General features: G+C 38.3%; 1 protein-coding gene across 1 annotated transcript; it reads right to left on the reverse strand.

Moving 5' to 3' along the window:
• Positions 1-3,012: 3,012 nt before the first annotated feature.
• CMC1 (C-X9-C motif containing 1) lies at positions 3,013-46,402 on the reverse strand. The gene is made up of 4 exons (XM_027898680.1): positions 46,319-46,402; positions 34,757-34,849; positions 4,476-4,566; positions 3,013-3,282 (listed from the first exon to the last, which is right to left on the reverse strand). Exons 1-4 carry the CDS (start codon positions 46,341-46,343, stop codon positions 3,168-3,170), a joined length of 324 nt encoding a protein of 107 aa, XP_027754481.1. The 5' UTR covers positions 46,344-46,402; the 3' UTR covers positions 3,013-3,167.
• Between the last annotated feature and the right edge of the window lie 25,687 nt (positions 46,403-72,089).

Here is a 72,089-nt window from a genome sequence, read left to right on the forward strand (position 1 = left end):
TCAGTGCCAGTAAATAGTGCCTTGCAGTGGTTGGTTGTAAGCAGGCTGGGCACATGGTTCTAGGACGCAGGCGTGGGGGCAGGCTCGTCCGATGGCCACAGTGAGAGCCCTGTAACTTTTCAGAAGCTTCAGCTGTAAGAGGCAGTGTTAAAACTGGGGCTATAAACACTTGGGAATGCCACCTTCATTTTTCAGAAGGTCACGTTAGAAAACGTCAGATGCTTTTATACAAACATTAACTATGACGGGCAAGTGGTGCTGCCGCGCTTCAGACCTTGGCTGACCTCGAGTTAGTCCCTGCCTCTGCACTCCTGTAACCTTTCTGTGTAGATAGGCTAAGGAAGCACACCCAGATTAATTTCCCTAATTGTCTACTCCTACACAGAATGATAATGTATAAGAATCCTGCAGAATTTATTTCATGATGAAAAAAATAATAAGTATCTAATGACCATTAATGAGAGCTGTAATCCCTGGCTTAGCTGGAGATGGCTGGATGAAGTACTGCATGTCTGCAGGATGTCAGCTCCCTGCCTCCTCACCGAGAGGTGACTGCTCTAAGTACAGGCAGTTACCATGATTTGTTTTGTTGGGAGGTGGAGGGGCTGAGGGGTGGAAGACAGACAGGCTTCCAGAGTCGTGTCCTCTCATCATTACTAAGCACTTTTTTAAAAATATTCAACGTGTAGCAAAAAACCATCCAGTTCCCTGCACAGAGCTGAAGGCTTTGCCAACACTACCGCTGTTTTCTTACTCTGACTGGAATCTAGGGCTGCCTCCTGGTACCCCGAGTAGGAACGAGAGTTTATAGCTGAGACAGAAACAAATCCAAAAGGAATTTACTAGTATGAGTTTGTCACTTCACAGTATTCATTCTTTCATTTAAACCTTAAATAAAAGATGTAAATGCAATTAAAGTACAGGATACTGCACAAGACACTAAGAAAGCGAAAGGTGTGAAATCAAGAATTCAGAACTAGGGAACGTCACATTAAGGCCATGGATGTGTTACAGAGGAAGCTGATGCCAGAGCTGAGGGCAAATCCCAGCTCTGAGTGCATCCCAGGGCAAACAGAGGAGGAGCTACAATAACCCAATTCTTCCTTACACCCACAGCAGTGTAGGTAATGGGAAATAACTGGCTGACAGCACCATCCAGCAGATGGGATTTCAGGCTTTAGAGCAGGGCTTAGTTATGTGTGCAGAAGTGAGTTGTGGCTGTCGTTCACATACAGCATGTCAAGGGTGGGGGAGCAATACCTGCAGGTTCCACCCTGGGCTTTGTTCCACTCCAGGCACTAATTCCTCCCCTGCAGTACCAGTCTCTGCACTGGGGTTCCCCCGCACTGGCTGAAGATGCTTTCTGATGAGACAGAGAAGGAGACCCCTATTGCCGATGCTGTGCCTGATCACCAGCTGTGCTGGGAACCTGAGGATGGCCCAGGTGAGCCCTCAGTGCAGGCACATACCACTGGCAGCACACAGCATTGCCCCTAAGGGAATGCTTGCTCCCACACAAATCCTCTTTGGAAAGGCTTTTGACAACAGCTACAAATACCCAGGCTGGGTTTCCAGAGGTTGAAAACATAACAGATTTTCATAAAGGCATACCAGAACTGTCACTATCTTTAAAAACACATTTCACCATCTACCTTAAGTTTATTCATTTTTAAAATACAGTAAAACAACTAATTTTTCACTAACTGATTTGGATTTTTTTTTTTTTAAATGCTTGAACTAAGGAGACAAGAGCAAGTACACATGTAGGACACTGTTCCACACACACTATTTTAAGGTGGTTAGTTTTAGAGCTGAGTGCTACTTAAGTTTGCCTTAAAAGGCAGAATGCTACACATCTCTTCAGTTTTTCATTCACAAGTGTTCCCTAGTCCTCCAGCCAATCTGCTGAAGCAACATCATTACTGATAAAAGGCACAGAATAAAGGGCAAGGACTAACTTGCAGTGTTAAGACCTTCACATACACATGTCTAAGTCCGATTTGAATTTTCTACTTGAATAGCTTTAGAGCAATATTGTGTTTGTGGTGAAACTTTTAAAATAAGTCGAATTTTTCATCTTCTGATGCAAAAGTATCAAATCCTGTTACTTACTCTGAAATTTATTTTTTTTTTTCAAACCAGGGCATTAAAGTTACCAAGTTTAAGTGCAGCCTTTCCCTACTTGTAAAGAATTTGTTTTTATTTCAGAATGTTTCAAAGGATACTCCAAGACAGCCTGTGAAACTTTGAATTACTATCTCTAGTGAAGTCATTTATGCATGTAAGAGTTTTACAGTTAAGCAGCTTCAAGTACCAACACAGGAAAGATCTTTCGTAAGCTCCTTTTTAATTAGGGACTTCCTTGCACTTAGTTCCTGCAAGAAGTGACCTGCATTTACATGCCTAGTTTTGTTGTTTACTCACCTATACCTACAATAATTTTGCAAGTGTGGTCACTTGTTGAAGAGTGGCAGCTTATTCAGTGTTCTCAAAGAATGTCTGGATCAGGTTACTTTCTCCTCTAGAGTCAAAGTGGTCAGCCTGGGCCACTCACAAACACAAGGCATCCGTCCCTTCTGGCAACGTAATTTAAAAATGAGTCACAGTGTAGGCACAAGTACTACCAGGCTCTCATATGACTCAACGTTCTCATGAAAAAGATACTTCACACTGGTCTGAGCAGCTCTTCTCTTCTGCATTTGCCATCCTTCTCTTCTAGTAAGTGCATCTCCATACACAGTCAGTGTCAGGTGATGACTAACAGACCAGCTTCAATGTGTACACAGTTTGTGATCAGTTAATACAATTTAAGGGTGAATAATTTAAGTTTTTATGTAGCCTGGCTCACATAACTAGAAACAAGCTCTAAGTTTCAAATGGACATTCTGGATTTGCAAACTCCAACTTGCAAACTGGTAACAAAATCTCAAGTACAGAAAGTGGAATAGACCTTCGCAACTTCTCTCACAAGCTGCGACAGCATGCTTTAGATCTTTGACTACAGAAAGTCTTAAAATTTAATTTTAGAGATTATTTTATTCTCCATTCATCTCATCTTGTGTATTTCAGTTAAACTCCACGCAGGGGTACAGATCATTTAAGTCTGTTTAAATCAACTGAAAATCAAAGTTGCATATAAAACGTGAGAAGTTCATTTTAAGTTTTAATTATACATTTGAAGTAACCTTCTGTCTTTTTTTCTTGATTCCAGTTGCTCTGTATTCTTCTCTTTGCTTCAAATATTCTGCTTTGCATTCTTCATAGAATGATGGGTCTGAATAGCTGCAAGACAGAAAAATACATAATATTGGGTTTTGTCTTGGAATATGGAACAGATGCTGCACATTAACACCCAAAGAAAACTTGTCTGCCTTCAATAATAAAATACCTTTTTTTTTAAAGTACATAAGTGTTAAAGCTATCTTTGTAAACTCTAAATAGTAAGTTGGTCTGCATTCTCTCATGATACTGTTCTCTCTTGAGGCATAGTCCTTTTCAAGCCTCTACAGTGAAGCCACCAAGATGAAAGGTGGAAAAAGGGAAAGACATTTGGTGTTTCAGTTCAGCTGAATAATTTATTATTTGGAAACAGTAGATACGTTGGTCCTTGATCATTACATTCCTTTTTCTTATAATTTTGTTTTGAAGTATAACAATTCAAGCACTAAACTTATTTTTCCAGTAGCATTTTGTTTCATTTTATTTTTTAAAAAAGGCAGAGGTACTGACAAATAAAACTAGCAAGTTCTGACTGCAGTTAGGCCTGAATTCTCACCTGGTTGGACGTGTTTTTTTCATCAGTTCCCAAATACTTGAGAATAACTGTCACTAGTTTAAAGGCATTTAACCTTAATCTCTGGTTTAACAGAGCAGGACACACATTCCACCAAAAAACCAAACAAACACACTTTTTCTCCCAGTGAAACTCAAAACATCCCCAACTCTCACCCTGGCAGATTCAAGAATCAAACACTTCAGCCTGATGGCATTGGGGATAAATTAGGACTTCCAAAAAAACCATTTCAATCCACCATGACATCAAGTTGACCTCTCTCATATCTAACAATTTCCCACTGCTGCTGCTATTGCTGTTCACAACAGCAGGACACTTTCAAGACAGACTAAATTGTAAAGAACAGTTCAAGAAGCAAAATGAAAACAAACTTATCCTGTCTCACTAACAGAGTATGAAGGTGCTTCACTGCTCACCCCCATCCTCACATATGTGATGCAACAGAGCAAATACAGGGCTACAGGTCACCTGGGCTGAAATATGTCACATGCGAATCAAGGACAGCCATATATTCATAATAAAATCTTGTCAGTTAGGGCCTGACCAGCACAGTTCTAATAAAGAAAAGATACCATTTTCAGAAAATACATCAAAGTTCTTAACCTTGCATAACCCTTTTGAGAATAGTACATTAGTATAGGCAATGCACAAAAAAACCAACAAAAGCTAGTGAGGGACTTACTAGCCAACCAGGCAGTCTTTCAGTGCTGTGTTCTCTTGCCGACACTTCACCACCATAAGAAAACCAGTTTCTTGACAGCATTTAGTAAAAGCTGGGAAGCAAAAAAAACAACACAAACTAAATTAAAGTTACAAAAATGACAATTGGTAAAAAAAAATTCTCCTATGTGTAGGAGGTATCAGCCCAGGCCTGATTTATTATTTCTCATACTATTTGCAAGATCTTTGTCACTTGTTTAGCAGCAAGATTTTAATTGGGATTGTCCCCTCATCATGTAACACATTCACACACATACTGCTGTTACTAATACCAACAGATTTTTGAAATTATTCTTGCAGCAAATCCATGATTCTTGTGCCTGCTTTTCATACAGTCTACTCAGAGCTATCACAGCAAAATAAAAGGAATCACAAAAAATTAGCTAAACCAGGGTTGTTAGTGTTTCCTCTACAGTGAAAGCTTTTGGAATTGATGAAGCATGTTTGCATCTACATTAAATTAATTTAATCTAAATTAAGAGGGCAGCAATGCTGACAGCAATTACTGCCTCAAAGAAATACCACTGGCAATAATCTCATGTGAAGGTTTGGACTGCAGATAACAAGCTGTGAGGTCATGGTTCTTTCCTGGCATTTCCAAAAATCTCTCCTGAAAATGCAAGGAGAAAGCTGGAAGTGCCATGTTGTACTCCGTGGCACTACAGTGCTCCATGAAGGACTGCTGTCTTCTCTGTATCTTCTCTGCACTGTGTAGGGGCCTGTAGTTGTTCTTCAATATAGAATTTCTTCAAAGTCCAAATGCCTAGTGAAGAGCACTGTTCACAAAAATATTGATGATCTACATTTCTGGGACCATGATCTCTGGCATTTAAGAACAATTCAACTGCTCAGTGAAGTGAAAGTACCTAGTCTGTTTTCAGATCTTAAAACTTAAAAACAAGTCAGTGAGATACTAAAACAGAACAGCAAAGTCATGGTTAAGGACTGGGTTTTATCTGGGAGTAGCTAAAATTAGGCTTCATTGTTACCAGCACCCTGTACAGATGTTTCACTGAATAATAACTCTAGATAAGAATTAGCTGTTATTTCTATCAGAAGACTTCAAACTGTTTTATTTTAAGGGGTCTGCTAAAAGGTTAACAGCTGCATTTAGCAGATGGAAAAGAAAGAGAGAGAGAAAGAGAAAGCCAAGTGTCCAAGATCAACCAATAGCCAGAACAAAGCTCCTCACTACTGCATCCCCTTCCAGAATTGCATCCATTTTTCCTCTTCTAAGCTTTTCCTGGTAATGATTTAATATGCAGCAAATTTAGGGCATACAGAATGCACATATTTAGCAAAATTTACAACTACTCCAGTGCAATCAAAAATTAACACTGCTACATCATACATAGTATAAATCACACTATCTATGCTCAGTGTATAGGTACAATCAGTACCATATGCACATATGTATGTTCATGCATTACTTGCTCTGTTTTGTCCAAAAATTTGGACAGTAAGTAAGACTTGTAAGTACTTCCTCTACTTACAGTAGAATCTTCCATTTCTTGTATGCAATGATCAGATATGTAGTATTTACAGAAATAGCAATTTTTGTATCTCTTCCATTCTTTAAACTTATATATTCCTACTTATTATACCTTCTGAAGTCACACTAGGCAAGTTTCAAGTTACTGATCATGTGAAAATATGGGCATGACTGTCAAACACACTGCGTGTCACACAATCCTGTAGCCAGCCCTGTGTGTGTTCAAGATATTTAGCTTAAGTTTCAAATCTGCCTCCTAAGTAATTACTGATCCTGTACAATGATGTAGCTTCCACTACATCAAGACTTCAATAAACAAGAGAATAGATTTGTGCCTATAAAAGCAGCAATCCTCTCCTTTGCTCTGAGCAGATGCTGACTGAAATGAGCATCAAGCAATCGTGGACCTCTGTGGAGCAAAATTCACCTTGTAGTATCCTGGATACTACTGGCAAGACTTTAAGGAGAAAGTGATCCAATAGCTGCAAGCAATCCATGGGTGAGACTAATCTGCTTGCCCATGGTGATATGAATTAGGCTTTTACCAAAAAAATTTACAAGTAAAGGTTTGCTGAAAGTGATGATGACAGACTTAAGTGTCCTTATACTGCCATAAGTATGTATATATATGTACCTTTGCAAAACTTTGCAAAGAATTGACTGCTTATCTACTTTTAATGTATTATTTATTGATGAACACTTAAAATGTGCTCCAACACAGCACCTGGTGTTACATACTGGCAACTTCACCACACACTACCTAAGAAACAGATGAAGTACGCAGAAAATGGGTTTAAACTGACTGGCTAATTACCAGTTGGGAAGACCCTGTAATCCGTGCTCAAAAAAATAACACCTAATTTCTAAGATCTAGTTCAGTATGTGTTTTTAGACCTAAAGTCATCCAAATACACATGCACAATTTTGAGGAAACTTCTGAACAGCTGAAGTTTACAAAGCTCAGAACAAGACAAGAAAAGTGTTATTAGGTTATTGAAATGTTTTTTTGGTTTTCAAAGGTGAACCTCTGTGAACCTTCTTCTGTTCTTTCCCAGACTGTTTACACTGACTGTCCCTATGTCAGCATCTCAGAAAAATCATACCTATTAGTCCATTTCTAAAAATGTCCTGGTTTTTGTGGTTTTTTTTTCTGGGAATAAACTTCCAATGTCTTTGAAAGCTTATGGTCTGTTTAGTGACCAGTTTGATTTCTACTCTCCATGGGCACTTCTTTAAGTGCTGTGCTGAGGTTTTGGGTTGAGTTTTTTTTGTAGTAGTAATCATTTCTTCTGGAAGCTGTGAAGTAAAAAACCACAGAAGACAACGGGAGGTCCCTCTCACTTGTTAGCTCACCAGTCTTGATTGGTTAAAGGCGTGATGTCCCAGGGAACTAAAAAACCTGAACTGCAATTGCAAGCATTCCCTGGCTTCAGAAGGCCCTGCCTGCAGTACATGGCCAGGCACTGCTGCAAAGTGATAAAACTGCTTCCAGCTATTTAGCTTTAACATTACTGATGCTTAACAACAGAGAGGAAGAAAGGAGTTTAAAGCATGTTGGGCATCCTTATATGAGCACACAAAACTTGATTAGCCATCTCTTCTCTTTAAAAGCCATGTAAGGAGTGTGGTGCAAGACAGCTTTAGTTATAAACACTTACCAGAAACCTTACAGGAGTCAGGAGAATGTTCTTTTATTTTTAACCTTTTTTTTTTTAAACTGTAATTTTATGCTTTATCTTGCTCCCAGAGGGGCAAATACTGATCTCTTCACTCTCATGACCAGTGACAGGACTTGAGAAAATGTCATGAAACTGAGTCAGAGGAGGTTTAGGCTGGTTATTAGGAAAAGATTTTTCCCCTAGAGGGTAACTGAGCACTAGAACAGGCTCCGCAGGGAAGAAGTCACAGCGCCAAGCCTAAGTTCAAGAAGCGTTTGGATAATGCTTTGAGAAACATGGTGTGATTCTTGAGGTGTCCTGCACAGGGCCAGGAGTTGGACTCAATGATCCTTGTGGGTGCCTTCCAACTCAGCATATTCTGTGATTCCATGAACTCTTCCATGAAATGAAACGTCTCGATGTTGAGCAGCACAAAGAGTGTTAAAATGACTGGTTTGGAGAATAATCTCACAAATAGCGCACAAAAGATCCAGATATAATCTCAAACAAAAAATTTATCTCCATATCTGTAATCTTGACGATCACCTCTCATTTCTCACTCAAGCAATAGTTGCATTATGGACCAAAGTTTCAGGGTGCATAGCAAAAGGAGTGGATACACAGGATCTCATTACAAACCTTTTGTAGTTTAACACTTTAGCAGCTCTGAGTGGTAATCAGAACACTAGAGAATCCACCCTCAGGCTCAAACAAACCTCCTTCCTGATACACTGCACATCATACAAAGAAGAGTTGCTCTTTCAGAGCAGAATTAATCTTTTCATAATCCTGTGTATGATCCAATATTTATGACTTTAGCAAATGACTATCTGCAATTTTACAAGTTCATGGGCTGATTTGTTTTCTTTCTTCTCAAACAGCAGCGAAACTAGAGATTAATTTGAGCCAGTCTGCAAATTCATTGCAAACTGTAACACAAAAGAAAGACATGTTTCAAACAAACAATAAAAGTTAATCCCAATATTTATAAATACAAACTAAATACACTGAGAGACAGAGGTCAATGCAACAGAAGTGAAAATGCCTTGTTAGAGAGGGGGAAAAAGCTTGCCCTTGAGAAAATCAACCCTTTGCCAAGGCTTTTCCAGGACAGCTACATATGTCCATCATTGAATGCTCTGTGCACAGACAAGGACAGATCCACTACTGCGTCAACAAGCTGCAGGTGCCCACTAGTTACCACGGAAACTGGCCACAGACCCCCCTTTCACCTGCAGCAGTTATGGTTCATGACAGCATATCTGACACAGGTTATCCCACAGGCTCCTCTCCGTGCTGTAAGCTCTGTCTAGGGGGATGCACATGGAGCGAAGATCTCTTCCCAAGGCTACAGCTCAGAGACAGTGTGCTGAACAGTTCATCGCTGATTTGAGGCTGGATTTCATCTTCTTCCTCTCTCAAGAGAGAAGAAAGCTTTGTCTTTCTCTTTTAAGGCAAATCCAAAATAAGCTTTAGGCACAGTTCAGAGACTTTTAAGTCTCATTATGTTTTGGCCATTACTGCCACATAGAGAGATTTCAACTGCTAAATCAAGCCTGCCATTTTGTGCCTTCTCTAAATCAACCACGTATTAAGGCCAAAAGGTAACTTTGCCATGACAAAGGTGTGCTCTCAACTGAACAAAAGCTGAACCACCATGTTTGAATACAGAGCAATTCAGTTTGTCCAGTTCTCACCTGCTGACTACGGCATACCGGCATGTGCAGGTAGATCTGCCTACGCCGGGAAGACCACACAGCTCACATGATTTCCAGGGACAGACATGAGGGCTTTTTGGCTGAGGTCAGCGATGAATGAGCCCCACCAAGGACTCACTCTTCAGCAGGGAGCATCTCAGACCCTGAGCAATTTGGGGAAGCTGCTGAGTTTGATCCCTGGCACCTCCAAATTTGCCCAGGATGCAAAAGCAGGATTTCACTGGGTCTCCCTATCCCAACTTACCTGCCTGAGAAAGCACAACACAGAGAACCAGCAGAAATTAGATCATGACTCATGCAAAGTCACAGAACAGAAAAAAAGAGCTTTAAAAAGCCTACTGAAGTAGGCACTAAAGGTGTCCAGATATGGATTTTTAAATAAAAATCCTATTCCAGGTCTCCGTGTAATTCCGTTCAAATACAGAATTATACAAATTATGTTGCAGCTGTCAAGAATTAGTTTTGAGTGTCTTAGTATATTTGATGGTTGATTAAAAGCTGCTTTAAGTTACAGAGCACTCTTCTATTAAGGTTTCTTTGATAATTAGCTAGAAGTTTGACACAACAAAGAACACTTTTGTTTAGAAAGATCTTTACAGTCCACACCAATCTTTGCTGAAAAAAAGTAGCATCTAAGAAGAATGTTCTTCTTCTGTATTTTTAATTGCTTTTTCCCCAACTCTGTTTTATGACTTTATTACAAGGTAATAAGGAAAGCAGATGGAAACTGACATGAAGCTGGGTAACGGTTCACTTATCACAGAATAAAGACTGGACAAATTATTTCCCTGTCTGAACAAGCAGTCAGAGAAGCATATGCAATACACACTAAAGTGTTAATTTTAAAAGATGAGATACATTACCAGGAAATTATAACAAAGTTGGTGGGGGTCCACCAACAGATTGTCCTAGTACATACACTTCCTAATTAAAAAAAAGGAAACAAAATGCCAGGGTACTGCCCATTTTCATTCTAAAACATATTCACAGGTTCAAGAAATATTTGCTCCTGTATGACAAAAATAAAAAACTTGTAGGATTTTGACTCAAAGGGACAAACCAACATCTGGCATAAGACAGAGCCACAGCTCTGCTGAACAAAGGTGATGATTTTCTTCCACACCATTAAACCAGACAAGGTTAAAATTTAACACTCTTAATCTCAGTGTCTGCAGACTTACAAACAGTGGACAACAAAAACAAGGCACCGTATTTACGATGCAAGTATTCTTTCTGTAGTCCCCAACACCCCTCCACTCCCAAGCAGAACTAGGCTGATTTCTTCACTGTGTTGCATTCAAAATGAAACGGTGGAATCAGTGTGTTGGACTGCTAAAGTTTCAGTTACTTGTATGTAAAGGAAAGACTTTATGAAAAAAACTGTAACATCCTGCCCCAAGCATTAAAAACAAATTGAAAGTTGGGGGTTTTTTTTGTGATTCAATAAAGGGGAACAACCAGCATCAGATTATATTTGTAGCAGATTTGTAAAGGATTTTTTTAACTTTAAATATTTATAAATATTAGATACCTAATTATTTCTTTCTGCAAACATTAAAGTCTTTTCATGCTCAAAGCAAGAGAAGAACAAGAAGCGTTTGGGACTCATCTCTAGACAGATATAACAACACCAAGGGATCATCCCTGTTATTTTCAACGAATGAACTGTTTGTAGCATGAAGGCTATTTCGGAAAGTGCCTTTTTTGTAGATTCAGACTGTAACAATATTTGACACTTTTGTATTGCCTCACACATTGCAAAGTGTTCTACAATTCATATAACATTAGAACTGCAGTTTTATCAATTATAATTGTGCATCTATTTTGCAGATGTTCTTGTACACAAAGTAAATGAAATATTCCCTATTATCAAGATAAATTGATCCTCTCAGGTCTGGCTCTCGTTTATTTAAAGACTTTACAATTTTACTACTTAAGAGAAAGTCCTACAGAGGTGTTATCTCACCATTTATATTTTCTCGACACTTATGATACTGCTATCACACTCTTAAAATAAAAAAAAAAAAAAGCTTGCATCATGATTCAAACCACGCTTATGTTCTATTCCTGGGGTAGGTTTTTTCCTCTGCACAAAAAAAAGAAATAGTTTTGTCCAGTGTTTGGGTTGTTCCTTGGGGTCTACCACTGGGCAGAGAAAAGATGCCCAAGTAACAATGGAGATTTAGGGGGTGATGGTGGAAGGAGGAGGGAACAGATCCCTTTAAAATGTAAACAAGGACAAGATTTTCAAAATCTATGTTTGTAAAATGTGTACAAAAATGACCCAAAACATTGTCAGCAACATTTTATGGTGAAGTTGTTATGCTTTTAATTTTGTATTAAATTGTGATTTATTAGCTTGTTACTTTGAAGATTACTCAGTATGCACAGAACAGATTACTGGTGCATTTAATGAGCCAGAGGAAGTAGAAGGATGAACACAAAGAGATTGTTTTATATTGTAGAGTACGAGCTATTTGATATTTCTAACACAGTACAAAAGAAAGCTTCTCTGTAGATTGATCACGGTTCAGTTAACATCACTGAATATCTAATACCTCCAACTCAATTAATTCTCACCTGATTAAGATCAGTCTGATATTCAAACTAAATCATCTCTCCAGTCAAGTAGAAATCAATATTTCTGATTTTACTTTTAAATTACAAATACAAATAAAATACACACATCGTCAGTATGCCAGGAGTAGCTTTCCCATTCCAGTCTACTATGGCATGCATAACACAGCTGATTAAAGACTTATTCTAATTTGAGCAACAATATATATGACAGATTAATTTGAATAGGAGGAGATAGCATGAAATAATTAACTGCATCTTATATAGGGCAAAGAGAAAATTGACATAAAATAACCTTGATTCTTTCAAGTAAACCTCTGTTATAAGATCAAATACTTTGTCTACACAATTTTTGTTTGCTATAACATAAAAATAAACATATACTTTCTATTTTCCTGCTCATCACCAGCCCCCCAAAATCTGCTGAATTTCGGCTTTTGTAGCTCCAGTGTACTGCTGGGAGCATCTGTCCTAAGGCAGATGATCTACAGTAGCACACAATTCAGGGCTGGGGAAGAAAGACAATCCCAGGAATTCAGGAATTTTAGGAAAGGGGTATTCATCCTCCTACCCAATCTTTTCCAGGGCACTCTCAGCACAGAACAGCAACTTTATCTTGAAGTACACCGTGCAAACAGAGGATTTGCCAGTAGACCACAGCATCTCTGGCACTCTATTATGAAACATCCCTCATCTCATGATGTAGAGGTGAACATACAGCAGGAGAGAATCATCAGGAAGGCAAACAGCACAACTGTGAACTTCAGAGAAAGAATATTTCCCCAAAAACTATAAACTGTTTCTCTAAACACAATGCCTTGGGATAAAGAACGTCTGCTACCAATATCCTAGAAACAAATCTGAAGACTTTGCTTTAGGGGACATTTAGAGATGAGAAAATAAAATACTGATTCAGACGAAGGGCCCATTTGTCCCATACACCACCTTTCCCAGAAGTCAGTAACAGCTGTTTTAGAAAAACGTGTTCAAAAGTTTACATTATGGAAAAACGTTCTCTCAAGAGAAGTTTCTTCCTCACCCCTAAGCTTGGCTCATAAATTCTCATATGCCCTTCAAATCCCTTACAATCACTTACACGTTGGGTCTACAGTGACAAGCACCCAAAAGAAGATGAAGAAAGAGGGGAAAAAACATCCCAGCACAGGAAAGATACATGCTAGCCTGAATTCCTTTAACATCTATCTGCCCTGGCTTGCTCAAGTCCTGCTGAAGTCCAAACTATTGCAATTGTAGTTATTTGTTTCATACCATGTGTGTCTTTTTCATTAGCAAGTTTTCAAAATCCTGCTGCAAAAATTAATTGGCCTCAAAGTATCTCTCGGCTGGATGCAGAACAGGCCAAAGCAGTAGGGAGGAGATCAAAAATGTTTGGGCATTGGTTGTCCAGGTTTTTTTTCAGAACAATCCAGTTACTTGTACTGTAAATGCCATCTACCTTCACTTAGGAACTACAGTCTTCCAAATTTTCATTTCTTAAATGCATTGATATTACAAGGTTCTAGGTTTGGCCAACTGCTTAGAACGAGCTTTCTAAATGAATATAGGAAATGAGTGGCTTATTTAAACTTTCTGTTTCAAAAAATCCTTAAAATTTTTTTTTTTTCATTTTGTTGTTTGTGGGTTTTTTTTGGAAACCACAATACCACACCAGTTCTGAAAACACATGTAAGGCACGTAGGGATTCTCCAACATCAGTTAATTCAATACAGAAGTCATTGCTCAGGTGCTGATCTTCTTTTCATTACAGAAACATTTGTAGTGTTTCTGTTATTTTCAGACCTAACAATCATTAAAGACAGAATTTCTGGGAAAAAAAACCAGGATCTTATGAAACTAGCATCAAGGAATGACGAGTAAATCAGGAAAGCCACAAACAATAAAGACACAGTCCCATTCCAATACAATGTAGAGTCTTGTGCTGGGGAAAACTGCCTGACCAGACTCACTACAAATGCTGTGTAGTTTAAAATTTGCTCCCATTAGGGCTAAGAATTGTGAATGTTTGTTAAGAGGTATACCCAGAAACCTCAAGAAACAGCAGGACAGTACTTCTGTTTGTCACAATTAACCCACACTTATCCACAGCAGATGGTTGGACCTTTTCTTTCTAAATTCATAATAAGCATAAGAAACAGGGAATGAAACTGAAAAGCAGAGTATAAGAAAGAGAAAAATTGTTTAGGAAAAAAAAAACAACACAAATAAAAAGCAGAGGAACACAACTAAACACAGTAATCCAAACCAACCCAATCAGTTCAACTAAACAAAACCCAGACTTAATACTTAAAACTGTTAACAAAAATATACCAGATTAAAGTAATTAAGACTTTTTTTTTAAAAAAAAATATACACATGCAATCTCATGGTATTTTCAGGAGCATTTAGTTCTGTTGTTTAGACAAGGACAGGTCAGCTCCCCTCATTCTACATCCTGCACACATGAGATTTGACCAAAATGTCTTCTGGGGGTCAAGGGGTGGAGAGATTGAAGATAGTTTTCAGTTTGATATGAATGCTGAATGTGCATATGAAACCTGACTAGGAAAAGTGTTTTTCTAAGTAATCACAGAGCCAGAGAAGATTACTTTTAAAAAACATACACCTTAAAATGTCAGAGAGTATTTTCCTGACTATCGCAAAATGCTGATGAAATGCTGTGGTAGACATAATTTATGAGTAGTATGTGTTTAGTCAGTGGAATTTCAACAAACTTGGAATTCAACAGCAAATGGAGTTTTTGCACAGAAGATACAGAGAAATATCTGCTTGTTACTTTTAGTGCTGTAGACACAAGCTTGACCTGATCTGATCTCTCATCCTGGATGTATAGAGTTGTCAGCATTTTTATATGCACATCTATACACTCATACCTACACATGTATGTGGATTTTGCCCCAAACACACAGAAATCTAGTACACTATCATATTTATTAAATTCCAGCATCCTACTTCTTTAAGAGCTAAGTCCTCCTGCTTCTGACTAAGCAAGACAGACAGAGCACAGAAGTACATAAAAGGGGGTTATGTCCTCAGAAGACAGGGGAGAAATAGCAAGGGCATAACTATTATGTATAAGGCTTTACAGTGACTGTACTTTGTCAGTCAAGGCAGATTTAAGTGCTCAAAGATGACGGTCTGCCGGGCTATGTGGGCAAATTCATCAAGAAAAGCAGACCTCCTTTCCTTCCTATTGAAATTAAAAAATATATATCCTTTTAAGTGAAGTAAGCACACTGCTGTGAAACAATTAATTTGGGTAAATCATGATTTGGGAATGTTTTTGTCAAGCACAAGCATCATCTTCTATTTAAGGTTTCAAGTAAAGCACACCCAATGAGTACAGCCACCTAGTTAAATTGCACTGGTTTCAAACAACTGCTTCCTTTAAGACTGACTTGATCTAATTTTCCTGCCACCCTGCAGTAAGTATCCCTGACATCAAGTGTTACCATACCAGGCGCTGGAAGAGGCAGAACTGGAACAAATGCAAGTTCCCCCATGGCTACTGTCTGTCACTGCCTGCTTTTATATAAACAAGTGCATCCAACTCGAGCTGCACAGAGCAGCCTTGCCGCTGCTTATCCTCCCGCCTCCGTCTGGAGCTGCTGAGCCACTCAGGGACAGCTGAGAAGTTAGGATAACAGATGATTAAAAGAAACAACATCCCCCTCCCTCTGTCCCATAGCGACTGACTCTTTAGCTGAACTCCAAAGTTAAAAAAACTGTATCTATTTCTAAAAGACAGAGCTTTACCGAGCAGCAGAAGTAACAGTAATGTCCTTCTACCACACGGTGGGGATAGAGCAGGGCATTTATGTAACTCCTGAAGAGACACTTGCCCAGCTTGTTCCACCATGACACCAACTTTCACTTACAGCATGCTGCTTTGGGGAGTCTTCCTTTTTGCATTCTCCCTCTCCCCCCACCCAGTTCAACTTACCGGATTTCCAAACTATGTTTTAACCCAAAGTTCCAATATGGAAGGTTGGTAGCGGTAGCAGTAGCAGTAGTTCTCCCTCCTCAGAACGAATCAAAATATCCTCTAAGCAAAAGTGAAAGTGATTCCAGAGTTCCAGCTGGAGGGTGAGGGCATCTTACAGAACCGGGTCAAAATTTCAGGCCTTCTGGGCACTCCAAAAAGAGTCAAATATTAAAAGAGGAAGCAACTTTCACTTACAGGTCATAATCCATCCCCAGCCATTATTCCAACCTCTCCAAACTAGCTATCATGTACTTACTTTACTTCACACTATATGTTTAGTCTCTTTTTTCAAACACAGCTAGCCTAATGCTGGTCTGGAGGTGTGGGAAGAATTCCTGCTAAGCAAAGTACTACTCAGTGCTTGTAAGGACGACAGAACCAGAAGTGCAATTTCTCAGAAAAAAAAAAAAATTAAAATTGTGCTGTGTCCATATCCTGAATTGAATCATGAAGAGTAACTTGACCCTTTGCAATCATTGCCACAGTATGATAAAGTATGTAAAATTACTTTTTAAAAAGAAATTGCATCATTGAATACATAGGCACTTAGAATTTCAAACTTCCTTATTCATTTTATTATTTGAAGAGATTACTTTTAACCATGTGACAAGAAAGCACACTACTAAAGCTTAGCAAGATCTGGAGATTTGGTAGCAACTGTGTAACATTTATCTTCCATCTTCTATAAAGTGTTTTACATAAACACCTGCAATAACCAGGTACCTAAAAAGGACTGAATATCAGCCAGCAAATAATCCAGCCACCACACTCCTCCTGTATCTTTGAAACTCTTACACAAAAGCTTCTTGAAATGACAATGCACAACTTCGTATTTTGTTTGGGTCCTGGAAAACTTTCCATGAGCAGCACGCACTGCATGCTGCCCTGCGGTATGAGGGCAGTTAGGATGCTCCCCTGGATCAGGAGCTCCCACACACCACACATCCTTGCAGAGCTAGTAATACACGATTTCTTCAAACTTTTCAGAGACATTATGCGGACCAGATGAGGCCAAGGCTATCCAGAACAATGCAGGACTGGCATTTTATTACAATCTTATTTACAGATCAGTTCTGTTGTGGACCAAAACCTGCATAACGATAACAATCAGCTCAGGGGCTTCCACTCACAGAGGGAAACTGATCATGGAAGGAAGTGAAAAAAATCCTAAAAACACCCAACAAACCCTCCTTTCTAACCTACAATGTCTTTTCATCCAAAGCACAGCTTCCAGGAATCATTTACTGCCCAGGAAGATTGGGCATGGACATCAAGCATCAGAGCAAGAGAAAGCAGAGGTGATGCCACAGAGCTCTGCTGACAAAGTCACAGGTTTTGACAAGGAAGCACCAGGCTGAAGCCATGATGTTATGCCCAAGCACAGAGCAGATACATCCAAGCACATGCTTCTGGGATGGTCCTGGTTGTTGGAACCAAACGGTACCAGGCCAAAGCATTGTATAAAGCATTGATCTGTATAAGGGGTTGTAATAAAAGACCTGATTTCATAGAGAAATTAAGAGATGAGGCCATTTCTTCAGAACAAATGTTATCATTCCGAAGACAGCAAAATTAAATATTTGTAGACAAGGGACTTACAACCAAGCCTTTGACCAATCTATAAAACAAAATGCATCAGGAAGGAGGTATGAAAGCCCCTTGAAAAAACAGGTGCAGTTTGGTATAATGAAGCCTCAGGGACAGTACTGTAACTTCTGACAGCTGACTGCTCTGTGCTCCTCAAGCTGTATGCACACATGTCCTCAAGTTTGGCAGGAGGTGGTTGTTTAAGTGCATCTATTCTGCCTGCTCCAAGTATCTTGTTTCTGATGCAAGAACATTTTAGAGTAATAGAGTCTCACACTGTTACGAAAGAAACAGCAAAAATAATCACATAAATGTGGTCCCTGTACTTAGAAAAATAACTGCACTTCTATGAATTTATTTAGCAATTGTTCAGTAAGTATTAACAGTGCATCTGCTACAAAACCACTGGAACAGGAAACATTAACAGGTAAGACAAGGGGAAATATACACATAGCTTTAGTTTAGAAGCCATTAGTCACTCTTCTTCCCATGGCATGAGGATACTTTCTACGAAATACCACACAAACAAACAAGAACTACTCAGGTTTGGTCAACTGCTTTCTAAAGAAGGAGACCAAGTTTGTTTCTAACACGTTCTGCCACGGGAGCCATAATTAGGGATCAAGATGATACAGAAGATCCCGCACATTAGCCAGCAGCAGCTGAGGACACAGAATTTCAAGCAGCACTCAGTGGCTGGGACACAAGCAGAAACTGATTGAGGGTCCTAATGCTGCCATTACTGTGGCCTTTTCAGCAGCACCTTTACATCCCCCAGTAACCTTTCATCATCTACGTTTACATAGGACTGAAAGCTCTTTGGGATACTTAATGAGTTCTACCTAAGGACCTTTCCTGGTTGAGACTTCTCAATCCTATGACTGGGTGACTGTGAGTGCATTCTCCACTGGTATACTGAAATTAAAAGAACATAATCTGGTTAAAAATCTTTCCTCCGTTTTTTGGGTTTCGAACTAAATGAGCTTTCCTCACTGAATGCAGATGTACACATGCCTCCATCACCACAGATTTGTCAGTATGTAAGTTTTTTCCAAAGACTTGTCTCACCTTTATTCTGAAAGAAAAAAAAACCCCACCACCCAAAAGCTAGCATATGCTGTATTAATGTAAAACCCCTAGAGGGCAACTAAGCTTCAATTTCAACCTGCATAAATATTCAGCTCCTTAACTAGTTTACAGATTATGTAAACTATTTCCTTCAACCTTGGGTTTTTTCCCCTCGTTTAAAAGAAATGAATCCTTTTCATTCTCAAATCACATTATTGCTGCCTATTTAGTGTAAGTTAATCACCACTGCCCAACCAGAGAGTGAGTTCTCAACCCAACAAAGCTTAAATGTGCGCAAAAGAGAACAATAAAGAAAACACATGCAAAGGCCTCCTTTAAACAAAGAGAAAACAAGCATATGAAAGTCTGAAATCACTTTCTTTGCATTAAAGACCTTTAACAATACATCTTGTTTATTATTCAGCTTAGTATTAATTTATTGCATGGCATCTGTTTTCTTGTGCAGCAGTCTGGTTGCAAGTCTCAGATTTATAAACTGAAGTTTATGCTGTTGGGATTATTTGCCTGTTTTCCCCTGCACAGTATAATTTCAGCCTTATATATTTCGTGGCAAAAAAAAAAAAAGTGATGAAACAGGAAATAAGATGTCAAATTAGTTATGAAAAATAGTTTCATTTACGTTTTGGTCTTCAGAGTCCAGACCTGCTGCTAATGGTGAAAGAAAAAAGAAAAAAAAAATCTAAATATTTGGAGTCATAAAATTAAAAAACCTTCATTTAATTCCAAGTGTTCTCCCCAAATTTTGAAGTAGGCAACTCCAGTGTCCAGATGAGCCGCTTGTAATGAACAAGCAGGCATCAACTGCCTCTCCCTAATTCCACCAAATATTAGTGGGAGCTAATCCACTCTACAGTTACTATCCTGCCAGTCCACACCTCCACAGAACTTCAGACGTAGTGATGTTTAACATTAGAGAAGGCACTTAACAAACCAATGGGACTCCCAAGATGTGGAAGCAACCAGAGACAGGTTAAAAAACAGCTCAAAGGAATCCTTAACAAATGCCCACAAACTCTAAGGGTTTCTATGTGGCTTTTGCAGGAGATCAAACACCCCAACAAAAATTCACAGCATGGCCATCCTTGCTTTATGCACACCAGTGCAGTGCTCCATATGCACTGACCATGACAGCTCTCCTTCACCTATTGTCTTATTCCCATTTATATGTGTAAACAGAGACTAAAAATTACTTATGGTGGAAATCACTTTACCTAATTTTAGCCACCTAAAATTTACATGTCTTGCTTAAAGTTAATTTTGGAAGTACCTCACTTTCCTTCTTGTTACCTTGAGGGGGAAGGGGCTTTGGGAAGAGAGAGAGGTTGATACTTCTGGAATGCAGTTATGTCCCATGTAAGAGACACAGTGTAACATCCAAATGTCTAGAACTAGTATGAAATGTCTCCCATCCTACAACGACTTAACAATAAAATCAAAGCAGGAGTTCAAGAAGCTGACATAAGTCTCCAAAGCTAGTGTTCCACTCACAGGGGTCTCCTCTCTGAACAACTGCAGAACATGATGAAGTAAATTCTATCCCTCTGGAGCTTTGAAAGACAGCAGAAGGGAGAAGAGGAAGGGTAGACTCTGTTTCTTATTCAGATTCACCTCCTCTGATTGCTTGAAATACAGCAAGGTTTTGGTGATCATTCTGACTTTTTGCTGCAAGTTCGGCCAAGGCTTAGAGAGCTGAGCACTTGAAAACTTTTAGTCCAAAACCTACCCAAGCACTTGAAAACTCTTTGTTAGTCCAAAACCTGCCCAAGTAAAAAGTCATTGTGCAGTCAGTTAAGGTCTGGGCACACAGAACACTCATTACTACCCTATCTCTTTACATGGACGGACACGGCACATGGTACAACATAAACCACAGTCACCCAAATCCAGCAGTTTTCCACAGCAGCAGTAACACTCTTCTGGATTTAAAGTCCAACTTGGAATCTTACTTCCAACAACAGTAGTAATGAGATACTAAATTCAGGTATATAAATGAATGTGTAAGTAGTTATCTAGAAGAGAATGGAACTAGCACATTCAACTTAGAAAAAAAATAATCACATGCCATATTTTCCTGAATTGCTATTTAAACTGCAAGAGCAGAAAAGAAAAAGATGAGACCAGAACTATTTGTCTGAATAGTCTGTTAGGAGAAGGCAGCCCAAGCGAAAGTTGCCACCTCTGTCAAACATCTTCCTTCTACAGAAGTGCAAAAATTATTTTTTGGGGTTGTATTCTCTGCCCAACAACGAATGTTTCTCAAAGGTTTATGCACAGTCAATAACTAGTATTTACATGAATTTGATGGCAGAGTGAAGAGACAGATTCCCCAAACAATATTTTGTTTTAAAACTGCTGAAGTTTCATAGTTACTCAACAGATGGAGCATATCAAAATGAATTTACACAATAGTCTTGCTGAAGCAAGAGCATTCTTTTCCACACCATTCTCACTACCTACAAAGGACTTAAAACTTTCTCAAGCTGTTTTGAATGTATAAAATACTAAAAATCCATCACACATACACATATATGCTTTTTAACTTCCTTAAACTGGGAATAGCTTTCAAAAGTATGGGGACACCTGTATTACCAAGAGAAGGCTTAAGAACCATTAGTACTATTACTCAACAATCATGAAGCATTGTTACACATAGATAATATATTTTAAACATAGGACTTTTGATAGAAGTCACTGAAGACACCACAGAAGCTGTGAGCTCTTTTAGTGCCCGGTTAAAGACTAGCTAGTTAATTACTAATTAATTAGTAATTAAATCTTTGGTTGTATAATCCCAACAGTAGACACTCCTTTATACTCTTCTTTTCCGTATTCTATAGAAAGCAATGGTCAGGGTTCTTTTCATTAACTAGATATATGTTGAAGCCTACATCAAGGTAATAATGAAGAAGAGTGCCTTAAAATAATGCAAGAATCTAAATATGATGGCCTGGCACAATTTTATCCTGAACTTGCCGGCAGGCAGAAATTAAAAAAATGCCCAAGTGAATCCCTGACAGTCAGCGTGCTTGTCCTGCCGCACTGGGTCTCACTCACAATGCCATGCCATGTTTCTTCTACCACGTTGATTTTCCTTTCAAATACCTCCCTCACTGAGATGCTCTGCAATCTGGAAAGAAACAAAAGGGACATTTCCTGTGCACCCAAACTTTGTGCGAGCTGCATTGGTGGGGTAGGGAATGGGATGACACACAAGACAGGCATCAATCTCCTCCACGTTTCTATTCTACAGCCGTACCCAGAATGGCTATCATGGACAAAGTAATGCCATGCAAAACCTCTAACACACTGGTTTTCTGTATTTAGGAGCTCAATGTCTTCAGCAATATTTAGACTATACTTTTGTTATGCTTCTTAAACAATGAACAGAAGACACACTGTAAATTGGAGAGTTTACATGCATTAAAAAGAAGTGCTAAAACAAAACCACTCAAAAAACATGTGCAAAGAAACAAGAGGAGGAAATCAGGACAGATAAGGAATGACAGAGATTATTTACACCAGAGAAAAATAAAGAGTACTTTTCACCATTGGCCTTATGAATCATTTTGACTGGGCTGTCAGATTCACTGTAGAAAACTACCACCCCAAAGGCAGGAGAAAGAGCAGTGGGCAACAAAGTTTGAAGCTGCAGACTGCGGTCACTCTTGTTTACTAGACACCATTTTCTTCAGCCTGAAAGCACTAGTTCTCCCTGTGAATTTTAATGTCATTTCTTTACATCATAACATTAAAGTTTTTAAGGTTTTGTGTTATAAATTCTCCATCCTTCTGAAAACAAGTCTGGACTCTCAGAGTTCAACACCTTCCCTAAGCCATTTCAGGGAGACTCTTGATAGAAACAGGATGGCTACTGAACAAGCCTTCTATTTTTCTTTTTTCCTTTTTCCTGCTTAAGATAAATCCGATCATCCTATTTCTTTTATTTAAAGTGCTGCTTTTATTCAGACCACTACCAGGAATCTGCCCAATGTCTGAGAACATAAATCGCATGATATACAAGGAAAACTTAGTTTAGGTAGTGAAACCTCAGAATTTAGAAAACAAAAAGCATTCTTTGAAAGGTAAAATATAAGTAAGCATTGAAACAGCTTTTCTATAGAAGCTGAAACATTAATCAGATTACAGGACAATCACAGGCATGCTACATATGACCCAAGAGAAGATGAAGGGCCAAAATGTTTTCTAAAAGTCCTTTCCAGCCTGCATTTCTTTTATGCTTGAAAAACATGCCCTCCAATGCAGCAGTCATTTTCTAGGGCACTCAGCTTTGATAATCATTTTACAGAATTGAAGTTCATGCTTTTGAAACACAGTTAGACTGGTCTAGACTGCATCCAGAAGTCCTGCTTTCAAGTCTCTCCTATGTCTTCCCACATTATACACTTTCTGTCCATTTCCCACACATTAAACCATAGCATTCGGAAGTTCGTTTCGCCAACATAAGCTGTGTCTCCCTAAAATGACTTTTAGAAGGTCTGACAGTCTACAGTCACAGGTGGGATTACATTTCAAGCCACAACTTCACAGTGCTTTTTTACACCAGCTTCATGAGCATTCCATCACAGCAAAGAGCATGGGATATTTCTGTCACCAAGAAATGAAGCAAGACCTGTATCAAGCCTGGCATGCAAGTGTAATGATAAATTTACACACATGAGCAGATCGTATTTCATGCTTCAAAATGGACTATTTAAAAATCCTTGAAACATGTTACTGATCTGAGGGCTTGAAGGGCATATTTAGTTTATACTGAAGAGGGGAAAAAAGAAGAATGACTAGATACCTCCTTGAGAGATTTGGGATCACAGGCAGAAAGAAAGAAGCCTATAAAGGTGCAAGATTTATAGGTGATAAAAGTCATACAAGGAAATCCTTAACTATTAGAAGTCCAAAAAAAGGCCTTACAGATTTAAAGAAACCTTTCTTTAAACCCGTTTTAGGAAAAAGATAAGAAGGCAGATCCCTTAATACCATAAATAAAGTCCCAGATTCCCTACAACTATTTCAACTTCTTCCCAATACAGTTGATAGATACCAAGAGAAGACTGTTCACCCAAGAGAAATTTTCATGCACTGGTCTTCTACACTATCTTCTTCAAAATTCCTAATGTAAATTCCTTTCCTACTCATTATCCCATCAGAATTATTACCTTCCATCCCTTACATGACTCCTTTCAAATCCTTTCTAGTATACCCCTCAAATCCAGATTACAGCAGTTAAACTGCTTTTCTTGTTCCCTGATCATAATTTAAAGCCTCATCCATACCTCCAAAACTCTAGGAGGGTTCTAGCATTCTTTGGACATCTGCTTTCCCAGCCTCTGACCAGCTCCGCAGCTCTTGATTCCTCATCCAAAATACCTCTCGCCTTCTGTCATATAATTACACTTCCTGTAGAGGTTATCTATCCTGATCTTAGGCAGCACACATTCCAGGTGCTCTTTTCTGCAGGACTACTCAAAATAAAATTCAGAGGGATGACAGTACAGCACAAGTGTTTAATGACCTTTCATTACTGTACCCTATGCTCCCTCCTTAAGCATCAGACCTGTAAGCAGAACACTCTTCAGAACACAAACCTCTACCCTTTTTCTACGTAGCACCACAGGGACAATTACTGGAAAGCAATTACAATAGCAACAAAATTAAATTTGGTGGTGGCAAAGAGGGGGATTTTTTTGTTGTCACTGTTATTAAAAGGACCTGAAAAATGATGTACAATAACATGGTTTTAGTCAGCAACAAATAACATTGTTCTTACTTTAAAAAAGAACTTGTGCGTTGTCAGCATCGTTACCACAGGACCCATTAACTTCTACATCAAAGAATAAGTGCCAGAGGGACAGCTCACTCAATTTAAGCTAAGCAATCTTTAGAACTACTGTTCCACATGGAAAAAGAAGTTTAAAATGTTTTCATCCCAAAACAGGATGAAATTTTGAGATTTCATCAAACACACTCTGATTGTTTCCAGAATACCAAAAAGCACGAAGAACACTTTGAACTCAACATTTTGTTTAAAGTGTATTTGCCAAACCACATTTCAACTTTAACTTGTGTTCCCCTACTGCCTGATAAGACCTGTGATTCCTGCCTTTATTTTTTACTAGCTCTGCTAACTTGTGGTATTCCACCCACAGATATGTACAACAGGTCTAAGTCTCCAATCTACAGGAAAAAAATGGAGATCAAAACTACAACTCTCATAATGCACTGCCTCAAAAAAATCAAAGCACATTCGGTGAAACTACAACTTCTATTCTGATTCCCATTTAGCTCAACTGAAATTAATACTTCATTTCAATTTTTGTGATTTGGATATGCAATTTTCTTTGGCAACTTCATGTTTTCTCTAAAGAGTGGTGGAGAGAAGCTTTTCCCCTAGTACCTTATGCTGAATACAAGGTCAATACACTGCTTGTAGGCTGCCTGAAAGCTCCCTATTTACCGTATTTCTGAATACACAGTAGCTACTTTTTCACCAAACTAAGTTCTGTTTTCCACTGCTGAACTTAATGGTACCTACACAACACATTCTGACTTCAACTGTTGAAAAATAACCTATTTTCTGTGTGAAAGTAACCCCAGGGTAATATTCATAATTCATATATGACATAAATATTTATACACATGCAATGGGAATATAGCATGACCTCTTAAAAGTATTAAGATTTATTTACACAAAGCGCTAACTGTGTAACTGTTGAATGTGGTATCAAAGGGGGGTTTATAATCCAAAACTGCAAAGCAACTACATAATACATCGTTAAGGACACACAACTGAAGTAACAGTTACTGTAAGTCACACAATTAACAAGGAATTGCCATGTCCACCTACGCCACAGTAACACCTCACTCCAACACAGTAACCGTAGGTTATCACCTCCATCAACTGAATGAATGCAAAAAACCCCTCACAGAATCCCAAGTATGCTCTCCCTTGCTCGCAGTAACAATGACTGACACAGAAGAATCAAAATGTGTCAACTGGGAAAGAAAACTATGAGATCAGCAAATACTGCATATAACATCTGGGAAAAGATATTAGTAAGCGGCTGCAACAGCAACCACGCCACTCTCCCCTTTTGTTGGGAGAAGACCCTGACCATTCTCCCCTATCCACTGGCTGCTGCCCTATGGAAACTTACCTCCCAGTGTTCTACGAAAAATTATCTAAATACCATGAAATACCCCAAGACCAGTAGCTACAGGCAAGACTGAGTTTCTCTGTTTTTACAGTTTGGGTCAATCTGACCTCCCCAGGACCCTAAGATGCAGAACCAGCTATTCAACCTAACAGTATAGAGCTTACCAGTAGAGAACTAGAAATAATAAGAACATGTAAAACACATACACAACGTTAGTGTCCTTCCCAAAATAAAAGTTTGAAGAAATTATGACAGAGGTGAGTCTTTTACACTTTTGTCATCGCTGGGCAAGGAATTTCCAGGTACAGAAGTCAAATGAAGACAGCAACAATGATCCAGATTCAATGGGGAGTTTGTCAGGGAGTAGTAAAAACTAAAGGGTAGAAACAACTGATGATCATGACGCTTAATTTCAAGTTAAACTCTTCCAATAATCCAAGACATTATAGAAAAGGATAAAGGCAATTGGTTTTTTCTTTTCTTTATATACAGCTTAAATACCTCCATTCTGCAGATGTTAAAACACTATCAACGGACAGTTTGAAAGAATAGTTGTCCTCCTAAAACTTGATCACAAATTTAAGGCCACAATATAATAACTGTATCTCATTAGAAGAGCTGCAAAAGAAGCAATCCTACTGTTCAACTTTCAGCAGTTCGCTTGGTGAGTGCTCTTGTCATGGATATTACCACCATGTACTGCAATAAGCCAAAACCACACAGCCATTCTCTATTTAAACTAGCATTTGTTAAGAATGTGCAATTAATTTGGGCTATGTTAATACATATATATATGATGGACAGGGAAATCAATTTGAAATTCAGGATCTTAGCTGAAAACCAATAAAATTTGTAACTTGGGAAAACCAAATTGAAAGACTGGAATAAACACAGGTAACCTCGGACGGTTTCATCTGTGAGTTCTGAATTACCAATACCACTTTAATATCTATACATAAAAATCTCTACCAGGTAAGAGAATCAAAATCAAGACAGAGCTTGTAGGATATGGCAACCTGGCTGAAATTGATATTCATTAGAGTACTCTTTGCATGAATAGGAGCATTTGGACTCTGTGGTCTTTATCAGAGCCCCAGCTGGTAATGGTTGAAGGTTAATGCCTTACCCCATTCTGTTCAATTTTCTGTCCTAATTAGTCCTCTAAATCTATAGCTGTGAGCACCAAGTGTCTGTGCTCAAAAGAAACTAATTAATGCTAGCAAATTAGATCAAGTCCAAAGATCCAACAGCCAAACTCTTAAATGCTCCTTGTTAATAGGAAGTGTAGCTGTCAATAACTGCTGGTGGTGCCTATAATGAGGCCTCTTTCTTTCATTGAAAGTGATTTCATTTCTCTTTGTCCCTGTAAAAGCTGTTCCATTCCCTAATAAATAAAAATAAAAAAATTTAAAAAACCCTACACAACTAAGTTGCAGTGGTTAAACTAGAAGTCTGACCCGTTTCTTGTCATCAGCTGAGTTGAAATGACGGGGGGTGGGGAGGGAAGGACAGAAATAATCAAACAGGGCAAGTTCTATTTCTGAACATTTTCTTCAAAGTCCTGAAAACTAGTTAGAACACTTAAATTTCTATCACCAAGCAACACAATATGCCCCCATATTTCTTTTCTGCAAAATCCCCCAAATTAACCTAGGCTAGTTAATACTTTTATCACTAAAAAGACCACGAAATCTAGAATCTCATTTCTTCAAATTTTAATTTACATATAGCTGTTCTCTCTACCCAGTTTGCTGGGGCAAAGCTCAATATACCATAATCCCTCTAGAGATTGTATTAATTCACATAGTTAAATGTGATGAGAGTAAATGTTCATTGGAAACATATAGTGCTGAATATTTTTTTCAAAGTAAAAGCTATTTGTGTGCAAACAAGATCATATAAAAATTCAGCATCTTACTCTTATCAGATACACTAGCCAGAAAAAAAGGACAAGGCAATTTATTACCAGTACTAAATATAGCAGTACACTACCATAGCATCTAAAATAATTTCACTGACAACTGCATAACATGTATAACATAATGTAATATCCATCGCTTCATACAGGGTCATAAGGTCACACACACTATGTCTATAATGTACGTCAATATTCAGATAATAAATACAGCAACAGAGGACAACAGCTTTTTTCCATTCTCCACCTGCAGTTTTGTTGCTGAATTGAAACTATGCTCTCAAATTATACTAACCTTACCCTTAAGAAAATGAAGTTGCAGGTAATAATGCAGCACTCTTTTTTCATCCTCATAAGAGAAGGCTATTCTGGTCATAAAAATACTTCAATGTCACCTCACAGATTTTCCACCGAACTCTGAATAATATGTACATAAGCACATGTAAACGATTTCTGGTCACAGCAGCTCAATTAAAAAAAAGGTACCAGGAGCTGTCATGTTAACACATTGATTTTTATCAGTCACTTGATCTTTTTTCTTTCGCTATGTTCCCGGACAGTCCTAAAAGATGTGAATTTAAAAAAAGAAAACAGTGGTAAGGCCTATATTTTCACAATGAGGCAAAGTAGGTGAGCAAAGTTCAGTTATAAATGGTGATCTTAGTTTTAATTTGCTTCAAGACAATAAGACTCATCAAAATTTTTAAATGTGAGCTGTCATGTAATTTCCCACTACTATCAATCTTAGCATCTTCCAGTGTCAACCTCAGAACCACAATATTAGGTACCAACAGGTTAATTCTTCCCTAGCATTCACAATACAAAGGAAAGTGAGCAACATCAAGCCAAATTTGCAAAGGATTTCACACATCTCATTATCTGTATTTCTGATAAGAAAGTATATATAAAAAGACTTTTTTTAAGAAGAAGGAGTACCCAAAGGTGTGCTAGGGCATTTAAATGTGCATCATCACTTGTAGTTCAATCAGAAATTTCTTTGGTTTTATGGACCTTGATATGTCAGGTGTAAGGGTCATGGTCTAGAGCAGGTGGTCCCTACGGGGACAGAGATAATGTCAGTGACAGGACTGTTGAGTAACTGCACATCATCAAAACTCTGGTTGACACTGGTCATGCTCAACTGTAGAGAAGCCTGCAGTAGTGTTGCATCCCATCATCTTCACTAAGTATCAACATGAGCCCTGAGGAGGAGAGGGCTAATGGGAAATCTGTAGAATGGGAGGAGGGTGGTTGCTTGGAAATGTCCTTTTCCAGCCACACTTTCCAAACCATTTTTTAAAGCCTTGCCAAGTATCATGAGTTTTTTTCAGCAATGTGACTCCAGCTGCTGTAATTACACAGCTCCTACAGAAAGCGGAGCCAACATAGTTTTACTCCACTGAAAGAGATGGAAATATCTTCCTTGTGTCTTCCTCATAACAATTTTTTTTTAATTAATAAATTTTTTTTAAAGGACAGAACGACTTCTCATCTTGGTCAAATGGATATTTCCCACAATATGCTTCAAATAATAAATGGCTGCATTTACTTCACCATCTTTCTAATGGCAGAACCAGGCCGATTTGAACTATCTATCCCTGTATTCACCCTAAAAAGCATGTAGTTCAATTTCCTACTTGAATCCTTGAACTTTACAAATGAGTCTCAGTTACAGAAGACACCTGCAACCCCTCTTGGTGATCCTGAAAGGCCCAAATCCAGACGATGTATAAGTAACAGAAACAAAATTCAGAAGAAAAAAGTTCAGAACTAAAACTCCTTGTCTCTAGAGCAAGATTGTTCTTCTCCCAGCAAAAAGCATTGTGAGGTTTTGGAAGGTGGGCAGAAATGCTTTACAATGAAACAAATAGACAAAACATATACAAGAAATGTAATACAGAATTAATTTCATGACTGACTCAGTGACTCAGTAATTTCTCAGTTCAGGACTTCTTCAGAGTCCGAACCCACAACATGTCAAAGTCAGTTAGCTGTTTCTGTTTTCCAAACCAAGTAACCCAAAATTAAATCAAACTAAGTTAACAATCCTCCAAGTTTGTATATTTCTGTTCCCAACAGTTCTTCTCTACCTAAAACCATCAAGTTCAGTTTCAGAACTCGTAACTTGGAACAGCAGAGTAAGTGCTCTCAAGAAACTGGACAAACTTTTCTGTAGATGTGATCAAGATCAGCTAAAGCTCTTGCAGATTTTTTTGTGACTGTCCCTTGTTTGACAGCAGAGAGGAGTAATGGAAAGCAAAGCACAGCTAGACGAAAATACAGATGTTTTGATACACTAAAGAGAATTGTTCTGATGAAAAATGCTAACTCCAGGTTTCTGAAATGTGCTATGATTTTGCTTTTATTCATATCTAAATTTCATAACTGGAAAGCAAAGACAAAAACTTGATAATTCCACAGGAAAAAAGCTTAAGAAATTATTTTATAAAAGCGTTGGACAAGGCAATAGCTAATAAATGTTCCTTTAAGTTACGTAGGTTTGAAATGCAAAGGACATGCTGATACAGGAATACGTGGATATAATATTATTTCTGGCAAACTCATGCCACAGTTTGTAAGAAATACAGTGAAAAGACCATGTCTGACAACACTGCTGGGTTTTTTTGTTTCCTTGGTTTTTGTCTTTTGTAACTCATACAGCAGCCCACAATTTCACACATATACAATGCATGGATACGAACATGGATATAATAAAGCAATAATAAAGCGATTTACATAATGGTCCTTTAAGAGTGACTAATGTTTCCCAGAAAGCATTGTCTAACCAATTTAATAAAATTACTAATATATCCATTTTCACTGAAAAAGTGCTTGAAAGTCTTAAAACACACAAATATTATTCTGAGACAGAGAGGTACAAAATTCTTAAGAAACACGCAGCACACACAAGAACTATACTGGAACAACCTGAAAAAACTTCTAAGTAAATTTAAATAATCTAAATAAAATTAATCTAAGTATAATCTAAGTAAAATATGACCAGACACAATACTGAATTGTTCTTAAAAATTATCAGATGGACATGTTCCCATGGTTATTTCATCCTTAAACCACTCCAGTAGGCTAACAACCAAGCACAGCAACGGGTCAACTGTACACTAGGACGGCAGGACCACTTTTTGAGTTAACAAAACCTTTTTTTTTTCTTTTTTTTTTTTTTTTTTTTATTATGTATTTTTGTAACCCTTGGGGTTTCTTTTCCCTGGACAGCTCCGGAACACGTGCTGGACAGGCTGTCATTACTTGCATTATTAGCTCTGATAAGCACACAGCTCTAGGTGGTATAGCTGCAGGCTAAGGTACCGGGCTGGATACAGATGGACCCCCGCGCTCACGCAGAGCACTATTGAATGTATGGGGGCTCCCCATAGGGACACATGTGAACCCAGCGTGATCCAGCCAATTGTAAAGGCCCACACTTGTGGAATTGCTTTATTTCCTATATTACCGATGCATTTACCACAATTTCCGAAAGTCAAAATGAAACGTTATTAATAGGAGTTTCTCAAACAAAATTAACGTAAAGCAGAAAAATCCTACACTGAGAGCAAGTTAAAGGAGTAGCTTTGCCACCTGGTGTAAACAGCTCCATTTCATGCATATGCGTGTACACTCTACAGCACACAAACCAAGTCGCAGGAGCTTTGATTACTTAATTACATGCTTATAATTGTTTACAACATAAAAAGCATAGCCTATTTACTCTGATTAACACCTATCCCTGTGTATTAACAAGACAAATTTATTCCAGGAATAATTTCACAATAGATTTAAGAGATGATAAACCTCCAGTTCACAAAACGGCTTAAGCTTCATTTCCTGTGCTTTGGTCCCTCCCCTCCATCCAGATACAAGGTGTACAACAAAATAGCTGAACTTATGCTACCCCCTCTTTATTTTTTAATAAGGGTATCAATGTGGGTTTTTGCTTGCCTGTTTGATCAAATTTTTTTTTTCAGAAATACTCAGTTTCCACTTCTAACAGCCATACAATTTGATCAAAACTGGCTTGCAGGTGACAGAGGAATGAAGGGAAGACAGATGCATCCACAAACCTCATTTTCCTAAAGAAACACAACTGAATTCTATACAGGAGAAAGAAATTATAGTTTTGCCCAACATCATAGAAAGAGAAAAACCATAACAATTTGGTTTTAAAATTTATGGAGGCAAAACGACGGAGAAGCTGCAAGGTAACAGTCTACAACTCACAGCTCAAGAATCTCCAATACTGGTTGCTGCCACAGAAAATAAAGATGCTGAAACCAAAGTCCTCATCTTACACAGAGAAAGTTCAAGGGAGAAAAACACATACACAATCTCCCTTTGGTTTACCCTCAAACAATGTTACACAAACAGCAAGCTCTCAGAATATTTTTAACTGACATCTTCTTTCAATGACCCACATTACTGCAATTGCTTTTCATCTTCATTTCTTTCCCCCAACAGGTATAGAGTTCAAAATAAAAATTATTCAACTATTGTTCAAATGAAAAAAGATCTATTATGTCCTTCTGGTAGCACTGAAAGGTACTTGTCATGTGATGCTACTTTCCTCTGGCAGATATTCCCAACTCTTTTCCTGCTTACTCAATGTCAAAATTACTGTAAGACTACTCTTTTTTATCTTTTGAAGAACCCCTAAAAGCGGCTGCTTAAAAATACACTCACCATTTTAACTAGACTTGACTTTAAAGCTAGTGATAAATGTCTAGATGCCTCCTTTGAAACTTCTTAGGTAATAGTGAAACACAAAAAGCCACATCCCATTGGGGAAACCATTGTTCCTCCTGCCATGGTAAAAATCGCTGAAATAACACAGGGAAAAAAACGTGGCAACAAACTAAAATGCACTCCTTTGTCAGTAAATACTGTTGGAAGATACATAGAAGACAATGCTGAAGATTTGAAGAAACAAGTATTAGAACAAGTTACACAGTGTGAGAGGTTTGCTACACAGTTGGGTGAAAGCACAGTACAGAAATTTCTAATTTCTCTCAGCTTGAGGTATTTGCATGTGAGTAATGAAATGCACAAGGACTTTTTTTTTTTTTTTGGTGAGCCACTGAAGGAAAGATAAACTGGAGAAGATCTATTCTCAACTGCAAATGGCTTCTTGAATAAAAACCAATTTATTAGCAAAAAACTGCGCAAATTTACCCACTGATGGAGTGGCTGCTTTGATTGGAATAAAAAAGGGATTCCACACTAAGGCTACGGAGACATGTGAAACTACTTCACTACACCACTCACAGGTGAACTATCGCAGCACAGCAGTTGGAGCCAGCAGTGCACAAAGTGCTACAGGATGACACTGATGTGGTAACTTCATAAAAACAAGCCCTTCAAACAGTAGCGTGATTACCAGACTTTGTAGCAGCTTTGCCACCGTTTACAGTGAGATGGGGAGGGGCCATGAAAATCTCTGGCACCACGCAGAGGTTCGCTGGGTATCTTGTGGCAACACACTTGAGGGAGCTGTCAAATCTGACACATCTTTCTTTTACAAAAAGACAAGTGTTCCAAATTTACTGACCTTTTTGGTGATGACAAGTGGTGTGAGTGGTTTGCTACCTAGAAGGGATTTCCAAAAACTAAACACTCAGTGTGTCCCCTCAAGGTGATGTTTTAACAATGAGTGATAAAGTAACTCCTCTGCAAAAGAAACTTGTGCTTTGGAGTGAGCACTTTGAAAACAAGTGTTCAGATATGTCCCTCTCATTATGCAACTTTTGGGTTGGTTTTATTGCCAAACACAATGTGAATGTGTCACCTACAAAAATCTCTTCCATCTATACACTTTAAAAGGATAGAAACAGAATTTTTCTAACATGTCAAAAATGCAACACCTTCCAATTAGCTTTTGAAGAACAACTGATGGACATCAGGGGAGACGGTCATTTAGTAGTCCAATTTTAAGCAAAACCTTTGCAAAACTTGTGGATGGAACTGAAAAAATGGCTTTACTGTAATAAGTGCAAGCAACAATGTACTTCTTCTACTAGGACCTTATCCATCTTCGTGAGGTATCTTTTTCAGGTATGACACCCATTAAAATCAAGTAGTGAAATAAACCGAACCAAATTCCTCTATCACAGTGTTAAATGAAGATTATGAAGCATGTTAAGTTATATAGATCTCAATAAAAAATACTGTTATTAATAGGAAACTTTTCAGAGCAAAAATGTTTTTGTACCATTGGTAAATAGCATAAAAATTATTTTAAAGTACTGTTTATTTCATCTTTATCTCTTCCTTTTTAAATTTCCACATTCATGTTTTATAGTGCACATTAACATACTAGTACAGTGGTTCATTTACGTAATTTATAAATAAACGTACATATATTGGGATTGTGCTCTCAGAAATTTTTTACTGATGGGGTGCACGATCAAGTAAGTTTAGAAAGCACCGATCTAGATGACTTGGGTATCAGAAGAAGTGGTGATACTACTTAAAAGAGTTATTGTTCAGTAGTCTTCAAAAGAAAACAAAAACAGAAGTAGACTGCATCACCCTATTTCAATGTCTGTCTAATAACACATGTGTTTACGTGCACATATTTAAATGCTGAGGCAAGGAGAGGGTGCAATATGGAATACTGGGAATATTTAAACAAATTTATCATGAGAGAAGCCCTAACTGAAGGCTCACGTGAGGCAATTCTCTTTATGTAAGTATCAAATATTAGATATAGGAATGCAATACCCCTTGTGTGGCTCTGTCACCATACAGTGAAGACTGAAATGTGTGAAGTTTTGTATTAATCATACTGAATTCCACAGCACTCGAGAACAAGTCATTTTGGAAAACAGTCCACATCACCACACAGCCAAAGCCAACACAGCAGATTTATATGCTTCAGTACTGGTTTCACAGTGAACAGATAAGATGCAGATCACACATATTAATTCTCTGACTACATGACTTCAAAAACAAGGATTATATTCACGGCACAAATATACATCTGATATCAGAACACATTTGATCTCCTAATGAATATTTGACTCTTACCTTGCACCTTATCTGAGCACAGCTCCTTGGCTCGATCCCTCATTATTTGTGGAATCAAAACATCTTTTTCTACATGTCTCAGCTTAGAATTTTCTGCAAGAGTGAAAAAAAAGATAATTTTGAAAAAAAGATTTGTAATATCTATACATCGGAGAAAGTCAATCTAAAGAAATAACATAGCATTGTTTATAGAAATACACTAGTACACTAAAACTGTCATAAACAGCAGCAGAAAGTACCATGAAAGGACCACACAGATCAAGAGGATGGAAAGCCCAAAATTTAAATTTGCTCAGATACAAATATGAGCATTATCCTGAATATTTCTATTCTGCTTAATGTACACAATGAACAAAAATAAAGGAAAAAATTCTGGCAGCACATTTTCATTTCTGTCTTGCTGAACAGAAAATCTGCATACAGACAGCACAAAGGTTAATTACTTTTATTTCAGGATAATAGTATTTTTCTATGCACATTATCTGTATGTACTTTTTTACTCACTGGCACAAGGTTGAGAAACATAGCACATGCTAGAGCACAACCTAAAATTTTTATTGCTGTGTGGAAGACTTCAGTTACTGAGAACAAAAGTAAGTCTTTTCAATGAAGGATCTAGGAGATTTTTCATTGAGAAATCCAACGTAACAGAACAAGTGCTGTTGCCTGAAGTCTGCACTTAAAAGTACAGTTGCAGTTTGCTTTCAGTTATCTCCAGAACTCAGTACTCTTGAACACAGGTAGTGATTCTGAATAAACACGACAGATCATTTAAAAGAAATACTGCATTTCCAAATCTACTTTCTTCAAAACAAAGGGATGAGAACTTATCAAGCACAGCCCTTTACTTCTCAGCTTCTGAGTTGAAAAACCTTTAAGGACATTCGTTCAGAACATTGTATAGTTCAGCACAGTTATATCAAATACCTGGTTTTCATGTTCAAACACAGTATTTATTCTTCCTTTGATTTTGATACTACATTTCAGAATAGCATCAGCTGGGATGCTCATATTATGAAAACCATACTGTCAGATACAGTTATTTTGAGTGACAATCATTTGATTTTAAAAATGTTTTTTAAAAAAAATGAAATTAAAAAAAAAAGTGCAATGTATTGAAACTACAGAAAGAAGCAGATCTTAAGTTCCCTACAGCTTTCAAACACCACTTTTCAGACTGGTGTTTGGCTACTCTACGTAATAAAACAACAGATGACACTAGTCATCCTTAAGTCATCATCTTTTAAAGTCTACTAATGCTAAGAGATCACATTGTGAGATTACACAGTATTGCATACGTGATATTATGAGTGGAATCTGGCAACAAAACAGAGGACTATAATGAGCAGTATAAAGAATCTGAACGAAAGACTTAACACTTCTCCTCAAGAAAAATATCTTTCTTAGAATTTCTACAGCAGAAAAAAAAAAGTCTATTCAGTAAATACAACAAAAATACTGAAAACAAATAGCTCATGACTTAATATTTGCCTCTGTGTTCTGATTTTCATGAAATAAAACAACTACAAATATCTTTCATTTTAACTTTCTGCAGAATATCAGTGCAATCGCCGTGCCCAGCATTTGTCACAGACTACACAAAGCTGTCGGAAAACTTTAAATATATGTTTTAAAAAGGACAAATCAGTTCAGCTGAATGACATGGCAGGAAATGGCACTACCAAGCTACGTGTCTCAGCTCCACTCACTTCACTCAAAGCAAGGCTGGCACTGCAGCCTTCCTGCCCTCTCCCCATCCCTATGATGCTCTTTTCCCGCTGCCCACACAGATGGGCTCGGCAGCCCCGTGGTGAACAAAAGGCGAAGTTAATTTGGGTTAAAGATAAATAATTTTCTTGTCAGGGAATTTTTCAGCTAGATAAATTCCTCGTTCCAGTTCAATATTTAACTCCAAAATGACCTATAAGAGGGAACTGTATGACTCTTGGACAAAAAGACTGAACTGTCACTGACTACCCCTGATGCAAATTATAGCCTAAACTCCCCCCACCCTTTCTTTTTTAAACTTAACTTGGTTGTACTGGTGCTTAGAAAGGCAGAATGACCTATGAATGTGGATAGAGCTATTCAAGTGGGTTGCTATCTGTCATCAAATGGGAAGTTTTACCAGTCCCCCATTGCCCTCACTCACTCCCATCACATCAGCACTATTATGCACCTAACCACACAGAGAATGACCAGGTCAAAACAGAAAACTAGCTCAAAACAATGCAAAGAAGTGCTTCTCAGCTGATTTACATCTTGGAGTAATTAGATCTACTTATCTACTTCCAACAATTAGCATCATAGAATAGACTGAGTTGGAAAGGACTTAGAAGGATCATCAAGTGCAACTCTTGCCTCTCACAGGTTAAACATTCAGATCACATGGAAATGTAGCAAATAGCAAAGAAATGCAGCAAATAGCCAAGAAGTCTTTGAGGCCTAGGAAATGCAGCTCGGCCTCCCCAATTGGCAAAGATGGTTAGAAGGATCTATGGTTCCCACAACCATAAAGCCCAGGGCTCCAGAGCAAGGATCAGCTACACTCTACTGACAAAGAGGAGAAGTGGGTAGGAATACAACTGAAGGCTTTCCTACAAAGGAAACAGGACACAAGACCATCTGGAAAACACAAACAAACAAGCAAGGAAGCAAGCAAAGAAAAAGAAATCCAAAAAGAGAAGGCCTCCCTGTTAGCCCAGAACAGTCAAAAAGGATTTTTGGGTTTTATATTAGCTTAACCACCCAATTTTCTGTTTGATTATTCAAAAGGAAAGGGGCATAAGACTGATAGCAAGGAGTAGCTACAGTGGTGTTAACACCAGCTCAACCAGAACCATGACAGAGCTGTGCTCCAGGCAAACTCCCTCTTTTTAGTCCCATGTTGTCAAACCTGCAGAGGCTGAAAAAGCAGGAAGGAGAGGGCACATCAGGACACAGGGCAGCATCCAGTAGAAAGAATGAGAGCTACAACAGTAATTCAGAGGTAATTATTCAATGGTATAAAAGAAACAAGAATAAAGACCATTTACAAACTCATCTACAGCTTTTATAAGAATGTTTCTTAGGAAGTATCAGCTTAAATATTTTTTATTTCACAAATTTTTGTCTTTACAGGATTTTGCTTTTGCATTTTTGAAGTTGGTATCCCTAGCACTTATACAAAATCTTAAAAAAAAAATAAGGCACAAATATTAACAATAGCAGATATCAGCTAAAACAAACGTGTTCACATGCAAAGTAACTGCATTTCTGATACTGATGTACAAGTGCTTGCAAGATCATCAATCCAACCTAATAATCTCTGCAGTAACGTGTATGGCAAGAACTTTCAAAGAAACAACACCTCAGAAGCAAGATTTCATCAAAAAACAAGACGTAAAACCATTAATTCCTTTTGCTTTTTTTCAACTATATTAGTTTCTAGAATAAGTACTTTTTTCCCCTTTTGAAAGTTCACTATTCTCCACTAAGAAAGATAATTCTTATTCTAATACCAGATTTGCTGCAGAATAGTCCCTATAGAAGAATCTACATTTTAACAGTCTTGTTCCTATTTTATCTTCAAAACATTATTCCCAGACAAGTAAGAAATAAGTTTTCCTGAAGTTTGCATTCTGCATTTGAAAGCTGATACCTTTGGTTCCCATCTACATCCTCAATACACTTTTCCTGGGCTTCAGGGTAGGCTCTCTGAGATGATCATGGCCTTTGGCCACAAAGTGAACCGATAAGAATATGTTACAGACAAATGTTAGCAGAAGCTTTTCCTTCTCCCCCTGCCAGCCCAAAGTCGGGCATGTTTGCTAGAATACTTTAATCCTCCGAGATTACTTTCTGATGAAATTTCCTAGTATCATCAAACTTTACAAGGGAAAAATGGATGAACCCGAACTGATTAAGTAAAGATTATAAAATGCAGTAAAAACTACGTATTTTGTAAAAATATACACAGAAGTTAGTCAGAATTAAAACCAAATGCTGCCTCGCATGTGTTACAGCATCTAAGTCACCAGCTCTTTGAAAAATGTGAATAAGGCTACAACCAAGGAATCTATGTAATTAAACTATGGAATGTTTCTTAGAGACAGAGATCAGCAGATTCCAGAATGCTCCTCATGGGGACAAGGAACAGAGGAGAGGATGAAGAACAGTTGTAAAGGTTATAAACTTGCCAGGGAAAAAAAAATAAAAAAGATAGATGAGCTACAGAAAAGGGAATACCTCTGTGAAACAGAAATTGTTTTCCATAAAACCTCAGCCCAGAGTAAACAGTTGAAGAAAGGAAAGAGATTACTAAACTGGGAGATATCCCTATTCAGCAAATTGCTAAGAACACATTTAAGACTTTTTTTTTAACAAATAAAATCTGTGGATTTTGGCAAATCTCAGTGCTTGACATGGTTCTCTCGTTCCATACAATATGTAGGGCATGAGACTATAACTGTAATAGCTTTCTGTGGTTGATCAAAACCCTCAGCTGCAAAAGCTGTTTACTGACATGGAAGGCCCAGACCCACAGCCGTTCAGTTTAAGGGGGTTCATTATTTTTGCAAAAATGACCAAAACCCAAAAAATTATTATGCATCAAAAGGAACATGAACATTCCAACCACTAGAACACATCAAAGTCACTCCATATGGAAGCTGGGAAAATAGATAATGAATACTCTCCTGGCTTCTTAGCCTCTGACCACAGGACCCAGGAAGGCCTTGAGAACAACAGTGTAGACCTGAGCAGTCAGCAGCAGATCTTTCAGAGGACAAAGAAAGAATGGAATACAAAGCTGCTTTACAGTCCTAATAACGAAAGTGACTGTAGCAGCTTGTTGTACTCATTAGAAAACTATTACAAACAGGGGATACCAAGACAAGAGCTTTCCTAGAAGAGTGTCCTGAGGAAAGTTGTATCATCTCCCCTCTTCATTCAACACAATTAGTAAATGTTTTACTCACCCTTTACTTGCTATTTCCTGCTGGTAGCTACAGCTCTGCTTTCACCTCTCTCATTACTTCAAGTGGCAGGGACACAGATTACTCAGAAAAGTTGAGAAAAAATTGCAATCTACTCTACCCAGATATTTAAAGAAACCTGACACCTTCTGCATCCAAGAGGAATTGTGTCAAGCGATTCCAGTAACAGTCTTTGAAACACTCATTTCTAGTTATACAACTTGTAATTTCGATTTTCTTGTTCAAAAAATGCTCAAGGTTGTTAACTTATCCATGTTCAAAAAAATGTTCAAAATAGTACTTTAAATACTACAGCTATTTTAGTAAGAATCACAGTATATATGAAGAACAGAGAAAGTTTTAGTAGCTTCATAATATTTTAATTGGTAGCTGTTTTACCTCATGTTTTTCTTGAAATCAGTGTTCTATCAACTTTTAAACATCAGTTACATTATCTACTAGCAAAAATGCTGTAGAAAGTTTAGTTGAGGTTCAAGAATCCAAGTTAAAATATAATACTCCTCAAAATGTATAAATTTCAAAAACAATCACTTTCATTATTTTGGGAGCTTGGTTGAGAAATGTGGAGCTATAAAAGCGACTCTTTTTTTAATACACCTAATACTATTTTTTCTACCAGTTGCTATCGAAAGTAAGCACTTATAAGTAGACAGATTTCTCAGACGCCTTTCTTTTTCAAGCTAAGAAATAAAACCTGCAGAAATATTAATGAAAACTTCAGCAGCAGAAATAGGAGAGTTATTACAGTCAAAGGCAGGAAAACCAAGGAGATACAAGCAAAATGCCCAGTCTTTAACCTACACCACATTTAAAGAAGTTGTTTTCCTGGAATGGAAGGTCTTGTGGTAAGTCTACTGAACCAGCCATTCTCTCCTTTCTCCCATATGCAGACCTACGGTATACTCAATATTTGAGCTGGCTTGGAGAACAAGTTTATAGCTAACTAACAAAATTGCATTAATTTGGGGGGATTCAGTTATTTTTCATATCACTTGATAAAAATTGTTTCTCAGCTGTAAATACTCTGTTCCATTCCAAAGTGTTAAGATACTTGCCTATGAGTTAATTATAAAAATAGACTTTTTTTTTTACACGTTTATTAATAACAGAAGGAATAGCACAGTGTTCAGTGCATGCTTATTGGCAAAAATTCCTTTCATCAATCAGACTATTGGCTCTAGAGGTTACATTTTTAAAAAAATCAGATTTATTTTAGTGTGCTTGTAACAGTGTTTTGAATAAACAATATAATTAGAGCTTACTACTCCTCCAGGAAAAGAATGCATTCAACTCAAAATTTTCATCTCCATTATTCTGCCTAGCTTATCCCTCCTGTATTAAACAAAAATTACCAATCTTGTGTTAATTCATGTGAATAATTTATGACTATGTGCATCATAAAAACTTATCCAAAAAGTCTTTATCATTGAATATATTATCAGCTACTCAAAACCTCTGTTTGAAAACACTAGGTCACACAAAGGAACAAATTCATTTAGAGACAGAACCCATTAAAGTCATGGGATAAAAAAAACCCCTTATCTTTCCAAAGTCTTAGGGTCTTTTCCTACAATTCTAATTTGATGTATCAATGTAATTAAATACTTTAAGTATGCAGTCCTGTAGCTTTTGAGAAAACTTCTGAGCCTTTACTGACAGGGAATTCATGGGGTCAAAGTGACAATGACTTTCAGCATATTGCTTTGTAACCTCACAGAACCATGTAGAATCCTGTTGAAGGATTTTATCGGTCAAAAACATCCAGCGTAAACTGGCACATGATGGACCAGGCCCAAACACCTTCATGCACACATGAAATGCTACTGAGTTTGGTAATTTCATTTGCACATTGCTGTTTGCATACAAACTAGAGCCTTAAGTACTTGGTTTCTACTAAGGGTTTTAAAGTATAGAAGGACAACATGAAATGACAGTAGTGTTATAATCCAAGTGAAACTATATATGTGATACTGTGAAACCCTGATTGAAAAGCAAAAGAAACTAATCAATGCAGCTTCTCTACGCAGCAACCATTTTTTTCTTCTTTAAATGTATATGAATAAATTTATTTGTATTTTAAAAGTTCCAGATTTTGAGATCTTTCTAATACTGACATCATTTTAAATTAAGATGGAGTACAGGGATGACAACACCAGGGAAAAGTTCCAAAGCTTTAACTTCTCACCATTCTATCATCACCTCAAAGTCAATTTTCACCTTTTTCAGTGGCTGAATTTGTTAACTTACATTTGCTTTGGGGCTCATGTTCCCGCAATATGGCAGTACTGGATTACCAGAATACTGTCTGCTAAAAGTGAACAACGGCTGTATTACAGAAAGTCTGTAATATCTAGAAGGAAAAGGAAAAGCAGACTCGGCAAAGCACACTTTTTTGTTAATTACATGCAGATTGCAAATGCTCATACATCTAGTGAGCAATAAGTAAAGCCAAGCCGACACAAGAAGATATTTTTTCACTGCTGATCACACAGCAAATCCAGTTACAGGGCCTGAAAATTAATTACAGATTAGGACTTAAGTATTTACTCCTGGAAATAATGCAGGTTCATTAATGTCTAGCCCATACCATTGTTCAAGTATGACAGACCTGCCAGTTAAGAAAACTTAGGTTTAGCCCCCAAAATCTGGAAAAAGAAGGGATGCAGTAAAATCTAACAACCAACAACCCCCCTCCCCCATTATTACAAGAGGAGATGTTAATAATGCAAGATTTCCCATCATGCCCAATAATGTTAATCAGTTGCTCCAGCACTACCTAGTCCTCTTTACTAACTTTCAGAAGCGTATGACAAGGTGTACTGAAAAATAAAGTAAATCACAAATAAAAGTTTCATTTAAAAACAAATCAACTCCTTGAGCACTTGAATATTTAGCTCTTTAGCCACTCCTTTCAAGATAAAATTTACACCTTTCATTCCAAAGAATGAACACCACACACAAATGAAGAGCAAGTCTTTTGAATGAAGAGCAAGTCTTTTGAATAACAGGACCAAATACCATTCTTTCTGCATTTTTTAAAATTCCTTTAACTGGAAGGACTAAGAGACAATAAGAAACAATGCCAACCTTTGACTTCTGTACCTATGTAGTTAATGAATAATCAATACATGTAACACAAATGAATTGGAATCTTGGAAATTATTTGGAATCTTGGAAACTAACATCACAGATGTGATCAAAACACACCATGTTTTCATAAGTTCCAGAACATGAGATGTTCTGACATGGAGGCAAGGCTAAAAGCCTTTCAGTTACATTAAATCAGGAATTGCAGATGTTATTCTGATAACTTACCTAAAAGAAATTTAATTAAAAGCTGAAAAAGAACAGCTGAAAAGCCACTTTTCCTTTTACTTTTATATTTTTGTCCTTTAAATCCAACACCATTTTATGCCCCATTATTTTATCCTTCATATCTTTTGAAGTTATCATTTCATTCCTTTCAGTATATTCTTCTAGCTCTGGTTTTACAGCCCTGGCCACTTTGAAATAAGTTACAACCATTCTGCAAGCCCAGTTCTTTCCTTCCACCAAAAAACTGATGTTATAACTTGTTAGCAAACTAGATTTCCACATGACAGTATGCAATAGACATTTTAAGTAGCTTAGGAAAAATATTAAATCAGTCTCCAGCCCCTCTGCTTTTAAGTCCTATATCTAAGAAAGGTACCAAAGCCTGTATTGTGTATCTCAGCTGCTGACAATGACTCCACTTTTCTTTTTACACATCTGTGGATCTTCAACTAGGGATCCAGACATTACCACCTGAAAACGACAGATATAACCAAGTGCACATTACAAAGAAAATGTGCTTTCTTATAACCCATGGCCTCTATTACTAAAAACAGCACCCCACATACTTTTGGAAGTGATGCGTACAAAAATCAAATTCAATGCCGAGCGCAGCACATTCAGTTCGGAAAAGGATAAAACAAACGAGTGTAACATTTTCCTAAACCGGGAGGAGCTGCTGACTCCCTCAAAGGCAGGGAGGTCCTGCAAAGAGACCTATATGAATTAGAGAGCTGGACAATTACCAACCACGTGAAGTTTAACATTATGGAAAGGCACTCGGGGGTCCTGGTTGATGGCAAGTTGAATCTGAGTCAGCAGTGCCCTGGCAGCCAGGAAGGCCAACCGTGTCCTGGGGGGCATCAGGCAAAGCATCGCCAGCCAGTCAAAGGAGGGGATTGTCCCGCTCTGCTCTGCACTGGGGTGGCCTCACCTTGTGTGCAGTTTTGGGCACTACATTACAAGGATGCTCTTGGAGAGCATCCAATGGAGGGCAACAAAGTTGGAGAAGGGCCTAGAGGACAGGAAGGGCCAAGAGCCTTATGAGGAGCACCTGAGGTCACTCAGCTTGTTCAGTCTGGAGGAGACTGAGGGGAGACCTCACTACAGTGACAACTTCCTCACAAGGGGAAGTGAAGGGGAAGGCAGTGATCTCTTCTCTCTGGTGACAAGGGACAGGACCCAAGGGAATGGCCTGAAGCTGAGTCAGGGGAGGTTTAGGTTGTATATTAGCAAAAGGTTTTTCCCCCAGAGGGTGGTTGGGGACTTGAACAGGCACCCCAGAGAACTGGTCACAGAACCAAGCCTAACAGAGTTCAAGTGTCTGGACAATACTCTCAGGCACTCAGGGATGTCTTGAGCAAGCCCAGGAATAGGATGATCCTTGCGAGTCTGTTCCAACACAGGATAATCTATGATTCTATGAACATAAAGTTTTGTGAACAGATTCATTTACCAATTTATTTACTGACTGTAATCACCTAATTACACAATCACAGTTCCTTCCCGAACTGTGACTGTCAAAAAACTCATCCCATGCAAATCACGACACAATTCACAGGTTCTGTATTCTGAGTTTCAGAGGGTTCCTTGATATTCGCTCCCTACTGCCTGGCAAAGCCATGAGAATATTTGTGTCTTTTGCGACCACAAAATGAAGTATCAGTCACAGTAACAATTTACAGAACTGTGATTCTCCCTCTTTTTTTCTCGTATATGAGCCAAGAAACAGTTAACAATGATGACACTAAAACCTACCGCACCAGGGTATCTGGGTTAACACCTTACTAATACGAACAGGGCAGCTCACACCTCTTGCAGCTATTGTTCCAGTTTCTCTACTACCTCACTTAGACATCTCTGCTTTTAGTTCACATTCTGAGGTTTTCAACAGAGCAATAACAGCCAGGGACTGATGGGGAGCTGGGGGAGGGAAGCAAAAGACACTGGATAACAAGGTAGCATATTTAGAGAGGTGTCAGCAAGCAATGCCACTGCTCAGCAGATGAATCTCAGTATTGGTATCACACAGCATGTACCCGAAGTACACCCTCAGCAGTCCTACCACAGCTAACATACAACTACAACACGGACTGGGAGGGACACATGTCACTATACAGACATACAGGGAAGCAGAACACTGATGAACTTCAGTGTTTGGAGTCAACCTTTTTGCTCTACACTGAAATTGCAACAGGTTGAAGTAAGCTAGTGTAATAACGAAGCTATTTCCAAAGGACAACTGGGAAGTGAAATTACGCTGTAGATGTGAACATCCTCCACTCGAAATGCAGCGGTAAGTTTTATAATATTTTTTTAATTCAGTAACAGATCAACACTTGAAGAACATGATCAAAAAACCCAGAAGCAAACCTAGAACTTGACTGCTCTATGAATGCCTTGTTTGCAGGGCCTGGAAAGCCAGGCCCAGAACAAATTTCTATCAGAAATCAGAGAGTTGGCCTTGGCCAAAACCCTTCAGCTTTTGAAGCAGCAGCCACAGGCTGCACCGACAGGACTGCTGCAGTCTGCCACCAGCTACGGGTGTCCCAACACCTTGTGCCAGATGGACCCGGCCCACACCTCACTGGGCTCACTCTCACGGGGAAATGGCCTTTTAACACAGCAAGCTGAAGGCCCCTGACTCAGGCGCTTAGGGCAGGTGAATGAACACTACGTGGGCATAAAGGACACGGGTTCTCATTCACTTTCTGCGGACACGTGTCTATCAGCGCTCGGGCAAGACCTCGGCAACAACACGAAGCCAAAGGCCCCGTAACCTTGGCGTTTTGCCTCCTCCTTCGTTACACAGCCGGAGAGGCCACAGCAGCCCTCGCGGGTATCTCGCCCCCGCGGGTATCTCGCCCCCGCCGCCGGGGCTGCCTGGGCGCCGCCCGGCCGCTGGAGGTCACGGCGGCGGCGGGAAAGAGGGAGGGAAGGGGCGGCGGGGAGAGGGAGCTGGAAGAACGGGAGGGCGGCGGGGACGCCCCAGTCCGCCGGGCACCTCGCGGAGGGCGGGCCGGAGCCCCTCGAGGTGCCCCTTCCCAGCACCCGCGGGCGGTGCGGTGAGCCCAACCCACCCCGGCGGGTGAGCGGGGCCAGCGGAAGGCGATGCGGGGGGAGTTTCCCACAGGAAGCCCCGGCGAGGCAGGCGGGGCAGGGGAGAGGAGAGCGGAGGAGTGTGTGAGCGGGGGAGTGCCTGTGCGGGGGACGCTCGGCCACCGCCCCGCCGTCCTCCCTCCGTCCTTCCCGCCCGCCCCGCGGCCGCCCCTACCTGCGGCGCCGGGGGGAGGCTCCATCTGCGGCCCCGCGCGCGGCAGCACCTGCGCACGCGCCACGCAGGCGCAGGCGCGGCCCCGCCCCTCCCTCAGCGGGCCGGGGCGTGCGGGGCGAGCGTGCTGTGAGGTGGCGCTGGGGCTGCGGTGACCGGGGTTGAGGGGTCACGGGTGATTTCGGACTCTGGGGGTCACCGAGGAGTCACGGAATGGGGGAGGTCAGAAAGGGACCACGGCGGGGTCATCAGCTCCAACTCCGTGCTCAAGCTGGGTCATCCCAGGATTGCGTCCAGGCATTTCTTGTACGTCTGCAGTGAGGGCGATTCCACAACCTCTCTGGGCTGTTCCAGTGCTCAGTTACAGTAATCCTCATGTTCAGATGGAGCTTCCTCTGCATCAGTTGCTGCCCACTGGCTCTTGCCCTGTTGTACCGCTGAGAAGAGCCTGGCTCCATCCTCTTGACACCTTCCCTTCACATACTTGTAGGCATCGATGAGGTCCCCTCCCACTCATCTCTTCTCGATGCTTCCTCAGCCCTTCTGCATAAGAAAGATACTCCAGTCTCCCAGGCACCTTCGTTGCCCTCTGCTGAACCCACTCCGAGAGCTCCGTGTCTCTCTTGTACTGAGCAGCCCAGAACGGGGCTCCCTGCAGGCCCAGGTAGAGAGTACCTCTTCCCTGGGAACCTCAGGGGAGCTTGGGAGTGCGTGCAGCCCCTGACAGGAGCTGGGTGTCACAGCCTCCAGCCCAGGCCTCCAGCCTGAGGCTTCCACAGCAAGGGCTTGAAGTGGAAGAGGAGAATTTCAGTGGTGGCAGTTTTAACCAATGAGTTGGTCCGTGCCCTTTCAGAAGGGCTTCCCAATCAGGGGGCCAGAGATCCTTTCTCATGCCTCATTACCTCTGGTTCCACATTCCTGTGACAGGTGTGTGGTTGGTAGAGGAATCAGGAAATTTACTGTCCTACCTGAAACTCACATTTAGGAGTCTGCAGTATATTTAACTAACCAGTCTTTAGTTGTTCATGGCTCGAAGCAATGCTGCCCACTTTGGGAAACAAAACATGCAGTTTAAAAATAAATAAATAAATAAATAAAAACTGACAAATTGCCATACATTTAAAAATCCAAGGACGTGATTCCCCAGAAATTAAGAGAAATTAAAAACAAGGAGACATATCTGAAACTCAGGACTTGTTTTAACAAATGCAACCAGGATTTTCAAAAAGTCCACCTTCTTTTCCTATCTTCAGCATTTTAGAGTGGCAGGTGGTATGGAAAATCAGTCATTTTATGCAGTAGCCTCCTACAGGAGGCTGCAAAAATGCTTCTAAATATAGTGTTTGCTATCTGGCATTGTTACTTGCTGTTAAATGGAAAGATGAGTGTTAAATATTACCTTCTTAGGGAAGAGGGAAGTCCAGGAGCCTTCCCCAAACACCAGGTAGACCTATGCCTCTTGAAGATAATAAGTCTAGAAAAAATCAGTAGGAGGAATTCTGATAACAATCACCACATTATTTGTTCTTTAAAGGAATTTTCATTAAAGTTTCAAGTCTAGTTTTTTCCCCAGATTTACATTATTTTCCCCATCTGAAAATTCAGTCCCTTTATTTGAAAAGAGATTGTTTCAATTTGAGGCCGCACTAAGAGCCAAGTTCTTCATGTTGAGAAGTTCACAGAAATTAGTAGAGCGTGATGTAGGCAAAATCTTCCACATGACTGCTTTTGGCCTTACTGATCTAGAGCATTTCAGCTTTACACCATTAAGTGCCTTTATGCTTTTCTTTTCTTCAAAGTCCACATCTGATCTCTTTCCTTAGAGTAAAATGTGAATGTTACGATTGTTTTCTGTAATTTTAAACTATACCACTTCAGTTAATGTTTATACACTGATTAGGAGAATTTTAGTTCAACAGGGCTGTGCAAATGCAACATGTCGACTTACTTGTATTTGTTTTATTAAGGGATTTTTGGCCTATGCCACTTCTGCACTGAATGTAAGAGTGCTTAAGAAAAGATACCAGCCAGTCTGCAAAGAGTTCTTATATATATCTGCAACAAGAAAATGCAAGAGAACATGTGACACAAGGAGGAGCTTTCACCAAAAGAAGGAGAATGTACACTTACAACAGTAAGTCAAGCTAAAAAAAAGGCACTAGTTTAGTTAGTGATTTTTGCTGCTTTTAGACTCTTGGCTATTGGTGTTTATATATGACCTGCAAAATCAGAACTCTGAAGATTTCTTTTATTGATGAAGATCTTTGAATTTACATGTCAGCTCTGTGTGTTGTGTTTTAATTTAATCACAGGATACTAGGCTAGACAGAACTTTCTTTGATGAAGGCAATACACACAAAAACAGAAGTCCAAAAACTTTGTAAACTGGGGAAGCTGTCCTCTCTTCTTCCAGTAGCAAACCTGGAGAGCAGAAACAGGATTTTTCTGCAAGTCTTATTTCCAAGTCTGACCAAAAAAAAATGAGGAATGCTAAGAACTGCAAGGGAGTAAGACACACCTTGATGAAATAAGAACAAATATAAAGGAAAAAATTGTCTAGAACAACTCTGGCTAGAACAAATATGGAGTTTTGAGGGTCACAAATAGTTTTTGAGTGAGGGCATGGGCAGCTGTGGGTCTGATAAAAGTCTTGTGCTATTTGGGGCTATTAGAAATGATTGGAAATGAGAAGGTATTGGAGAAAGTGTTACCTTGACAGATAAGCAAACAGGACTGACATTGTGGAGAGCAGGAATGGCATAAGTAAGACAGAAACTGTCCACAAAAGGGCTTTAAATTAAGATAAATAGCTTATGTCTGATTTGGGAGCCAGTGCAGCGATCCCAGGAAGTGGCCCAGTGGCCAACAAAGGAGAACTGGTAAGAAATTTTCTTACAGCAGCTCAAACGAATACAAGCAGAACAATTTTCACAACCAGAAAAGAGGAAGTTACCGTGTTAAAGATATGAGGTGTTAAGAGCCATATCAAGAATTCTAGTAGTATAGATAAAAAAGCAAAACACTTTGTAAATATATATTTTGCGTACTTTTATATACGTTCTTGATGTTATTAAGTTCATCAACCTATATAGAGAAAAGGTAGTTTTTCTTTCATTAGTGTGGAAGTGCCCATGAAAGTGAACTGTATATATCCTGTTGGATCATCTAAAGGTATAAAGGGATGGTTTCGTTAAAAAAAAGAAAAAAAAAAGTGCAAAGTGGGTCTTCTTTAAACATGAGGTCTAACTTGTATCTTATCCCAGGAGAGAGTTCTGAAATGACATCTGGAGTATGCAATTTGTGTTTAGTCAGATCTTTTTTGATACGAATCTCGCACAAGTTGGGCAGCCCTGTGAAGTTGTGCTGAAATGTGTGGGGCTTTTGCCATGTAGCACTTTAATACAAGTTAGTATTGTATGCTTCATTTAACTGACATACTTATCCAGTAAACTTGCTTAATTGGAACATCTCCTGGGGCACTGATGTGAGACCAGTAGTACTTAATACACACAACTGCTACTTAACGGGGCCTTAACGGGACAGTGGCTGCTGCTTACTGCCCCTGGTTATTCAGTGCTGCTTGTGTCGTCTCTCTGTTACAGTTTTCCTGGAACTTGCCTATACAAGGAAAATGTTCCCTGTAATTAATTCCCCGAGGATAAAATACTAGGTGCACTAGGGAAAGTAGACTGATGATGGTGGTCACAATGTATGCACTGATTGTTACAGTGGGGAAGATGTGGTAACTTCCCTGATAATCTTGAAGGATGCCCAAGACAATGCTTTTCTTACAAAATTTAAAAAAAATACATAGTCAGAAGTGGTGTTGGGTAACAGTAATTTTTGTGTTCCAAAGATTCATATTGTCATTTGATTAGTTAATCGCCCATTTTCAAAAGTGTGAACATATTTTCACACTTCAACCAAGACAGTGTTAACAATGAAACTATAGATAGCAATAGAGATTAATTATCTGTCCCACGTGTCTCCACACCTAGTTCTTACCAGATAAAGAGAGCCTATCTGTCTACACACAGGTGTGATTTTTTTTTTTTTTTAAACAATAGCCTTGGTCAAATGAGTTCAAAGGCATGTTTTCAAATGGCACCTCTTCAACATTTTCGCTGTTGACATTTTTGATCTTGTTTCGTGAAATATAACTTCCAGTAAAAGGCTGTGATTCTTTTCTAAGCTTACCCATGTGAAATACATTCACTCATAAGTGGGAGATGGGGAGGAGCTTTAAATGAGAATATTTAGAATCAAAGAAACATTTCCTTTTCTTAAGGGAGCACACTCTTAGGGAAGCCACTGCACAGTTGTTCAGGGCCTTATTTGCAATGGCCATCTGAGATTGCCACTGACTAGAGACCTGTTTTCCAGAAGAGGGAAAAGCATGAAGAAGGAGTTTGTAGTGTCTTTTGGTTGTGCAAGTTGCAGCGTTTTGTGTTTACTCCCCCATAAAATTAAACCAATCCATATGTCTGTTTAAGGATAGCAGGTCTTTACATCAGAATCTGTTACTGTAGGAAGAAGCACTGGGCATGTTGAACTCCTTCTGTCCTAAGTAATCTCTAACTCTTCTTGTTCTGGATATTAGTATCTTGCAGACCTCTGAACCTGCAGCTGTCAAATCTCACATAACTGACGTGAGACTTCTGCAATATCTTTACAGTGCAGGCACCAGTGCTGTGTGGCCTTGGCCTCTCTCTTTCCCTAGAAGAACCACAACTGGCATGTTGCTAAGTGGGAAGCTCTGTGGTGGCAGGGCCTATCCCGAACCTTGGTGAAATCTCTTACCACTTCACCAAGCATGACACCTTTCCCTTCATGGGCCTGGCCTGGCCCCTGATGTTTCAGGGGAGTTGGAACCATCTGATCAGGGTGACTACCAAAATTTGTCGACTTTCTAGCAAGATGTTATTGAAGTAGTATATAGGGAGCTGGCCATCTGCTCAAGTAGAAGAATTACATAAAATAATAATTATGTTTGCCAGTCACCACTAGATCTGATTGGCAGAGTGCAAAACTCTTCAGTTCCTTTTCTGAAGTCTGCACACAACAGCACAACCTTTCATTGGCTTTTGTTCTCCTCAAAATTTCCTCATTTTATCTCAACAGACTCAGATGTACCCCGAAGTTATAAACTATATGATGTACCAGATGTAGATCACTTGACTGGTACCAAGATTTTCAAATAGTAGTAGTTCAGTAGTGTAAAAGCAAGGGAAGGCTCACCACCAAAACAAAGCAAACTGTGAATTTTCATTGTTTGATTTACCTTGCTTACAAGAACAATTACTTTTCAGGCTACGATCAGAGTGCTTTGCTGTCTGAATACATTCACAACAGTTAGAGGGTGACTGTCATTTGCATTGGAGGTTTTATTTAGAAACTTATTTCAGCCACTACTGAAGCTTAGGCTTTTTTTTTTTTCCTCCTTGCAGCTCTGCATACAGTAACAAGTTTTCCTTCTGTTTATGATTTTCTTTGAAAAGTTACTTAGCCATTCTTTTGCTTCATCCTTTCCCATTTTTTTACCTGCCACACAGAGAAGGGCTAGTCCTTGATGATAAATGTTTAAAAGGAACTGGTTCAGCGTTCAGTGTGGCTTCTAGGTCACTGTAACCACGGTGTGGTGCAGTCCTCTGAATATGTGAGCTGGCACAAGAGCCCTCCTGATGTCTCGTCATTAGTAGTAGCCTGGACCTTTCCTAATTACTCCTTAGTCTGGTTTTTATTTGTTGAGGAGAGAGTTGTACCAGAGCAGAGAATGTCTCTATGGTGGCGAGCCTTGAAGTTCTAAGGTACTTTCAAATCCATTCCGTCACATAGACAGGGGTTACAGCTCCATCCTTGGTGTCAGGAGTTGTATTACAAATTAAAAAAAAAAAAAGTAAGCCTTTAAAAACTGAAATGTGCTACATAGTCCGTCCTGTTTGAGTGCTAGTCTTGTTTGTACGTACTCATTTTGTGTAGTAAATCTCTGCTTAGAGACACAAATCCTCTTAACTGCTGGTTGATCCTCTTAAGAATCACTGTCTGTTTCTTTAGTTCTGGAAATGTTTGTTTCTCGTTGGGCACACCACCCTGTAATGTAGGATCATCATTCTGCCTTGGAGTTCAACCAGAGTAGTTGCTTCTTTCATCTCTAGACCACAAAAACCCTCAGAGATAGGGAAAGAACAGCACAAAGATCTTAAGCAGTTTGCCAGCAATTGTGGAGGAATGCTAGTGGTAAACTAGAGATCTGAAGATCAAGGTCCTCAGTTTATAGTTCACTGAGATTATTTGAGATTGTAACACTACTCATAGTTCAGAAAATTAAGCCTAAGTACAATCCATACTTCTGCATTTGGATCATGGAAAATTTTAAGATCTGAGTCATCAGGGCAGAAGATAAAGCTACGTATTAACGTATCTAGAGAAGGATGCAGAAAGGAAAGAGAAAAAATGTCATTGCTGAATGTGATCCTGATGCTGTCTGAAACAATCTTTCTGTCAGCAGACAGCTTCTTTTTGCATCCATCAAGTTCTCAGTATTTAGTTTATTGTAAATCATAGCTCTCCCTACCCAAATTTACAGTAGGATGGTTTTATATAATTATCTACAATTTTATATTTGCATACCTCCTTAGTTTACATTGTTGAGAAGTTGAGAAGTCTGTGGTCATTTGTCTCCTTCTCCATAAAATATGAAAAACTATTTGAGGCACAGGGACTTATTTTCCTTAAAATTTACAATAGTTGAATAAATTCACTGCACTTTTTTCTAATTCAGACTTGACACTTAAAGACTGATAATGTGAGTAGAGGAAGATACTTTTCTACCATGACAGATATGTTCAAAGCATGGTTTTTTTGGTCAAAGCTTTTCCCTTCACTTTAGTTTTTAGGTACATGGGAGTGATGCAACAATAATAATGCTGAACACTTAGCTTCTTCGTATCCACCAGTCTGGAAAATTCAATCTGACTTTAAATTTAACACTGCTCTTCTAAGGAGCCTCAACTGACCAGCACTGATTCTGTGGTTTTACTAACTGAGATATGGATGTTGTCAAGAGCAAGTATTGGCAGTCATAAAAGTCCAAAACCTGAACTTCAGTAAGGGGGAAAAAAGTGTTTTTGCTTTTTGTGTTCATCCATTGCTTTGAAAATCAACTTCTTGGTTCCTAGTATCTTATCTATGTTGTGCAGTTAAGCATTTGTTTGTAAGTACAGGAGGCTTATTGGGGAAGTCAGTGAAATTATCATGTTGCATAATTTTGAATTGAGAAATAAATTCTCACTGAAGCTGCAAAGAAATGTTATTTCTATCCTCATCTCCCTTTCTGATCTTTTTTTATGTTGCTGAATGTGGTTTTACAGCTGCTGTACTTTCATCTACTGACATTCATTTCAGTGTTAAGGGAGCACTGAATGCAGGGAAGGGAGATCTGATTTGAGAACTCAGCTCTTTACATGTATTTCCCTTCAATATGATTCTGGTGTGTTCCTAACTATTTATCTCACGTGGATATTTACATCCATAAGTAATACAGGCTTTGTGCAACTCCAGTTCTGATGGCTGGTTGGCTGGAGGTGCAGCAAGAGTTAGTTGCTGTTGATGTGGCAAACCACAGTATTGTCTGTAGAATCATGAGAGTTTATATTCTTTTTACTGTTAATGTGACCTGTTGTAATACACAGAATAAAAATGAAAACTCAAAGGCTTTATCCTATTGATTCCAGTTGTGTTTAGAAGGCCTTAAGAGCCTGACAGCTTCTACATTCAAATTCTTTGCTGCGAAGCATTTACTTAACTATCTTCTTTGCTTTACAACCAACGTTCAATCTTTATTCACAACTGAAAAGTAGATGAGGATATATAGTGTAAGGAAGCTGGATAAAGTGTATACTCAATGGAAACCCTTGGCAAAGTTAGTAAAACAAATCTTGTAAGATCTTGGAAGTGCTAGACAGTTCTGAAACTTCAGTGATGATAACAGTTTTCATTTAGGGCAAACTGAAACTGCGAGTTGAATACAGATACTGCAATTCATGATTTCATATCTCATGTCTTTGCTCTTCAATTAAATAAGTATTTAAGGTGTATCCTATATTTCTCAATTTTTCCTGGTAAGCTGAAATTTGGGATTGTAGATTTTACTATTTTTATGATTTACCTATCTCCAGCATTAGTTTAATTATTGTGAATTATTAACATCAGTATCAGGGATTTGGGTCTGGTTTTTTCAGGCATTGTCTGCATATCTGTTCCAAAGATCTCATAGTATAAACAACTGAAAGGAGTAACAGGCAGAACTGAATAAGGGCAGAGAGCAAGAAGACTTTAGAAATGTCATATTTGGTACTGAAGACCTCTACTGCATGTCTTATTATTATACATATGTAATATATGTGAAGTGTAGTGTAACTATTATATATATAAGTATGTATATATACATACTTAATTTTCTTTTCTACTTATCCTATGGAATTAGGAAGGAGCATAACATCAAGGAAGGCACGATTGAATGGTGATGTGTCAAAACAAAGTGTAACTAAGGTTTAACTAAGGTTTAACTTTCTGTCATGTTTTTTGCATAACTGGGGCAAAGTGTTATTCAACTCAGAAAAGCAGGGATTTTTTGATGGGTTATTTCAAAGTCATTGTTTCTTGGAGGGTTGTTTTTTTTTTTACCCTACTTTTTATAACACCTTTTATTTAATTTCAGTGACTAATTCACATTTTAGAGAAAAGAATATTTGGTGCTCTAAACTTTCAGTAAGGTTCATAACACCTCTGAGATTTCCCAGAACTTCTACAACAAAATTATGGGAGAGCAAATTTGATATTTCTGGTAAGTCAAAGGCTTGGAACAAACAGAAAATGATCCTTTTGAAAATTAACAGTTACATGAATTAGCATAGAGAAGTAGAAAAGCAGAGAAAACAATTAAAATACCCATCCTTCGAGTCTTTTCGTGTTTTACTTTGAGTGGGTGTTTGGAAATGTAACAGAATCCACTGCCGTAGATAAATCAACTTTTTCTTCATGAGCATTGTACTCTACAACAGAAACATGTAAATCTCCCTCAGTATCATAATTTGTATTCAGTTAAGTACCAAAAAGTTGATTGCAGTGTGTGATGAATCAATTCCCATGCTAGGATAAGCTGTAGAAAGGAGAAGCTGAAGTTTGAATTTCATCATTTTCTGATATGGAACAGCAGATTAGGAGTAACAGCACGATTTTAACCCCTGCGTTCTAAAGAAACATTGCATTTGGAATGTAAGAAAAACTCTTCTTCACTTGGCTGTGCTATACACTGTGCTGGCACCTGCCGACACGAAAGTTCTGTTTGTTCTGAGGGTCCTTTCTCCGTATTTACCAAAGACATGGGCATTTACATAGTTGATATTTATTTCCTCAGCTAGGAAATCTGAGCAAAAAGGGGACAACCAAGTTAGCTGGAGGAATCATAGCATCTTTAGAGAATCAAATTTTCTTTTTTTAGTATGTTTTTACTGGATCCTTAACAAGTGCTTCTTTACACCTTCTTGTTATGCTACTTGATTTTTCATTCCAAAAATATATACTGTAAGCATAATATCTTAATGTTACATCTTTCCTTCCATAGCTCTTTCAGGCATAGAAAAACATATGTTACTCTTTTGCTCTCTGTTACAGTGTGACAGCTTTGCCCTTTGTAATGCATAAGGATCACTTTTGGTCAATCTTAGCAGGACAAGAAGCAGTATGTTGCAAAACTTTATCTACCATCTCTGGCAAATACCATTCTTGTGAGGGTTCCAGTTTCAAACCCATTGGAATGCCAGTTATGCTGTCACCCGGTAACCTCCAGTTCATTAATATAATTTAGTTTTCATCACAGTTCATCTCCAAATCTCTCATATTAATTGTCTTCCTTGCCATCCTTTGTTTTCCATGAAAGTTTTTGCTTAATTTTTTTAAATATAAAGTTTTGGTTGCTGAGTGGCACTTGATCTTGTACTAGCATGGACAGATGTACCAATATTAATCAGGTGTGCGGCTGAACTGCAGTTTCTACAGATGCAACTTTTATAGTTCCCTCATATTCACTGCTTCTTGTTTACCCATTTACATGTTAACTTGCCATAAAAAGGAATTCGTAACCTGGAATATCATTAAAAATATTGTATGCAGAGATTGATGCTATCATTTTAAAGTATTTAAATGCATTTGCACTTTGACAAAAATTATGACAGCTATTAATAATGTAACCGAGAGCAAATAAGTTGCACTGTAATTCACTTTTTATGTTCTTTGAGTTGACTCAAAATTTTGCTAATCAAAAAATCAGGAGAAATTCTGAATTTAAGTGTTTCAAGCTCTGTGTGGTTTACACAAGCAGGAATATGTGTTAATTTAAAAAAAAAAAAAAACCACCAACAGTTTGCTTTACCTTTAAACGTCTAGAATATCATCGTGTTTAATAATGTCTCATGTAGATTTCAGTTCTAGATTTCACTGTGGTAGACAGAGCTACTCATATGTAAGAGATGTAGAATACAACCCTAATTAGGACATCTGGCATGAATGCAAGCAGAATACCTCTAGGAAGGTTTAACCAGTTGGGGTGGCAATTTAAGCTCCATTCACGTTCTACTTGCCTCTTCAACAAAGATTGAAATTTAAAGCATTGTTCCAAAGAAAATATTATGTTACCTAGCTTTGTATAATTAAAATACCATTTTGAACTGTTTACCGTTAACCTAAAATGTCTGTCCAGATGATGATTAGGACATCCAGCTATTAAATGCAATTTGCATTTAATTCGGCCTTATGTAGCCCAAGTTCTCCTTGAGCTAACACTGGGCTAGAACATGGCAACTGCACGAACATGACTCTTTTGATATTAAGGGAACTTATGTTGTAGATTTGATTGACCTTTTATTCATCGTGCCATGTTCTGCTTTGAATGTAAACAATTCAAAATGTTCACTTCAGCATATTTTTTTCCCCTCATAATTTCATTCCATTAGTACAGCAAAAATCCACACAGTATAAGGCCATCTGCAAATTGTGAGTACCAACCAGGTTAGGGCACTGCTGGCTTCCAGCTGAGGAGCTCTGGTTCCTGGACCAGAGTGACTCTCAGTCTCCAGGATCTGCTCCAGAAGACACCCTAGGGAGGAGATCTGCTGTGGTGAACCAGCACCAGGAGGGTGAGAAACAGCTGCAACCAGAGCTGCTGGCCAGCCTGCCTGCTGGAGGTGCAGGGCTAGGGCAGCACAGAGCCAGGGTGGGGAAAAGCAGCAGAATCTCAGCGGCGTGGTTCTTGCCAGGTTAGGGAATGTGTAACGGAGCAGCTGTTGGATATGCAGTGACAGTTACCACGACCACCGTGGCTTCGCTGGCTGACAGCATGTCTCCCAAAGGGGGGTAAAGCATGGGCTACTCTAATCAGATGTTCATTCGGAGAAAAATGAACTTTCTGTCATTCAAGTCCTTGCGGGTACTGCAAAGAGAACAAAAGAATAGTCATTAAAAAAAAAAGTCACTGGCTACTGACCTGCCTGTCAATAAGCATTAAAGAAATGTGATGCTACTGCTGGAAACTATCAAATTTGCTTTGAAGAGCAATGCTAATGTCAAAATTGGTGTTGGTTTGTTACAATCATGCTGGAACCAGGGATGTTTGGGTTTTATTGTAAAGGAAAAGTACCCCATAACAGATACTTGCATTAGCAAGTGAGAAAATCTGCTGATGAAATAGGGAGGTAACAGAGTGGGGTAAAAGGTAGTTTTTCACTGCAGTTAGAGTTTGGCTATAGTATATTCCTCACAGTTCACTACATCAATTAGGCTGTTGAAATTGGCAATAAACCCTGAGAAGGATGAACATATTGTCAGAATAGTTATTTTTTTAAAGAGTTGCACTCGCTCTGACTCAGGGAGGAGCTGGAGTCTGCAGTAAAGGGAGAGCAGCAAGCACTGACATACTTAAAACTCATTGGAGTTAGAAGCTGTGCTACTGTAAATCAACAATTTTTCTAAGAAGGATTTGCAAGACCCTCAGAAAAAGAAGAAATGCACACACCAGTTCATTTCTGCATAATTAAATTCATATCCTGTTTCAGAAAAGAGAAAGAGCTTTGAGGTCTCACTTCAGCTTTTACTGTGTTTGATGTACAGCAGAAATACCCTCCTAGGTTTTCACACGCTACTAGTCAGAAGACTACTGCAATTCTGTAAGTGCTGTGCTGTTCTGCCTAGGTGGTTTTGCCACAGACTCTTCTTAGCATCTGTTCATTCAGTTTCTCTCTTCTCTGTCATTTACTTCAGACCACTTCTGACTTCTGCAGTATAAAAAACTCCAACTAGTAGTGTATATAAGCCTGAATCATACAAAGAAGTGGGCTTTTTACTTCTGTTCATTCCATAGTCATGTTTGAAGCTTCTACTTTTTTCCTGTATATTGGTGGTTAGTCAGAAGGCCATACAGACATTAGGGCCTTTGGGAGAGATCCTTCCTGCTTTTCATTTGAAAGCAGGTCACTGCTCTTATTGATTTCTGGACTACCAGATATTGTATGTGTCAATGTCAAGTTTCAGGTCTCCTCTTGTGTTGGTAGTGGTGATGAAGAACTCAATATTTGGGTTGTATGGGAGCACACCTAGGTCATTTTGCCATTAAAATTACTAGAGAACCAGAAATCCTCCCTTGTTTTTGACTAACAAATCTCAAGATTGTTCAAATCCATTTAGAAAGGTAATTTGTGTAATTGTTTATTGTTTTGTGTGTTGGTAGGGTTTTTTCTTTTGTTATTTCCAGGAAAAAAAACAACAAAGGACTTTTTTTTTTCCTTTTACTATTTCCCAATAACTAGGCTTCTCCTGGAATCTTAATACTGGTGTTGCTCCTCTTAGAAAAAAAAAAGTGAGATTTAGAGAGAGTGAGTTATTTTCTTGCAAAATTGATGGTGAATGGTGACAAAAATGTCCATATGAAATATGTAACACTCTTAAGGTATGTAGGAATTAAATGGTGTTTTATTTAAGATTTGTATAATCTGTATGAAACACAGAAAACTTTAAAGAATGTTGCTAAACTTTTGGCTAGAAATGTATACCTTTCTGTCCAGCTCATATTATAAATGTTTAAAGTAATTTTGACCCACATTTGGAAGGAAAGTTCTTGTATTTTTCATATTAAGGTATTTGACATTTTAATATTACCTGGAAAATTCATTGGTAAAGCTTACAAAACTGAATACCGTTTTGCCCAGAAAAAATATCTTCTCCCTTTCAAGCAGCACTGGATATTTTGCAACATCCAGAAGTGCAGACCAACAGCAGTCTCTTTGAGAAGAGTTTCTCAGAAGATTCAGATCCCTTAAACATACTCAAACCTAGAAAGTAGAAATACAAACCACAAAGTAAAGTGTGTATGTTTATTAATGACAACTGTTGCTTTTTATCTCCCCTCCTCATTTCCACTGTCTTGAGACTGCAGCAGAAACCATGTCACCAGATAAATGCCTTTCAAATAACTTCTTTAATTGACCTCCTGTTCTTGAAAAAGATGCAAACTTAGGAATACCTTAAGCAACCCCAAATGTTTCCAAATGTGCGAACGCGTTTGGTAGGATAGGCACATACTATTTCATCTGAGCATAAATTAGTATATAGCAAAAGGAAAAAGTAAACATAATACTTGTATTTGTAAATCGAAATAGAAATCCTTGTAAGCAGTCTAGGAAGTGGTCATTCAGTTGTCAAGGCTGAATGAAGTTTGCACATGAGGAGCAGTGTGTTGAATTTCTAGTCTGAAGTTTATGCAGAAGAAAAACTACTTCAACAATTACATTTGGGTATGGAGATGGAAATGGACTTTTTGACTTACTGAGCTTGGCTTTGAATTAGCTGGGTTTACACTATGGGAGCGAACTTCCTTCACTTGTGCTGTATTAGTTTACCTTGGCCCAGATTCCCTTTTTCCACTAGAAGTGGGATAAAGTTGCCGTTCAGGTACTCTGTAAGCCAACTTTATGTGGTTGAATTGATTCTTTCATCGTGCTAAGGCATCTTTCTGGATTGCTTGGGAAGGAGCTCTGACAACATTGTTGTTTTAGAAAGTCCAACAGCAGGGTAAACTCTACCCACATTTAGCAACTGTCTTTACATTCTTTAATTCCCTCTTAAGCGGGGTCAAACTTTATTTGCCTCCTGCCTGTGACTGACAGTACCCAGTGGTCTACTCTTCACAGTCACAGGTTTTGAAAAGTGTCCCTGCACACTCCCTGTGCTTGGTGTTTGCAGCTGTCCTCAGGCAAGTGGCTTAAGGGCAGATATAATTATTTTAGAGTTTTCTGAAAATCTGAATTTAAACATTCCAGACAGTTTTTAACACGGTTGGCTTTTATGCTATATTATGTTTTAACAATGGCTGCCTTTTTTTTTTTTTTTATGTCTTATTTCTGATGCAACTGTTCTGTATTTGCCAAGGGATTGTCCTTCCTCAGCAGAAACCCAAACTCTAGAATATGCCAAGGCCACGGTATTGATGAAGGTGCAAAACTTAGTATTAAGTGATGCTTTGCTTGACCATGGCGTGTTGTCAGTGCTTTTAAGACCTTCCCTTCACAGTTCAGCACCTCAGTGTGCTCTGCCAAAATGTCCAGGCAACCACTTCATTTTTCCTGAGAGCGTGTTCCCCTCTGCTTCTGTAGCTTCACGGATGCTTTAAACCCAACAAGACTATTTGTTCTAACTTCTTTGTCAGTCCACCAAACAAATAAGCAATATGAAGTTATGGAATGGAGAGAAGGGATTTTTAGGACTTTCTTCTTCCCTGAGAGGGGAGCCAGTACCACATGGTGCTTTGGGAAAACATTCTAGGATACAGTGGACTGTCCTGAGAAGTATGGGACACTTGAGTTAAGTACCCCAATAAAGGTTATGGTTTTTTCTTTCAAAGTTGGTGAGGGAAGTGAACATTTCATGCACCCTAGTGAGTTTAGACCATGGCTTTCTGTCAGCATAAATGCACGGATGATGTTTTCTCATTTAACCCTATTTTGGGATAGTTTCAGTTTGACTCATTATTACTCACAGAAAGACTTAAAGCAACGGAAACCTTCATAGTTTTGAGACAGGTTATGTAATCTCACCAGTCATTTTGTTGTTGCATTGTGTGCTGTAACTTTATTGTTTAGTAATTTGAATTCTTTATAGATAAATTGCCAAAGTACCTGGGCTTCCTATCAAAGTTTAATTATAAATCATTACAAAAAAATGATAAGTTGCATGAAGCTGGTTAGCAAAGCTTATGGAAAAACGTTTTGGCAAGAGGGCACCTTAGGACAATATTTTATGGGCTTGTCCAGGGGTAGCATGTTTTTGGAAAAAAGATAATTAAAGTAAATAGGAAAATTTTAAGACAGGCAATTTGTTTTGAGTAGCAGCTCAGGAAAAAAACATGTCTGATGGAAGGTGGTTCAGTTTTTCTGCTTACTACATTTTCCTTTTAAAATGTTTTGTTTCATCCAATTTGAATTGTATGAAACCTTTTGACATTGTGTTTCCTCCACATAAAGGTGTAGGAGGCTGAGAGGCTTTTCTTTGATACAGGAAGAGAGAAGCAGAGAAAGAGGAAGGAAAGAATAGTGAGACATTGGCAGAAAATATTTGGCATCATAAAATCAGTAATATATGAACCTTCTAGTTTGAACAATCACACAATATTTTCGTAGATTTACCATTTCAAATGTTTTCATTGGAATGAGGATGACTTTCTGTATTTATCTCATTATGTCTGGTTTTATTTTTTGACATTAAATATTTGTGTTATATGTGATAACAGAACTTGGGAAAGTGTACCCAAAATACAGTGACAATGGTGGTTCTGTGAGGCTTGCTTAAATTACCTGGGTTCTATGCACTTTGGATAAGATCATTCCATGTCTCATTTTTTTTTAATATTTGCAACATCCAGGGTTTTTTCCTAAAACACTAAATAGCCTGTGTCAAATTCTGGTCTTTAATGCAACAATAGCACCCTGCTTTGGGACAACCAATTAGTTATGCAGTAGGGAGCAGAATTTATTGCTGTGCGTTTGTTCTCCTGTTGCTGTTCCTTCATATTTTTCATGGAAGCACGTTAAGTAGAAGTCTTATTTAGTGACCCATTTAAAAGAATAATGTACTTGAGTTTGTTGAGGAAATAACTTCTGCTTCTAATGTGAAGACCCTGACTGTCCCAAGGTGAGTCCCCAACAGTTGGTTGCCTTACACACTAATGCCCAGTGGAGGAAGAATCTGTGCTACAGATAGTTGCCACATCAGAAATAATTCAAAACTGCAAGAGAGGCAAAAATAAAAAATAAGTGAAGCTCCAGACAAATTGGCAGGCTGGGTTGTGTAAACAAAATGGCCAGCTAATTGTATTCCCTGGTGAATCCAGTCCAAATGGACCAGACGGGTTGAGTGCATAATAGAACACATGCACCACAGTTTGAAAATCTCTGGGAATACTGAGCTGTCTTGTGCCACCCCTGATGGAGCTGAAATTGTAGTGAACAGAATGCTGGAACCATGTTGTATTATCAGAGGACGTGGAACCACTTATTTGAACTAAACACTTAGTGCTGTCATGCTGGTGTGACAGAAAATGGCACTAAAGCACAGCTGAGTGGCTATTTTTGTCTAGATAAATACTCCAGTTTGTCAAGCTCTGTCTTCAGGTCTGCTAAAGCACAAAGGTAGAGTTCAAAATTAGACATTAACAACTTTACGTTATGTTAGCTCAGGAAGAATCAGTATCGCCTCTTTTTTTTTTTTCTGTGTACATTTCAAAAATGTCTAATAAATTAAAGAATTGGGTCTCAGGTTATTCAAAGAGGATACCTAAGACTGTGTTTCATATTGTATTCCATAAAAGCAAATTCTGTGTAAATTTTCCTCTTTATTTTAGTTCAGCAGGTTTTGGCAGTGCTGGTGGATGTAGTCTGCAGTTTAAAAAGCATCTCTTGCAAGAGTTGGGCTTTACTATGTAAGCATGCCTGTAGCTTCTGCTGATACAATTATCCATAGTGTGCTGGAGCACTTCAAATATTAGCTTTTGTGCCCCAAAACTACCAGTAAATCATAAAAAAGAAAGAGTTTACAGATATAAAGATTAGAGTCTTACTGGCTGAGTGTTCAGGCTTAGGATATAAGTGGCAGTTCAGGGTTTCCATTATTGAACTAAAAGTCTAAATTTCATAATTTCTTAATAATTCCAGGGGAGATTATTGGTTATTAAACTTGGCTAAAATTGGGCTTCAGGTAGACCAGGGGAAATTATAAATTAAGGGTTCATTATTTCTCTGAAGCGTTCTCTGCAAATGTGTGAAAATGGACCAGTATCCCAAGACATGTTCATGGCACCTTGAGGCTGGGGAATGCTCTGTGGCAAGCTGAAGAGGATCAGTCTGTTGTGTAGTGTGAGGATGAAGAGCCAATAAAGATAAGGGAGACAATAGAGAAGAACTTCAGGAATGTTCCAAAGCACCCCCAAAGACAGAGATGTCGGGACGTGCAACTGAACAGGCAGCCTCAGTGTATGGGCTACCCATACACTCTGCTGTGCTGCTTTCTGGCACTACTGCTTGAGTGGCAATTTTTTATTTGATCAATAACCAGAACTGTGATTTTACAGTTCATAGAACTTGGAGAAAAGGCTCAGTAATAGTGTCTTGAGTATGGCTAACAGGTGTTCTTGCTAGGCTTGCAAATGACTACAGTTTATGCTGCCTTGAAATCAGGAGTCCTATGCCCCAGGAGAACAATGGAAAAAAGGTGTAAACAATGTTTTGCCTCTTTGGTCCTCTAAAGGCAGAGCTCTCAATCTTTCTCTACCTTCTTCCTGCAAATTAAGAGAAAGTTGTTTGGTCAGTGTGTGTGTAGAGAACAAGAAAGAGAAGAAAAAAGGAGGCAGGTTCAGCAAGAAATGAAGAGCAATAAAAGACTTACAAGTTCACCAGGATGTCTCACAGCTCTTGAGATAACTTAAAGGGTTCTGCCAGTCACGTTGGTCAGTGAGGAGTACTTCTCTCTTCCTCTTCTTTTCTTTCTTTTAATCTGAATTTTTCTTTCCTGAAACTGATACGGCACGTAAATAGTGGTATCTAAAATACCAAACTTCAGAGTTGAATAATGCTTTAAAATTGAAACTTATTCAAAACCTTTTACCCTTACAATTTCAAAGTATGTGTATAAATACACTAAACTAGTAGAATAAGTGTATGATCTGTAATAGATTCATTACCTGTATAAATCAAGAGACCTTGACAACAGTGGGGGAAGCAGTAGTGTATCTGCAAGAATGCTTAACTCTTGAAAATATCCAATCTTGCTCCTATCTCAAATTTTTAATTTTTTCACTTTTCTACATTGTCTTTAGACACTTCAATCTTTAACATTTATCTAGGTGAATATGAAAGTTATTTATATTATAGTCAGAGCAGAAGTTCCATTGTGCTGTGTGCAACATTCTTGTCACAATGTGAACATTCCCATAGCTTTGAGATGTAGGAAGCCATGCAGTTTGAAGTTTTTCGTGGTTTGAGTCTGCTTTGAGTCTAACTTGTTTTTTTAAAAAGCAGAAAAACAAGTAAATTCAGTCTGTTTTCTGGGGAAAGAAAAACAAACAAATGTAAAAAACACAAACAAAACATACACCAAAACAACAACAAAAACAACCAACCCAAACAAACAGAAAAAAAAAATCAATCCCCTCCAAAAATCCTAGGGGAAAAAATATGTTGTTTTCAATGTCTGTTTTGTTTGCTTAACTGCTGCTTTGCTGAGAAATTTTGTTGCCCTAATGTTTTCAAGCAGCACTCTGCAATTTTCAGAGATTTTTTGATGTATAAATCTGCTCAAGTTTGATGGCATTTTAGTTGTTGCGTGTACTTTAATTAAATATGCCTTACCATTTTACTTTCCTCTGCATGTTCTATTTCCAAAAATCAGAAAGGTACCGAAATAAAGTGGAGTCTTTCTGCTGGTGGGATATATTCCCCCTGATTATACACGCAGCTCCCTGTGGTGCATATCAGAAAACAAAATGCAATTGTTAGAGCAAATCAGATACAAGACCCTGATCAATTTGACTGTGATTCGTTCTTATGATCAGGTCAGAAGGGAGTGGTCTGAGACTATAGCGTAAGCAAACGTAAAAATACAGATCAAAAAGCACTGATTTCATTGTGGATTTTTTTCTTCTGACTCATAGTTTGAACATCTAAATAATAGCATTCTTTTCCACTAATTCTTATAAAGCAGTTACTTATTTATTTTTAAGGAGAACCAACTGATAATATTTTGAGACAATTAACCTGTAAATGTTTATTTAAGTTCTTGTTTTCCCCTTTGAACAGGAAATACATTCCTGTGCTACTGGGCTGCATGTTGTTTCTAGTAACACTGACAGATACTATGTCAGAATTGCTGTACATTCCTCAGGACAAACCCAAAGCAAGTGTAAACTTCATTGCATATTGTTCTCTGTACACAGTTATACATTGCTTTTCCACAGGCTAGACAGACATTTCCAGATGAATTTGTTGAGATGATTCACTCCTGAATTACATGATGCCAACCTAGAAAATTGACAGGAAGCAATTATTCAGATTCTTCTAAATTTTTAATTTTTAAAGCACATTGTTATGTATTTCTCTACTAGGTAGGGTAAAGCATCTTCCTGGCAATACTGGAATGCCCTGAGGATCTCCAAAAGCCTTTTAAAGAATATTTTATTTACTGTGAGGAGGACTTGAGATAACCCTTTTAGGTGTCTACAAGATTTGTAAAGTCTGGAGAGAACAGATTGGCAGTGGATGCCTTCAGCTCAGACTGTACTGCAAAAGGTTTGCTGTGTATGGTTTCAGGCTACTGGCAACATTTGGAGCATTAAGAGTGCCATTGTAGCATTAGTGTTGATGATATGGGAGCTAGTATGCATGGCTGAGGCTGAGGCCGAGTCCTGTAGATGCTGATCCACCCAGAACGCAGAAGTAGGTTTATTTCTTTCTTTCCTGCTGCTCTGTGGTTCCCAACAGCCTTGTTTTACATGCTAAATCCAACGAAAAAGAGGTGCTGGGCAAAGCACAAAGAGTTTGGTTTCGACTTTTTGAACTTGTGGTGAAGCACTTCTTGTTTATTTGCAAATAAAAGGAAATTTGCCTTCATTTTTTATCAAGAAACAAATTTTCTTACTAGTGTTCAATCACAGGTAGATCTCTGTGAGGAAGAGTGTGTCAAAAGATCTCTGAGTTGGCACAAGAAATGGGATTGCATCTGGGCATGCATATCATTGAAAATGAAAAAAGGTTTTTAGCTTTAAGAGGAGCAAGCTCTGAAACAGCTTCTTTAATATAGTAGTGGAGAGAGCACACCGGGTTGATTGAAAGAGGACATTTCATTAGTTTGTGAACAGGATTACAGGTCCCAGGTATCTTTAGCAGCAGGAGTCTGATGTGAGTCATGAGGAGCATAAGAAGACACATTTGAGATCTGTGTGTTACCACTCATTGTACTTTTTACTCTGCCTCATCAGTTTTCTTCCAAATTTTTTGGTTTGGGGATACCAGTTCAGCTGAGCTAACAAAGTGCTGGGCTCACAACATTTGTGATTTTTATATAAATGCATTTTCACAAAGGAACAAGTTCTGCACAGCAGATCAGAGCAATTCTACAGTCTGTCAGCACAGAGATTTCTTTCTGTGCTTAGTATGAAAACCTGTAATCAAGGGTGTAGGCTGCACCTTAAGAATACTTGGACATAAACCAAAAGATAGTCCTTCTGTTGAAATGACATTCAGAACCAACAGAGATGTTTCTGCTTCTGTATTTGAAGAAAAATTTTATGAAAAATAAGGGGATTAAATAACATCTATTTTTTGTGAATGAGTAATGAAGTCAAAAGTTGACTGTGCCTAATCAAAATATGGAGTCATTCGATTTAATTACAGGATGATAGAAATATTGTTTGGAAGGAACCTATGGAGGTCACCTGGCCCAGCCTCCTGCTCAAAGGGGGGCGCATTTGACAAGCATTTGACACTTTCCCATGTGACATCTTTGCCACTAAATTGGAGAGATGTGGATTTGATAGATGGATCACTCAGTGCATAAAGACTTGGCTGGATGGTTGCTTTTAAAGTGTTGCTTGAATCAAGTCAATGGCTTGAAGTTCAAGTGGAGACCAGCAACAAATAGTGTTCTTTTGGGGTCTGTACCGGGACCAGTGCTGCCTGACCTCTTTTTCAGCAACATTGTCAGTGGCATTTGAGTGCACCCTCAACCAGTTTGCCAACAACACCAAGCTGTTTGGTGCAGCTGACACACTGGAGGGAAGGGAGGCCATCCAGAAGGACTTGGACAAGCTTGAGTGGTGAGCTTGTGCAAAGCTCACAAATTTCAATAAGGCCAGGTGTAAGGTCCTATACCTAGGGCAATCCCAAGCACAAATACAGGCTGGGCAGAGAATAGATTGAGAGCGTAGGGACAAGTTTAAATTGAGAAAACTGTCTCTCAGGCTTTTTGTTTCACTCTGATTTCTTTAAAATGTACAGAGGTGTAATTTCCTGTGTGAAGTGTTCACTTGCCCTTAAAATACCTACTGCCAGACAAAGTAAGTTACCACTAATAGGTTGATAAGTTATCTACAAATGAAAAGGAAAAAAATAAAAAACTCTTTGTATTCAACACATTTAATCCGTGCAACATCCTGCTAAATGAAAGTTAACTGTGCGAAGTAACTGAAAAGATCTTGAAGAGATTTGTTACATCCGATTATGCTTATTCTGTTAGGATGCAGTTAAAATAATTTCATTAATTCTATGTTCTCCTCAGCATGCTAGATTGAGATTATTAAATAAAGAAGGAAATATAATTCCCTTCTATAAATCTTTTCACTTGCTCTTAGCCTGAGCAAAAGTTTCTGATTTTTTCCCCAGATGTTTTCTATGCCAAACTTCATGCAGGCAAAGCACCACAAGTGTTTGCTTGCATATATTTTGGAAAGTCTGTGATGCTTGTCTGCCTTTCCTGCACATATCAAGGCCATAGCTGGGTCCAGCTACAGGATCAGTTGAAAATGTCAACTTGCAACTCAAAATATAAAAGGAAGCATACAAAATATGAAATCGAAAGTAGAAGTACGCTTCCTTTTCCAAACAAAGGAAGTCCTTTACCTGATAAAATACAGTGCATCTAAGTGTCTTAAGCATGCAGTGTGGTAAATTACCAGCAGAAACAGATGTAATTCTTTAAACACTGCAGGCCACAAACTAAATCTGATACGAACATGGATTACATAATGTATTTGCATTATCTGAGACGATTTTGTAAATGAGCAGAGACCACAGAAAGATATTTGAGCAGTTACAGAGATAAAATCGTGAGAGATTTAACCACTTCCGACTTGCAGTATGCAATCTGATGAATTGTCCCCCATTTTGCAAGTGTGAACCTACACATATTGATATACAGAATGTCAGTAGATTGACTGGGTTCATGATATGCAAAATGAGGGAGAGTGATCCCATTTAGATAAAAAATACCGGAACTCTTTGTCGAAAATTCAGACTAAACCTAAATAATTATTAAGGTTGAATAACTTGTAGTGATCATTCTCCAATGAAACTGAGTGCTTTATTTTTCTAGAATTCTGTCTAGAACTAAAAGAATAAGTGGCAAAAGAGGTGGTTGTTCTGACATAAACAGCAGAACAAATGGTCAGTCATCTTTCCCATTCAGTTTTGCAGATTAAAAAAGATCTTATATTGTGAGTAAAATTCACAGGAGTAGAAATGTTAAACTGAACTGTGTACATGTCAAAATTAGTTTAACTTGGATAATTCTAAAGTTATTCAAAGTCGGACATATAAACAAAAATTAGATAATCAAGGCTTTACACATGTTGCTTCTTTTATAGTAAATATTAGATAATTTTACAGTGTGTGTGGAAATTACTGTTTGCTTGGGTGAACTTATTTTAGACTGAACATAAGATCAAGACAGTCAACATAAGGCACAAATTTAGTCATCTTCAAGTGTATAAAAGTTAGCTAATCTATTAATTTGGTGGCAAAGTAAATTTCATGTATGTATTGAGAGCGATATTATGTAATTCAAAAATATTTTTTTAAAAAAGAGTAATAGTTTCACAGTTGTAGATTTCCAATAGTAAAAGATGTGCTATACATGTTCTTAATTGAAATGCTTGAAAGTATTTTGGGGAAGAGTTCTGTTTTTTTAAGGTTCAAAAGATGCTTTTGTTCCAGGTGGTAAACCTTCATTCGTTTTGATTTTTAGTCTTGCAAGAACTGTATAACGAGAAGGAAATAAGACAAAAAAAGCAAACAAAACTTAGGAAGTCAAGACCTGATATTCAAAGTACAAGTGTTCTTTGGTTTTCAAAGAAAAGTTTCAACAAATTTGGAATACAAATCCTTTTAGTTTACTATTAAAGAGACTATTTTTTCCTTGTTTTCGGCTCTTCTGAATCATTCACAAGTGAGAAAACTCAGATTTCTGTATTTCCACTAGTGTTGTGTATGCTGAAATACCTTCTAAGGTTTTAAGATTTATCAGATTGCCATTATGCATTGGGTATTTTTTCCACTTAAAAGAGAATACAAAAGAAATTCATCTCCCTGGGTATTTGAATAAAGCCTGACACTAGATTTAGCTATGATATGAGTAGTTCTAGACTTTATTCTACAGTAGTTCATATGCAGGTTCTATTTTAGTTCAGGTATATAATTTCAATGCTTATTTTTCAAATATTCATACAATTTGCCAATTAGCATATATTCTTTCTTATTCACACACTTGTGTATTAACACTATGAACATACTCCTTCTCAGTAGATGATGGCAAACATATCTTTCATTTTCAAACTACTGTCTGCAAAAGATTCCTTTAATTATAACTTAAATAAGCTCTTGGTAATAACAATAACCAGGTGAATAAAACATTGCTATTCTTTAGCTTCAGAATTTTCTCTCAGCTGTCTTACATGAACCATATGAGTCAGATTTAAAAAAAAAAAAAAAAAAAAAGATGTGCAAGTTCTTTGACTCAGGCTATACAGCATATGATTGAAGTAAAGAACATCATCTGCTTTGTTCACCAGGTTTTTTTATTATTATTATTTCTCTCTGGTCTTCTACTTTTCTGTCCCTCAAATAAGGCTAATTACAAAGGAAAAAAGTTGAAACTGGTGGAGAGAGATCCTTTAAAGCCATTCCTTTTGCAGAACGGAACAAAAGAAAGTACCAAGGGCATAGATAGGCCTTGAAAAAAGAAAAGAGAAAAACCATCTAATGAGGATGCTGAGATAAGTGCTTGTGAAGAAAACTGGTAAAAAAGGGCTTTTAGTCTAAAATCCATAAATAAGTGGGCATTAGATGGGTACTAGAACATTTTTAACAAGAGAGGCCACCAAACTGTATCATCCTATGCAAGAGCTACTACCCTAAAAACTCTTTTTCTTAACAAGATAAGGGTTGTTCTCTTTGAAATATTAATTTGAAAAAGAAATACTTGAAAATTAAGGAGTATTATTCATGTCTGTGAATCCATTATAGAGGAAGACACCATCAAAGCTGCTTTAGATATAATTATGAATGCTGTAGACTTTCTAAAGGTCAAAGATCCTAAACAGTATGAAGAAATTGTTCACAGTATATGATGGCTCAGACAAGGTTTGACCTCCAATCTCTCTTTGGATCTTCCAGGCTGTGCTAAAGAAGAAGCATGCACAGCGTCAACTAAAGAGGAGTTTAAGAATCAAATCATTTGCCCATCCTCCAAGCCTATTTCGTAATACTCTTGGGTAATTGGGCACTCAGACGTGCTTGATATCCATAGATGTGCAGGTCAGGTGTTTGAGACTCGGTCTAATTACCAGAGAATGACTGCCAGCTAAGCATTGTCCTTTGCAGCTCTCAGTTCTGCTCTTGTAACACATAAAGGAGAAAAACAAATCTGAAAGGGAGAGAAGATAAAAGGACAGAATAAAATAAACTACAGGACCTGATCCAAAGACTGTAGAAGTTAATGGAAAGTCCCATTAGCTTCAGTGAGGTTTAGATTAATCTCTGTTTTTAATAGGACTGGCAGTTCTTTATCCCATCACCCATTAGATCTCCTCTCACCTCTGTGTATCAGGAAGTTTTCCTTTAGTACAAGTGGTCTGATTTTTTAATATGTTCTGACAGACTAATGAAATCTGTCAGGCAATCATTTGATTTAACTTGGTTTTTTTCATAAGTTTCTATTAATAGGAAACTTTAGGGACTTTGAGAAAAGGTTACAGTACAACAACAGTAGTCCCCAAAATGTAATAATAATAATAATAATAATAATAATAATAATAATAATAATAATAATAATAATAATAATAATAATATCTTGTAAATCCCATAGCTAAAAATCTGATGTTTACACTTTCTATGGGGCATTTTGATTGTGAATAAAAAAGCATTAAAATACTTAGTGTGGATTTATTAACAAAGTGTTTCCTAAACATGTGATGCACTCCACTGCTCCTTTCTTACTCGCTTTCAGTCACACTTCTGGCACATGTTCTGTGCCACAGATGGACCAACAAAATACACATGTATGCAGTGATCAGGTGTTTGAACTTGATTGCCAACCAGCAGCTTTTGGTGCAATAGAGGTTTCACCCACAGGTGTCCTACACACATGAGAGTAATTTTTTGGCACTAACTTTTCACAGCAGGTTACC

Source organism: Empidonax traillii, unplaced genomic scaffold (assembly GCF_003031625.1).
Source record: "Empidonax traillii isolate 1590-97213 ecotype Southwest subspecies unplaced genomic scaffold, ASM303162v1 scaffold615:size383937, whole genome shotgun sequence".
Classification (NCBI taxonomy): domain Eukaryota; kingdom Metazoa; phylum Chordata; class Aves; order Passeriformes; family Tyrannidae; genus Empidonax; species Empidonax traillii.

Bases quoted from the DNA above. Each gene is read 5' to 3' on its own strand.
- CMC1 (XM_027898680.1), bottom strand. From the start codon at position 46,343: ATGGAGCCTCCCCCCGGCGCCGCAG. The intron at 34,850-46,318 runs GTAGGGGCGGCC...TCACTCTTGCAG, and splicing joins GCCTCCCCCCGGCGCCGCAG to AAAATTCTAAGCTGAGACAT. The intron at 4,567-34,756 runs GTAAGAGTCAAA...TTTGCTTCCCAG, and splicing joins GTGCTCAGATAAGGTGCAAG to CTTTTACTAAATGCTGTCAA.